The 71,820-nt window shown below is 38.6% G+C and overlaps 1 protein-coding gene and 1 long non-coding RNA gene across 5 annotated transcripts; both read left to right on the plus strand.

Annotated features, from left to right (window-relative positions):
• Nucleotides 1-3,838: 3,838 nt before the first annotated feature.
• NEDD1 (NEDD1 gamma-tubulin ring complex targeting factor) lies at nt 3,839-27,386 on the plus strand. Of its 3 annotated transcripts, XR_005626973.1 has the most exons (16): nt 3,839-3,859; nt 4,703-4,846; nt 6,703-6,797; nt 8,185-8,301; nt 9,504-9,644; nt 14,707-14,936; nt 15,921-16,122; nt 17,039-17,225; nt 19,773-19,904; nt 20,068-20,109; nt 20,540-20,763; nt 21,485-21,617; nt 21,909-22,065; nt 22,409-22,535; nt 24,343-24,409; nt 25,081-25,153. XR_005626973.1 is itself a non-coding variant. In XM_039704071.1 (15 exons), the coding sequence occupies exons 2-15, from the start codon at nt 4,711-4,713 to the stop codon at nt 25,183-25,185; spliced, it is 1,968 nt and encodes a 655-aa protein (XP_039560005.1). In that variant the 5' UTR covers nt 3,839-3,859; nt 4,703-4,710. The 3 variants fall into 3 exon arrangements, 2 of the variants coding, with proteins under 2 accessions (XP_039560005.1, XP_039560004.1); XM_039704071.1 differs by lacking the exon at nt 22,409-22,535 and having other exon boundaries at nt 25,081-25,185; XM_039704070.1 differs by lacking the exons at nt 3,839-3,859; nt 22,409-22,535 and having other exon boundaries at nt 4,711-4,846; nt 25,081-27,386.
• A 7,884-nt stretch (nt 27,387-35,270) lies between these two features.
• On the plus strand, nt 35,271-42,295 carry LOC120499930. Of its 2 annotated transcripts, none has more exons than XR_005626998.1 (3): nt 35,271-35,392; nt 39,413-39,602; nt 42,040-42,295. It is a non-coding gene; the product is annotated as an uncharacterized LOC120499930 (long non-coding RNA). The 2 variants fall into 2 exon arrangements; XR_005626999.1 differs by lacking the exon at nt 35,271-35,392 and adding an exon at nt 39,034-39,122 and having other exon boundaries at nt 39,296-39,602.
• Nucleotides 42,296-71,820: the final 29,525 nt, after the last annotated feature.

Here is a 71,820-nt window from a genome sequence, read left to right on the forward strand (position 1 = left end):
ATGTGAAACCAGAACAGATTTGTGTCAGCACCATGCTGAATTAGATTCGCATAGAATACTTGTCTGTGTCACTGTCTCCAAAATTAAAAAGGAAGAGGAGGAAGGAGGATTTCACTTTGTAAGGAAAGACCTTCCTGGTGTGGGAAGTTCTCCATGATTTGCCCCATACAACAATGCCAAAGAGCTACTTACCATATTGACAGCTTTGAACCTCTGGCATGTTTATAAATTCTTTTCAAATTTTAACAGAAATATTTCTCCATTCTACACCTGTGGAAGGAATGGATAGTGCTTCCCTATCTGACAAATCGTGGGATGGGGCAAGGAGAAAGAGAGAGAAAGAGGGAGAGCACACTGTGGGGAGAAATTGAAAGATTCTGAAAAGAATGACATTTTATCTTCAGTGCATCCCTTTGGATGAGGAACAAGAAAGACCTGTGCAAAACTAAAGAATAGTAAAAAGCGGTGTTTGGGCTTTTAAAAATTATTTTCCATTATGTGAACTGAATGAAGCAAAATGCTAAGAAAAAATAACAGCTTCTGGTCCTGTAATGACAAATTGGATCATCAAGAACATGCTGGAGCTCAAATTCAATTTGATCAGGGAGCTTAACAGTGAAAGGTCTGAATGGACTTTAGAATATTTCAGTTTTCAAATACTGTTTCAATATAGTTTTAAGTTATATTGGTGCCTTGAAAGATGTTCTATATTCAAGGCATTCACAGGATTTATCATGCCTACAAATACAGAGTAACTTGGAATTATTTCTGGTTAAATTAATTTTGTGATGAGGAAATCAGTAATTTCACACAGATTTATCCAATTGTATGTGACTGGTTTTTAAATTCCGCTACAGCTCCAATTTACAATAATTTTTTGTTGTCCAAAGTATATATTCATTTTCTGGATGACCTCAATCTAACAAAATAATCCTAGTAATTACCCTCACTATGCCTCAGTTTCTTTATCTGAATATAACAGTAATCCCCTCATCAGTGAGGGATTTTAAGTTTTCTGCATCAACATTTGGAAAATATTTTCAGATCCTTGAATGAAAGAGGAAGACTGTTTATGTTATTATTCAGTTGAGACACACTGTAATGAAACAGTTATTTGTTTCCAGTCCATTTCAGTGAAACCCAAGAAGGAAGGTTCTTTAAAAAAATAATGATGGAGTTAGAATTAATTATTGGCTAATATGCTGAACTAATTAAGCCAGCAGAGAGGTCCATTTATGCTTGCCAAAGGTTTTCTTTGAGTTAAAGATACTGAGATCATCATTAAATGAGAGAAGTGAAAATATGAAGCATAGGTTAATCTTTAAAACAGAGTGGGTGAAAGGGTCCAGAGGCAAGTGCTGAAGTCAAATATTTACCACTGCAATTTAATTTTCCACTTTGAAACCCCAGAGATAATTAGACTTATTCTCATTTATCTACCATCTCAGCATGATTTAGGATTCTACTTAATGTGCAAAGAAAAAAAGAAAGGCTCTGCTGAAGCAAATGGCACCAAAACTCTCAGTGTGGAACCAGAATGCACTGCCTAAGAAATAATCACAAGCTGACTGAGCCAGCCCTATAGTCCTGTGTGGAGGGTGAAAGTCTCTGAAAACACAGAGCACCTGCAGGGCTGCTTTAGCTCCTGGCCAGACATTCAGAGTTGAAAAGTACATTTCAGCAGCCACCAAAAAACTTCAATGCCCTAGGCAAAGCTCCTTGCTTCTTGGCAGTGATGCTTGCTTCATTCCCTGTGACTTCTGGCATCATCCAGCTACTGTACAGCAGAGCTAGCAGTGAAAGTCAAGATCCTGCCTCTCATATGAAATTACTGTATATATATATTCATCATACAATGTGCAGTGTATTAATTATCTCTGTCACATTCCTATGATTCCACTAGCAAAAGGGATAATACCCACTTTTAAGTGGTTTCCAAAACACTCTAAAAAACGATTATAACCATAAAGAAATGCAGGCCTTCTTTTCCCTAGTGTCCTGACTGGTCTTACTCCCCTCTCTGTGGCTCATCCTTCAGAACCTAATGTCACTGCTCCTACAATGCAAACCTTGTTTACAGCAAAGAGGAAACCTATCTATATTTAAAGGCAAAAAGATATTAGCATAATTGAAATTATAGCCTAATTCAAGAATTATTATCAATCCAGGTCTAATTATTATGGGAAAAGAAAGAATATTTCTATGTGCAAAAGGTTTTAATAATAGTAGTAGTAACAATACAGTTAAAAATATTATATAAACTGTTTTTGCTCTCATCACTTGTGTATTGCCCACACTTCCACTGCTTTTACATCCTTGCACAATTGCTGGGAATGCCCTGCCTTGCACAGGAGACCTTTCAGCAACACCACTTTGGCTTTAAGGATTGGGCTTTTAGCTGCAGTCCTTTCCCCAGACAGGATATACCAACGTGTCCCAATGATTCCTTACAAATACCAAGAACAAGCACAGCACAGACACTGGCATTAAAAAATGGTCCTACCAGCAGGACAAACTGACTTAACTGAGGGGCTGTTACAGAGTGAAGCAAAACATGCTGATCATGTTTACTTAAAATCCCCCAAATTCTTAATTGTTCAAGGCTTCAGGGCTTGTCAGGCAGGTGCTCACCTGTCTGTAAAAACAGTTGTGCTCCACAGTGAGGAGATAAGGGAAAAAAAAAACAACCAGAGGATATGGCTGTGGTGAAGAAAAGGCTTTGGATTCTCTCTGTTTAGATTCGATTTTAGATTCTGAATCTGTTTAGATTCTCTCTGCTGAAGCTGGGATGGAATAGCAAGTGCTGGCCTCAGAAGTAAAGCACGACAGGTTTAGCAGCAAATTAGGACTATGAAGTGGAGCGAGGGTAGAAGACTTGCAGGAATGCTGTGGATCCCTTAACACTCAGCTGAGAAGGCAGGTGGTTGAAGATATAAATTATGAAGATATAAATTATGACTAATGATTAGTTAGCGAGGATTAATAGATGCAATAAAGACATGATCCTCATTGCTGTAGGGAACTAATGGCATTTTCTGTAACAGTGGCATGATTTCTTCTCTCCTGATTCTGAGTTCACTTGTACTACATGTTCTAGATGTTAAATGAACATGGCAAACCATAGAAAAGGGAACTAGATCAGGCATTTCGGCTCGACGGGTTCTGAGGGGCCGCAGGGTAAAGACTCACTCAAAGGCACATCTCTACGGAAAGTTTTGCTACAGGTTAGTATACAATTTTGTGCTTAGGGGCAGAAAGCAGGAGTGCAAACACGAATCACCTTAACGGAACTGCTGCTTTTTATTTTACTGAATGAAAATAACAGAAAAGCTCCCTCCTTCTGTAAAATGCAGCATGGCCGGGGTAACAGTTCTATTGCAAGTCAGGAAACAGATGCCGCAATTCTCTATTACTTGGTATTGCTTGGTGTTACTCTTAGTAATGTGTTAAGCGCTATCCTTTATTTCGCTCTGTCACCATGGTGTCCCCGTGTCCCAATGTAGGGACACCCCAGACACGGGCGGTGCTGGATGCCTTTCGCCTTTTGCTCAGCACAGCAATCTGCGTTTGCAGTTCAAGCCGGGGCAGATGCGGCGCCCCTCGAGCGCAGTCTCGGCGGGTTTATGGCGTGGCCAGCGCCCTCCCTGCCGGTGCCGTGCGGGCTCAGGGCGCGGCCCGGCCCGGCCGCGCTCACCGCTCCGGGCACGTCGCGGCCCTGCGCGCCGCGGGGCAGAGCGCGGGAGAGCGGCCGGGGCCGGGCGGTGCCGTGGGCGGGGTGCGCCGAGCGGCCGCCAGGGTTCAATCGCGGGGCGGGAGAGCTCTGCGTGAGGAGCGGCTCCGCGGGCTGCTGCCCAGGGAGGTGCATGTGCACCCTCAGTTTCCTGTGTAGTTCTGTGACTGTTAACAGTCCCGGCAGTAAGAATGAATGGCCTAAAGCTGTGTGGAAGCGTCCCGCAAACTTTAGGAGCTGTGGAGTGGTTGCGTTCTCAGCTGAAGCGAAGGCTCACGTTTACTGTCCTTGTTTGTTGATACTTTAAAATTACTAGGAATAAAAACTGAGAGTCACCGTTTCAAACCAGGCACCGCTTAACCTGGCTTTAAGTCTTAAAATATGTCAGTCAAAATAATTAGTAGTAGTACATTGTTCTTGGCCTTTTGGCTTCGTAATGTTTTGTAAGGTGCGATGGAAGGTGACTCATTGTCGCTCATATTCTGCTGTCAGAGGTTTAGTTCAGAGGATTCTCGGATGGCTTTGGAGTGGTGAGATGAGCGCTGAAGCGAGTCCTTCAGGTCGCTCCTGCCGGCCTTGCCCGGCAGCAGTTTGATTCTGGTTTGTATATCCCCATCTGCTGGTGGGAAAAGGCTCCTTCAGACACTCCGGGCTTCCTGGTAGGCAGCTGTGAACTGCGGGCATAAAGGCTTCATTTTAGTCTCTTGGTGCCGTACAGGGGCTGGCTTTGTGAAAAAGAAACCATGCATTTCCTGCCAGAGTTCAAGCAGCAGAAGCTTGGAGTGTCTGCTGCTTTCACTCCTGTGTGCAGCTGAACAGTGCTAACTGCTTAACTCTCCAAACAAATGTTGCAGTTATCCAAGAAAACGTCAACTGTACCATTTAAAATTGTGTCATTTTGGATTGTTAGGTTGCCTTTTTTTTTTTTTATTGTATATATTTTCACTTATTCATTTATTTTTGCCAGAACAGGTGCAGCCATGCAAGAAAGCATACGTTTTGCATCATCAGGAGATGACATTAAAATATGGGATTCCTCATCTTTCAGTGTGGTGGAGCAGTTCAACCCACATACGCCCTCACACCCAGTGAGTGCACTGTGCTGGGCCAGCAACAGTATCCTTTACAGTTTCAGCCTTATTTCTGTGGGTGTTCTGCAAAATTCCAAGGTTTTTTTCTTTCCTTTTTTTACTGGAGTGTTTGTAAACACAGGCCTGATGTGTTTTGAAGCCTTGCAGAAAAATATTGGTAGATATTTTGACCAAAGTGTTGCGGTTCCCTGTGCTGAAGGGATTTACAGAATGAGTTCATGATGGTAAATAATTGTGAAGAAGTTTCTCATCTCGGGAGCCAGCATTTTTCTAATGGCTGTAATAGGCCTGAATCACCTGCCAACTGTAAAGCTTGCTCCTTTGTTTCTTCAGTATTTGATTATGACACTTGCTTAATTAACTGACAAGCTTGAGCAAAGCAACTGCTGGTGTAGTAAAATTCTGTACATAGTATAGTGAGGAAAATTGTAGTCAAAGATATGTTTTTTAATAGGACAGCTTCTTGTTGATTCTGATAGTCTTTGATAGTGTCCACTTACCTCTAAGCATTGGTTTTCTTTCCATTGCTTATAGCATTTAAGAGGAAGCACAAACATTGTTGTGTAGGATAACATTCAGGGGATGGAGGTGGTTTGTCATCAAAATGCATCTGACCCATTCAGGTCTGTCATCCCTGACTTGGAAGCCAAGGAAGTCTTGGATTATGATAAGAGGGGCCAGGTGTTAGATGAACATATGATAAATCTCAGTGGGCTGCCAGGCTTGTATGGCTGTCACAGGAGAAGGTGGTGGTGCCTCATCTTGATGTAGAAGGAGGACAGGATGCTGGCACACAAGTCCTGCAAGTTCTGAATGTCTGTCCTTTAAGTTAATGTATGAGAAAAAAAGTTGCACCAATTGGAACACAAATGAATGTTTTGGCTGCGGAGCCTGCAGAGAATTTGAAGCACAGATATAATGTTTTCATGTGTATGCATACACACTAGTGTGTGTTTAGTCAACTTTATCTACAGACAGTCTGTCTTATATGCTTTCTTCTTTCAAGTCTCCTCTTCATCTCCAAGGCTGAAACAATGAAGTACTTTATAGACTTGTCAGCTTGTTAGGGATAAAGCATTAGTTCTGGTTACATGTAGTTCTGTAAAATGATACAAAAGAGTCTTAAAATAATGAAAGCAATAGCAAGCACTACCCTGCCTGCTGGTTCTGTTGTGTTAAATCCAGCCAATTAACCTGTGTTCTTCTTTAACGAGGAAATACAAAATCACAATGGGCATTGGCCAGAAGACTGAGTGATTACTCAGTTTGTTTGGTGGTGGTGCAGATGCAGTTTTCCTGCTCTGTAATTCTATAAATGTCCTTATTACTCTGGAGTACTTGGTTTCATAAAAGGTTCTTTTTGGGCTTTTGTTTTTCTTTTCTCAGTACAGAGTGGGAGAAACTGGCAACAGCTCTTTGTGCTCTAGAAGCTGTATAGTGAGGTAATCTAACATTTGTCATGACCAGGACTGTTCTTTAAATCCATAGTCTGGTAACAGCCACAGACATTCCTTTGAACTAGTGATAAATGGGGCTCTTACTTGGGGGTGTGGGGAAGCAGAATTGTAGACTGGCTGAGCTGCCTTAGTGGTAAAGAGCTCTTAAATAATACCTGGCAGATATTTCTTGTCTTTTCTATCAAAGAAATTGCTGTCTGTCTTGTATTGGCAAGTAAGGGCTGTAGTTAATTCAAGAGCTTCTTGAATTAACTACAAGAAAGAAAGCTTGGAAAATAGCCTTATGTTTCTGTTTCTAGGTCCCTGCAAGGTCCAATGCTTTAGACTGTTCAGCCAATCTGTCTTCTGTTCAATAAGGGAAACTTCCTGTTGCTTTTATTAATCACCAGTATCCTACAATTATGTTCCTTAACTTGTGACAAAGATAGATACCTGGCTACTGCTTCTGCTGCTGGTGATAAAATAGTTGTTTCAAGCTGTAAAAGCAAACCTGTCCCACTCTTTGAAATAGCTGAAGGCGTAAGTATGAGTAATGCTTTTCCCTCATTTTTTCCCCAGTTCACTTGGTATCCTGTGTGTCTCACATCTATTCTCCATATTGGGATCAATGTAATTTTAGTATTGTTAGAATTATGACACATACGTAAAAATGTTTCCTTGTGTGTTGTTAAACACATATAAAGAGTGGGGGCAATAGTGCTTTTAAAATAGTTCTGTCAGTAAGAAGATACAGATGCAGTTTTGCAAATGTGATAAGTTGAGGCAGTCAGTGGTTCAGATGACCTAATGTGTAGGAGATGGAATAGCTCAAGTTTGAACTTCATTTTCCAGCTTGAGCTGTCAGTATTGTGCATGCCTATGAATTGTACACTGCAAAACATAAGAGTCTTGGAGCTTACATGTGCCAGCTTGTATTGCAAGAAACAAGAGAATTTGTGTTGTGTTCAAGGCTTTTTTTTTCTCTAGTTAAAAGGAAGTGTGGCACTTCAAAAAGCTGGACTTAGTTTTAGAAGAGTCTCTTCACATGGTCACTTAAATAGCTTGTTAGTGTTCTAAACCATTCTAATTATTCTTCTTGGATAGCTGTTGTAATGCTAATTTGGACTGGAAATTTTCTGAAAAGTTGTTCAAACCTTGCATTTAGGGTGCTGAAGCAAACCCTTTCAGAGGTGGAGTGTTTGTCCTGAAGATTTCACTAAATTTGATCTCTAACTAATGCAGTCCCATGCAATTTTATCATGTCAATAATTAGATGGACGTGTTTTTTCTTCACTCAAATCTTGAAGACTTAAAAGTGAATTTTCAACATGATGGAACTGAATAATAATTTGTCCTCAATGTAGGCCTATCATTAAGATTGACCTTTTTTTTTTTTTTTGCAAAAACTGGTACTTCAGTGATTATTTTAAAAAGAACCACTTAACTGAATTATGAGGTTTGCTGCTATAATATTCCGTGTAATGTTTAGGAAATGTGAAGTATGTAACTTGGACAACTTCTTGATTTCCTTCTAACAGTTATTTTTCTTTAACTTAGGATTTCTTTAAAAAAAACCTGGGTACCTGAATAAAATACTATGATTTCTCTTTTCGGAGTTTTAATTTAAAGGGAAAATGCCTACTGGAGGAAAAGTGCAAAAAATTTAAAATGGGAATGAGGAAATGCAAGTATTTGAAGGGTTATTAATTAATGTCCTTACATGTTAAAGTATATTAAATATATGTCCAAACTCGACTTGATTTTAAATGCCTTTTGATAGGAAACGGCTGTAAAGTATGAGTAGGTCTGTCTGTCAGCGGGACTATTTGCACAGATGAAAATGGAAACACACATCAATATGCTTTGAAGTAGATTTGAATAAATCCCTTAATTATCTTTAGCATACATTTTCTTCTTTCTGCATTAGGCAAAACAGACATGTGTGAGCTTGAATTCTAGTTCTTCGTATCTTGTCAGCGGAGGCCTTGATAACACAGTTAATATCTGGGATCTGAAGTCCAGAAAGATTTATCGCAGCCTAAAGGTAAGTTTGGCTGAGGAAGAGCTGTAGCTTTCCACTCCCAGGTTTTGCTGGCAGCTGTAAAAAATGTACTTTCCCTAAGTCTGGTGGCTGTCTGGATCAAGGTCACAGACAGGAGCTAGCACACATCTGGGTCTCGTTCAAGTTTCTGTTCTTTATGTGCTGTAAATAGCAAATTGAACAAGCATGTGTAACTTGGTGTTTTCAGAGTACAATTCTGAAATTAAATTTACAATTTAAACACATAATAATATGTGTTTAAATTTCCAGAATAGACTTCTTATTTTTGCAAATTTTTGTTGGTGTTGTCTGATGGGGATTTTTTCCAGGAGTTACATTCCAGGTAATTGCTGTTTCTGATACATTCAATGAGAAAACACATTCGTATTTGTGGAATACTGTAGCAGAATTAATGTTGTGCAAAACTGGGATATGGTTCTCTTCTAACTGATTCAGTATGAATTCTCTAGAACTCTTTTGTGATACATGAATTGTAGGATGGCTTAGTGTCTTTCCCACATGCCTTCAATAGATGGTTTGCCTTTGTTTAGCACCACTGTTTTAAGAGGCTATAAAACTTCAGCTTTGATTTATCCTTTTTTTCCTGGACTTTCAGTTACAGTTGGAAACAAAACCTCTAGGTCTCTAATACAATATTTCAAATATCTACTCCTAACTTTTGGGTTAGAAATACTACATTGTCTTCTCCTATATAGGAATATAGGGGAAAAAAAAATATGTTCATTATACACAATATTATCACTGCAAATGACTCTACTGAAAAGCTGGTTAGTAAATATATGTTAGGTCTGAAAGTGACAGAAGGGGAAGTTGTCAGTAGTACATCAGATTAACTTACATAAAGTATATTCAAATATCACTGGTTTCTGGGAGACTTCACTTTTAAAATAATGTTCATAACGTCTGTGGTAAATATCTCTCTGGTTGTCATATTAAAATATTGCATATAATTATATGCTCATCTTTACTAATTCATTAAAACCACCCAATGCAACCAATCAGAGAGTGGTTATGATTCATCTTTGGTATGTTTTGCTGCTGTTTCCTGTGATATTCCATAACAACTCTTAAATCTTTCAAAATGTTACGGATAGTCAGAAAAAATAAGCTGAATTTTATTTTGTAAAAGCATAAATTAGGAAGAATGTTTTTAACACTCTGCCTCTAACCTCCCTTTCCCACAGGAACATAAAGATGAAATCACATGTGTTGCATATAATTGGAATGATGGCTATATTGTTTCTGGATCTCTGAGTGGTGAAATCATCCTACACAGTGTTACCACCAATTTATCCAGTAGTCCCTTTGGTTATGGCAGCAGACAGGTAGGCTGGCTATGTTGAGTTCCTTTCAGGTACTAAGCTTAATTTGCAGTCTTCAGAAATTGAAACTAAACTTCAAGAGGTTTTAAGTTTTGGTGTTCTGTTTAATTTTAATTTTTAAGAATGCCCTTAAGGAAAGGAGAAAGCAGACTGCTGTGTGCATTATAGCCTTAAATACTAGGTAGCATTGAAATACAAATTTCTCAAGTGCCTTTTTTATATACAGGATACAGCAAGTTTTACTTGGTAGACACTGGCTCCTCAAGAATAAACTTATAGGTATCTTAGAAGTGATTAAAGCACAGTTGGCTTTATAAACCAAAGCAGGATTTCAATTCACCACTCAATATATTGTTGAAGAGGGCAAAGACCATGCAGCCTGGATTCTAACTTATTCAAAGTTATCTGTACAGAAGGGGTGAATACAAGTTTGTATTTGGAAATACGTTTTTTAATCTGGAGATTAAAATTGCACAGATGCTCAAAGAGAAAAATAATGAGGTTTTATCTTACCTACTTAGGTGTTTAGTTAGTATTTGGGAGAACTAGTTTGAAGGAAGATTGTGCATAAGGCAAACACAAGGCATATGTACTACCTAAGAACCTTGGAGGGTTTGTCACTGCAAATCCTTTCTGCAGACTCAAAAGATATTAAAAGAATTAGTGGGTATCACAAGGGGAATTCCTTGATACAAGAACATTTGCTGTAGTAAATGAGCTGTGTTGTCCCACTGGAAATTCCAATGTGTGCTCTTAGTGAGAATTGTCTTGTCTTATGGATAGCCACATATTTGAGTTCTAGGCATGCTTTCCTTTTTTACTGAATCATTTTACAGAGGTAGGGGCTGCCTAGGGGATGCAGAACTGTTGCTTTGGTCCTAAACGTGACCTTTAATGTTGCAAGGAATGCTGAAGTTGTGCCTTATTCCTTTTCTGTTACTGCAACAGCTTTTTCATTCTTAGATTGCAGATAGTGTCAAATTAAATTCTTCTCCTGTCTCGCATGAAGAGTATAACGTGGTGAAAAATCTCTTACATTCTCACAGCATCTCGGGAATTATGATATACTTTCTGATGAAAAATCTCTGTTACGTTTAAACTGTTTCTGCTCCTAGGTGCTGCAGTGTCTTTGATCTATCGCCAATCTCATACTTATATTGAAGCAAAATTGTACTTCATACTTGGTTTGATCTTAAAAATCCATCTATATAGTCAGGTCATTTTTCTGATTTGATTGTTGCAATCTTATGAGGAGTGTGTATGTGAGGCAGGAGCAGGGAGGTCCATGGCTGGATTATGGAGCTGAGGTGAATATCCAGAGTGCAGACTATGCTTCTAGTTAATTGGAAAATGAGGAAATTCTTGTGAAGATGGTTTGCATGAACCTGTTTGATATATTCAGTTCTTTCCACCAGAAAGTGATTAGGAGTAAGAGATATGCCATGAATAACTATTTCGTCAGATGAAATCAAGCTGAGTGACCTTTAGGATGGATAAAGCTATTTGATGTGTTAAAGTAATTGCAAACAAAGAGCTCCTGATCATATTCTAAAGGGTCTGCAACATTTTGTTAGGGAGGGCAGTTATTTGATTATAGCTTTCATTTAAAGTGGAATTGAGGTATGATTTTGGAATGAGTTGGCTAGTTGGATGTCCCAGTTTACCAGCTTGTCTGTGATCCTAAAAATGTTCTTTACTTTTATGTGCAGAAATGGCTCTGTTATTGTCTTGGGTATTAATTGGAGAACTGATTCTACAGTGAAGAAAATATCTAAAGACTTGTGTAATTCTGTTAAATTTAAAAAGCCTTTACTTGATTTATAGCTGAGGGGCCGGCTTTCCTTAAGAGTAAACTTTAATGGATAAACAGTGTATTATACTGTTTGATCCTGGTACTAGTTTTCTGGCTTAGGAAGGGTCACCACACCATAGTGATTTTTTTTTAGAATTGAGGAATGGGAAGTCTAACCTTAAAAATTTTAGCTTGTCTGTGTTTGATTCAGCATGCTGGAATGTAGTTTCCATGCCACTTAATTTCTCATGTTGTGTAGATTCTACAAGTAGTAGAATAGCTCAAGGTTGCCATGCTTTCTCTGGCTTTAAACAAAATTCTTTTCATAGGAGCATTGGTCTATAGTCTGTTAATTGATTTTAATTTAGAATACCTTTGTATTTTATTAGAATTGAGTTCTTGCAGAGTTGTTTGCAGATCCCATAATTTGTCTTTGCTATTGGCACTCATTTAGACTACCAGATTCTTCTCTCCTTGCTGTTGTGAGGATAAATTAAGGTTTGTTTCAAAATATAATGTTTGTTCAAGTCTTCACTGCCTGGTGCAATTCTCCTAGCAACAGGATTTAGTTTAGCTGTTTGAACAGCTGGCTGATTTGTAAAGGAGTCTGATGGATTCTGGCTGCTCCATATAGTGAAAAGTTTGTCAGCTTTTAAAGCTAAAAGTGAGGAGTAGTGCTAATATGGGCAATGTAGGCATATGAAAGAAAACAGAGAACTTGCCCAGACCTGTGAGATTAAGGAGAGGATAAAGGAGAAAAGGAAATGGCTGACTTGGTAGGATAGCAAAAGAGGTTTGAGAAGACCTAGAAGTGAGTAATCTTGGTGGGCAGAAGAACAAGAATGAGAAAATGGAACATGGACATGCCAGGGCAGCTAAGGAGGAAGGTATTTGGAAGTAAAGAATTGAGAGAACTGTGAGGGTCAGGAATATTTCCCATGTAGATGCTGTTTGTAATTAAAGCTGTTACTCCTGAATCTCTCAGTATTTTTTTCAATGTAAACAAACAGGAAAATGATGATAAAATTGTGACCAGTAGAGGACCATATTAGTGATGAAGAGTTGTAGTCGTTCCTGTTTGAATATGTGGTTGAAGGTGCCTCCTCTTTAAAGCAGGTTGAGGCAATTTGGCTTTTTGTTTGTAATTAAAGCTGCTATTCCTGAATCTCTCAGTATTTTTTTTCAATGTAAACAAACAAGAAAATTATGATAAAACTGTGACCAGTAGAGGACCATATTAGTGATGAAGAGTTGTAGTCGTTCCTGTTTGAATATGTGGTTGAAGGTGCCTCCTCTTTAAAGCAGGTTGAGGCAATTTGGCTTCCAGCAACACTCACAATACAAGTGCTGGAAATGATGCTGGAGGAATATGAAGCAACACATATCTCCATCAAAAGGAAGTTAAGACAGAAGTAGGATAAAGGCCAGTACAATGCATTGTGGTGTGGTCTATGCCAGAATAAAACAATAGCTTTTTGAGAGCATTTTCAGGCAAATGAAATATTTCAGCCCTCATTGGACTGGACTTGAGTAAAGTACTTGATTCAGTGCTTTGTGAGAAAATACTAGATAGGATGGGTAAGAAATTCATTATATTGATAAATCAGACATTTTCTTTCATTATCTGTCTTGTTTAATATTTTCAGTAGTGCTTATGATAGTAGAAGTAAGGTCAGCAAAACTGGGTAAAGGTCTGGAGCACAGGTCTTGTGAGGAGCAGCTGAGGGGGTTGGGGTTGTTCAGCCTGGAGAGAGGGGATCTTATTGCTCTTTACAATCACCTGAAAAATAGGTACTAGCGAGGTGGGGATTGGTCTCTTCTCACAGGTAACAAGCAATGGGAGAAGGGAAAATGGTCTCAAGTTGTACCAGTTTAGATTGGATATTAGGACAAAATTCTTCTCTGAAAGGGTGGTGAGTGAGGCATTGAAACAGACTGCCCAGGGAAGTGTAGAATGATCATTCCTGAAAGCATTCAAAAAACACATAGTATTTAGGGACAGGTTTAGTGGTGAGCATGGCAGTGCTGGGGTAAGGCTTGGACTTGATGGTCTTTGGGATCTTTTCCAGCCTTAACGATTCTGTGGTTCTAGGTGGAGCTATGATGAAACCCAGTGGGAAGGCATTTGCCCATAAGAGAGGATTGTGTCAGTATCAAAAAATGATTAAAACTATAGACACAGGAATAACTGTGACAGAGTAGAAATCAAGATACCAGATTTAAGGGGCAACTGAGGTTCTTTATTAGAGTAGGATTTCAAAATTCCTGAGGGAAAGTAGTTGGATTTCTTAATATAAAATGACAATGATTAAAACAGACTCAAATAAGAGCAAAATATTTTGAGGATCATAAAAGATTTTAGTTGGCCATATTCAAGAAAGATTCATACTGGGAGAGTTGCAAAAAGACTGATGGTACTGAAAAAACAGTTCTGGGGGACTCTCATTTTTTAAAATTGCAAAATAGAGCCTGAAGGAGGGTGAGCTTGCTGTTCTTTAAAACGGGATAGCAGCACTGGGGAGTTAGGAAATTGTTTAAGTGTAAGGACAATATGGCCCTAGGAGTGAATAGGTGCAGCTGGGTCAGGTCATAAGTAAAATTGATCAGGAAATTGAGTACTGTAGTATTAGAGCAGTGAGCTTCTGAAACATCCTCTGCAGCAATGTGGTGGAAACAAAGTATCTTTTCTGAAAGGCAAGTCAAGTTCCTGGTTGTGCTATAGCAAAGCTGCCTGTGATAAAGCACACGTTATCCTCTTCTGTGGTCTTGGTCCACAGGCTGAAGCTGCTCTGCAGGACCTACCTACTTGCTTAACTCTGGAGTCAGTGTGTCTTACCAAATTGGCTGATATCCTAGTACCTCAAGTCAGTGAAGGGGAATTAAGTTCAACATTCTTGGCAGAAGGCTAGTTGGTGAACTAATGTACCTTTCCACTCCTTTAATTTTAGATGTGTTGTGGGGATTTTTTGTATGAAGACATGATATTTGCTGAAAATTTGAGAAACTTTTCTGGAAGTTTCAGTTGTCTTCTTGATTTTGCTGATCAGCTCATATGGTACCCCATAATAGTAAAAAAGGAAGGTCTCACCCCCAGTAGCAAAAATGGCATTTTAATGCAAAATTATTTTTTCTGGTTTTACTGTTTATATTTCAGAGTTGGAAGCCTTTGTAGATTACTTTGTTTGTATTCCTAATATGTTTGTGTCTTTAGAAAATAATTTAATATCATATTTAATATTGGTATTAAAATTAATTTTTATGTGTGTTTTACAGCCTATTCGACACTTGAAATATTCATCCCTTAAGAAATCCTTGCTGGGCACTGTTTCTGACAGTGGAAATGTAACTCTCTGGGATGTAAATAGCCAGAACCCGTATCATAATTTTGAAAATACTCATAAAGCACCAGCCTCAGAAATCTGCTTTTCTCCAGTCAATGAGCTGTTGTTTGTAACTGTAGGTTTGGATAAAAGAATTATTTTCTATGATGCTATAAGTAAAAAGTGAGTATATGAAAGACCTTTTGATTTTACAAGATTGCTTATTTTGGTTTTGTAAACTGAAAAAACATGCCTAATGGTGCCATGAATTATTTCATTCAGCCCCATGCAGAATGGCTGAAGTGGTTGACATATTGCTACTGGAGAACCTGTCCCATAGTCTGTTTTGCTTTCTAAGTTAACAAACAAACAATTGAAAAACCCCAAGGCATGTGGGAACTAATTGAAATCCAGTTTATGGGTGATGTTCTCCAGTGCTTGTGCTTGGGCTTTTCTTGTTGGTAGAGAGCAGTTAACTTCTGTGAGGGGCAGTACAGCCTGTGCCAGCCACCTGAGCTTAGCTTGCTTGCTTTTCTAGTTAAGATAAAAGATTTAACTGTGGTGCACAGAACTGCTGAGATAGGAGGGGAATGTTTGATGAAAAAGCAGGAAGGATGGGAAATAGGTGATGGGACTTCGTAGTGAGAGGATGGGATGGCAAGTGGTTTTTGGGACATTGGTTTTAGTGTCAGTAGTGCTTTTACTCCAGCTCCTCCTAGCAGCAGGAGTCTGTTTGCATTTTGGAATGATGCAGTAGAAGGATGCAAACTAAGACCTCAGGTTTTTCCTAGAGCTGTGGGAGGAGTAGAGTTGATTGGCTTGGGAAGTTGGGAAGTTAGAGGATGTATATAGTATGATTGCTGCTGCAAATGATGATACCAGTAAATAATGTTGGTTTGCTATTAAGAAGGCAATGTGATGCCGTTGTCATGAAGTCTGTTGGGGCATATGCAGTTTTTTTCTTGTTAAGCCTGAATGCTTAGTGTGAGCCTAATCCACTGTTTCTTAAAATAGTTCACTGAATTTACTTGGTACTGGAGAAGCTGAACTCCTGACCTGTAACTGAATTATGAAAGCTTATATATATATTTCTTTTAGATATTCTGTGTTGAAAAGACCAACCTTTGAATTCTAAAAGCTTCATCCTGTCATTTCTCATATTTGAAGGTTACTGAAAACAGTTGTAGCTGATTTTCCTCTGACCACAGTAGACTTCATGCCTGACGGTACTACTTTGGCTATAGGATGTTCCCGAGGAAAGATCTGCCAGTATGACTTAAGACAGCTGACATCACCAGTGAAGGCAGTTACTGCTCACAAAGGCTGTGTGAAATGCATACGTCTTCAGTTCAGCAGCACTTTTTCCAAGGTACTTTTAGTGTTCAGTATGCAGATTAATGAAAGCAAAGCATAAGTTTAAGTTCTGAAAAAAGTTTTAACATTCACTTCCTAAGCATTATAGATACCAACAACATGGGATTATACCAACACAGGAATTATAAACTGCTTAGTCTTAACTACTGTTCTAGGCATTGTTAATGTGGAATTCCCCCCATTCCTGGCCTCAGTATAGAAATAAGTGGAACTTGCAGTCTTCTGGGTTTTCTGGTGTGGATATGCTGCCTTTGCAGATCATGCAGATTATGGCACCTCTGGTTATTTGTAGGCAGAGCAGAAAGGTCTGTAATGGCCCTTCTGCTTAAGAAGAAGACACAGAGCTGAAGATATTTTGTATGTCCTATATATGGACTTTTGCTATGACATATAAACAATGTAGAAGGTAATTAAATAATAGAGAAGACTTAAGAGGTTCTTCCAAGACTTAATTAGACTCTACTGTAATCGAGCAACCCTGTGCTTCCATTTAGTGGACACTGAGAGGACCTTTGAAATGGATTCTTTAGCACTCAGAGACTTTCCTTCTCCTCTAGCAAACTTGCTGCTAGTGGTTAACTATTCCTGTAACATTTGGAGTCCCTAATATTGTAATCTCTTTTTTCTGCTATGTCTAATCCTGGGATCAAAATTGAATCATGCAGGGTCACTCCACTGTTAAATTGTTACTATTCTTGTGGAGGTCCTCACAGATGTTTCCCATGCTCTTTGAAGTTACATGAAGATACTTTTTTTTCATATTTATAAAGGCATATCTCCTAGGCAACCTTTGCAACTTGAACTGATTTTTTTTTTTACTGTTTTTAAAAAGGAAAATATATTGTCTTGTATTTTTACTTTGGGCTGAAGGAATAATAACTTCTTGTAATTGGTTCTATTTTTTTCTTCAGTCTAACATAATAGGTTCTTCAAATAAACCTGTGTCCAAAAGAGTAGAAGTCAAAGCTGGTAGTAATCTTGGAGGAATTCAAAATACTGGCATCAAAAACATTGCCTTGCAAGCATCAGCAGCAGTTTCCTCTCATCTTATGTTGACAAATGAGAATAAGGGAGGAGAGATTTTTCAGGAGAAAACAGGTAATGTTGTGTTCCTACTCTTAGAATAGTTGGCATAATGGGGAAGATGGAAGCAGTGTTTCATATTTTGACCATTACAGTGTAAAAATTTCACTGAGGGAAGGGCATTTGTTCGGAAGTACTGTGTTTGTGTACCTGCACATACAATACTTTTTTTCCCTCCCCACTGTGTAGCACATGCTGTGAGGCTGTAGGAGGTAAGCTTAAGACACATGAAGTCTTAAAATTGTGGTGGTACTTTGGGACTACCTCTTGCATTCTGACTTCTTGCAGATTATGTACATAATGTAGTTTCTGATGCAATGTCTGCATGGAATGCAGAGCTACAGATTTGTAGTTCTTGTAATGAATAGAAGTAGCAGACCTCATCAAGAAAAACAAAACCAAAAAAACCACCCAACCTAACCTGGGAAAACACAGGGAAAAAAGCAACCTAGTCCAAAAACCCAAGTGACAACTGAACTGTATTTTTGTGAGAGGCATGATTCCAGTATCACATGGTAGGAAAGATGTTAAATATAGTTACAAGTATGATTAGTTGTGTAACTGTACTTGCTATCTATGCCTCTGAAATTAGCAAGTTCTTTGTAAGAATTCTGAGCATTCCAAAACTGCCACTGTGTGACATGTACTCTAAATTAAATTTTGTTTAATTCAAGAGTTCTGAAAATATCAAATCAGTAACACTGCTTGTTTGATTCTTTGAAAAAATCCTCAATCCATTTTAATGTAACAGCACTTTCCCCCTCCCTTTTAAAATAAGGAGAAATACATTTAGTAACAGTAATTAGGCAATAAGCCACTGCAGTCCATAGGGATGTGTATTAATGACCTCCCTTGGGTATGCAGTGAAGTATGAGGTGAAGTAGAAGGTTTTGTGTGTATGCAAGAAGTGTTGCTAATCAACATTACTGAATGGTGTGGAAAATTTTATTTTGCTTAAAGCATACAATTTATTATCTTTATTTGAAGATGTAGTGGCTGTTACCCCTTAAAGGGGACCATGCATAATAAATAAGTGTTTTAAGAAAGTAAAGGCTTACCAAGCAAAACAGTTTTCTTTAATCTGAGTATTTGATTTAGAAGTAAAAACCTCTGAATACTGCAGAAGATATGGTCTTTAAGGTTAAAAATGAGAATGGATGAGTTACCACAAACTTCATTTGTTGTCTGGAGTTTTTTCTAGAACCCGTTCATGCGATTTAACTTGGAGAAATTAGGGGCATTCAGTAAAGTAATCTGATAACATATTTAAACAAAATTGAGGCTTTTTGTCACTGGTATTTTTAAGGTACAAAAGTATAAATGAAGTCAGAATATGATGAGAAACTCGGATGTACTTTGAGTTGGCTTCCCATAAACTCCCATTTACCAGCTGTTCTCTGCTTTAAGTACCTTACTACATTTGTATTTCTGGGAATGGGTAAAAGTGCACAAGATATTTTGGTCCAATTTTATGTTACACTTTTTCCACGTAGATCCTCTAAATTCTGACGCACAGGTTGATGCTGCACTTCTGATTTGACTCAGTATACCAAGTATTTACTTGACTAGCAAGTGCAATCCTGTGTTGGTGTCACAATTGACACATCTGAAGGAGTGAAAAATGTAATATATTAATACATTTAAATGTGAAATCGTAAATATGACTCAGGTTCCACTTAATGTAAATAGTTGGACGTGATTAATTGCAGTCACCCACACAGTCATATTTGGATCACTTCAACAAGTAATCCCATCTAAAGAAGTAGTTATAGGTTTTGTGGACATTTTGTGAAATTATGATAGTTATTCTGGTGGTTGTCTGAGCAGTTTAATTCTCTTCCTAAAAACTGTAGTTTGAATAACTACTGAGGATTTTTTTGGACTTAAGGTATGCTTCCTTTCTTCAGATAACTGTCCTTGGTGCCATGCATATAAAAAGCTTTTTTGCCCTTGGATTAGGTCAGAGAAGGGGCTTGAGGGTAGAGTGAAGAAAGGTCTAGGAACAAGTTTGGTTGGGTTTTGTTTTTTTTTTTGCCTGCAATTGTAACTTCAATTTGATTTTCTAATACTAGAATATGTACGCTGATTTTTTAATATTACAAGTAAGCAGAGACTACACTAACACTAGATAAGCTTTAAAAAAGGTGTTTCATATAATTTCCCTTTGAATGCTTAATGGCCCTAGTACAGCAAAATTTTTTCTTGCAGAACAAATTTAAATTTTTATCATCTGAATGTGGTTATCTTATTAGCAGAAGGTTTAGTCACTAGTTTCACTTCAGCTGATCCACCATAAAATTGCTGCGCCCATCATAGAGATTTCTCTGAGCATGAGTGGGTTCTCCAATTTTACAACCCTTCTCTTGAGCTTTTAGCTGTAGTCACCTTTGTTGACAGCCTGAATGAGGAAGTTAATGTTGACCCTCTGACTGGCATCTGCAGATGTTCTGAAGTGCTTACTGGACTTCCCAGGTATCATGCTTGGTGTGGGATTGTTTAGCCATAATGTATGTTATTTTTGGAAAAGGTCAATTACTAATGGCATGATCTTGTCCTTTGAAGGTTTTCCCCATAGTTCCAGCTTGGATGTCATTCCATCTAAAGAGGCAGATCATGGGAAAAGTGCTGAATTAAGCAACTTTGATGATTTTGGTCGAAGTAGTTTAGGAGACGTGTTTTCTCCAGTCAGAGATGGTAAGTTACTAATACTGGAATTTGTAAAGCATAATTCCTCTGCATGTAGTGTGACAAAATGTCACTTGTGACTGATTGCTGTACCTACTTTATATTTTAATTTATCTTTGATTATGAACTTGATGCAGTGATACAAATGTGTCTGTGTTCTGCTGTTTTGTAGATATTATTGCAAATAAAGTGACTGAAGATCCTCAAGGAAATGGTAAGCATATGCCTGTGATAGGTCTTTGGAGGTCTGTGCTAGTTCTCACATGCTGATTTTGTCATACCAGTGAAAAAAAAAACCAACAAATGACCAAAGCAGACAGTGAAACAACTTTTCTGGGAATTATCTGACACATTGGGAGACACAACATGGTAACAGGAAGTCAAGAGTATGGTCCTAAAGTGATTGGGTTTTTTTCCTTTATACAATTTATTGTGATATCCAGAAGCTTTTCATGTTTTATTACTTTGTAAGGATGGGGGCACCATAAGTTGTATGGAAGGATGTAGTTTTTTGTGAAGTACTTTTCTTGGTGATTTCTTCTGTCAATCAGTTTTCTATGTGTGTGCAAGCTTTTTAACTGTGGAATAGATGTGGTGTGTGTGTTTATTGACCTGTGTGTTTCATCTTTCCCTTTTCATTTTAGGCCTGGATTTCCAGTCCTACGTGTTGGGTTTGGATTTTCTCCCACAGCCAACCATTGCCTTTCCATTAAAAAGAAACCTGGTGGGCAGTAGTGCACAAGGGACACAGTCTAGCCCAATACATGCACTTGTGGGATCTCCAATTAAAGAAGAAGAGGAACATCCAGAGACTGACTCCAAGAAAATAAGTCTTGGGAAACAAGAATCTAAAGATGTCTTAAAGCAGGTGTTCTTATTATGAGTGCTCTTTTTAGAATCTTGACAGAATATTACTGCCTGAAGAAAAGAATCCTGAATACTGCCCAATCTGATTTTATTTTGCAACTCTGTTCACGCACTATTAACACAAATCCATAAAACCTTGTGTGATTTAGATGAATTGGCCTTCAGCAATGGAAGATAAATGTATGTGTGTCTTAAATAAGATTGGTTACATAAGTTCCCATGAAACAAAACAGGTAGCCTGAGGAATATTTAGATTTTTCTAGAAAATCAAGAAGGATCACTAGATGGTTGCACCAGTATGATTGATTGTTGTTTGTTAGGTCAATTCCACTCTCTTCTTTCCCTGTTCTCCGTCTCCCTCTTTTTCTTGAGATATCTTTGATATGTCTTTGCACAGAGCTTTGCTACTTTTGTATTGCTCTTGAGAAGTCTAAGTTTGCTAGGAGTGATACAACTTAGTCACAACATTTTTGATGTGAAAATTAGAGGCCCCCGCCTTTTGCACTTGCTTCTTTATGCCCACTTGAGGCAATTTAGAATGTTTTAGCAATCCATTTTTCAGATACCTGGCTAGGAAATGAAAAGCATGCATTTCTGAGCAGATTCCTAAAAGCAAAAATGTTTGAAGGTGCATTTTGGAAAACTTAGTCTTCACATGCAATTAGACAATTGTAACAAGTAGATTTAATCTTTGAAATAAAAAAAAATGTTTCTTTTGTCAGGTTTCAAAATCAAGCTTATCAAGCATAGAACCTTCTCCACCATTATCTACTCCTGATGCAAATGAGAAACCAATGAAGAATATTCAGGCCCATCCTGCATATGATTTACCAGTAAATGGTACTACCTCAGCAGGTAAGTTGATAATTTTGGCCCAGTCCTAGGTGTGGTTGAGTGTAAGCTCATGTGAAATCTGATAAAATGGACTTGATCTCGGTTCTTTAAATCAAGTCAGCCCTCTTAAAATGTCTCTAGTTGCCTCTGAAAAGACTTATTCTAAATCTGATGTTTTTTTTTACCAAGCAATACTTGAGGTAAAATTAATTAAATAAATAATTATTTTTTAGGAAGTATCAGTGTAATGCAGTATATGAGTGGTTTTTATTTATCTTGAGGGTTCTCAGTATTTTATTTTCAATTGTAAAGGTTCAAAGATAACATCACCTGTCACTGCTGGAGTTGCAAGTTCGTTGTCAGAAAAAATAGTAGAAACCATTGGGAGTAGCAGAACAAATGCACCTCTGACAGCACTTCAAATAAACTTCATTCAGAATATGATACAAGAAACAATGGATGACTTCAGGTACTGGTGTTCCTGCAGAGTGTTTTGTTTTCAATGACATGTTTTCTTAATGAGGTGTTTCAGCATTGCTCAAACAAATTTCTCTTTGGATTAGAAAATTACACCATTTATAGCCCTATTTCTGAAAAACTAGGGATAAAACTTAGTTTTTAATAGCTCTGATGACTAATTAGACTGATGCCTCTGAGGGCTGTTGGTGCATGACTTTGCCGATGTTTCCAGAATGAGTGAATATTTCTCAGATGGTAAATTCAGTCTGCATAGCAAGATCTCTACTCTTTTCCTGAAGCTTTCCTGAAGCACTGATTTCTTTTCCTCCTTGCTTGTCTCCCTATCCCAGCAGGAGAAATTTCAAGTTGACAGTGAGGAGAATTTGACATAGCCAGTTGAGTTGTGTTGGCTTTGATTGTTGTTATCTTGGCATGTGTATTTCTGCTGGTGGAGCTTTGCTTTGAAATAACATCTGTGCTGTAAGTGATGGTTGGTGTCAGCTTACCTTGTGGATATCTAACCAACATTCCAATTGTCTTGAAAGAAGTCAAATTAGCATGGTTCTGTTTAGAGTGGAGTTTGAAGAAGGTGAAAAAGTTAAGAGAATCTTATCTAGGGCATCACTTCCCACTTTAAGATGAAGTAGGTTGAATGGAGATGGTGGAGAAGAATTGCAGGACAGGGGAACTGCTGCTGTCTTGACAAAAAGCAAAGCAAAACTAGTTTAGTAGGTCTGTGACTATGGCTGCTCTGTATCTGCCAACAGAAAAAATACATTGAATGTTAGTTAATGTCTTTACATAAATGCAGTATGGTAAAACTCCCCTGGGACTTTTTGGTAATAAACATATCTGATGAACACATGTAATTGATGTAACTTAAAATGCAGTCTATGTATTGCAGATGTGTTTTCTTTAAAATATATGTTCAGGCACTCCAGAGTTGGAAGTTATGCTTGTCAGTCTTTTACTTCCAGTACCTCAGATCTGGAGCCTTAAATATTGTGTTTCTCCTCTGACCTATACTTTCTGGAGTGGCTGGAAGGCTCTGCTGGCCCTTTTCCCAGTTTTTAGTTGCAGATACATGTAAACTGATTATGAAAGATTGTTAGTACTGTGGTCAGTAAGAGGTAAGGGAACCGTTGTAAGCTTCCCATTGAGGTAACTACCTCACCTGTTGGAACCTGAGGAAAGGATTTTTATCTTCCTTGCCTGAAATTCATTCCTCCTCAAGTGAAAGGGGTGGGGGGAAACCATGAACCTTCATGTAAAGATCAGGAATAATACATAATTCATTGGTTCCAAAAAGATGTTTGTTTCTTGATCTCCCTGTCTTTGGGAGATAGCCTACATCTTTGGATTTATAGGATGCTAGCTGGCATCTATTCTTGATACACTCAAAGAAGATTGCCTCCAGTAGGAATTCTGTAGCACAATAATCTGTGGAAAGAGAAAGTGAAGATTGCCTTTGGATTTGCTATGTTTGAGGAAAGGAAAATTAAGTTAGATCTGTGTGTGTCCACTAAAGAAACGCCTGACTTTGTCAGACCAGTGGTACCCATAGCACAGTACTCAGTCCCAGACAACTGCACTGTGCTGCACTGTGCAGGAAGAACTTGTCAGCTTGCCTGCTTTTCTGTGACCTGGTCTTGTTCTTCCTCAGCTCCTGGAACTCTTGTGTTAGTGTCATGATCAGAGGCTATTTTCAAGCCTGGTTTTGGTAGTGTGGAATGGTTGTCCATGAATTAACAAATTCATGTCCACTTCACAGACAACACTGCCACTGCTTTTTATGTAGATTAACCTGGATTATTCCATGGTATTGAGAATAATGTATCACTTACTCAGTTGATGTTTTGGGCCCTTTTACAAAAGACTGTTGAAAGTCATATATACTGAAAAGGTGTATCTTCAAGTACAGATAAATATCTTCCTCTGCAGTGCTTATGAGCAATGGATTGAAAATTAGCTTTGAATGGTAAAAATAAGAGGAACTTACTGCTTGCAAGTGAAAAAGAATATTGATATCACCATGTATATATTTGTGTTTCTAAACTGAAAAGTCCTTCATCTTCTTATGTGCTGAAAAAAAATGGTACTTGTAAAAATCAATATCATAACAACAGTATTCTAAAATAAGCTGTAGAAGATTGTTCATGGTCTAAGGGTTTCTAGACTTTTGATGAGAGCAAAGGGGAGGAATTGTGGAGTTTTGGGTGCTGAGGGTATGAGAGAGACTGCTTCCTAAGTAAGTCTGAACATCTTCCTTTTGCAATTCTTCCCCCAGAGAAGCATGCCATCGAGATATTGTGAATTTGCAAGTGGAGATGATCAAGCAATTCCATATGCAGTTGGTAGGTACAAGGACCATGATGGGAAATGTATCCAGTTTTCAATTTTGATAATGCTAAGGCATGCCATCTTCTCTCAAAATTGAAAATATATTTTGTTTATTAGGAAAAAGAAAGGGAGGATTTCACGTGAAGGAGGGGGAAAACAGGAATGGGAATCTGTGAAATTGCTTTTTCTTTTGTTAATAAAGGGAATCTAGGGGTTGAGTAGGTATGAATTCCATATTTCAGGAGATATAAACAAATTCAGCTGTCCTTCAGAAGGGGTAAGGAGAAGATAGATGGAATTCAAATAGAAAGCTTTACTTGTAGATACTATATATGTACTGAGCTATTCTGTATTCTTTAGCTTCACCTTTTTATGAATCTTTGTTCTTTTGATCTGCATTAAAAAGGCCTTGTCTGGGTTCTGAGCATTTTAATGGAATCTGCATTAGTAGATTCTCATCCTGAAGAACTGCAAAATATCCTTTGATAAAATATTCACCAATGTATTAATGATCAAAATACTGTATGTCAGCTTAAAAGGGAAAATCTTACTTTTCTTATCAGAAGTTTTTAAAAACAGAATTATCTAAGTTATTTCATTTTTAAAAGAAATATGAAAGCCAATAGGATAAAACTGGAATTATTAACTTTATTACTACTGATTGAGACTTTTTTCTTTTCTCTAGAATGAAATGCATGCTTTACTTGAAAGATACTCTGTAAATGAAAGCTTAGTAGCTGAAATTGAGAGACTTCGAGAGGAAAACAAAAGACTGAGGACTCACTTCTGAAAGATTTACATTGCTAATTTTATTAGCGTGAACTCACTACAGGTGGTGTGTCATCTCTGACAGATCATCTGTCATCACTGAAGTATTGTTTGAAGACCTGTCATTATTTTGAACATGAATCTATTCTTCTAAATAACTGGTGTAAGATACTTTGTGTAATTATAAAATTTGTAGCAAATAGGCACTGTATAAAGAACATTTGCCTCCTCATGCTGGCCACCTTGCAACTTAGCCTTCTAACAGAAAAACTCCAAGGACAAGTATGGTGCTGGAGTTTTAGCAATACATAAAGTGCCTTTTTGTAAACAAAATCAAACCAGGACAGATGCTTTTAAAGAACTTTTTTATATATACCTACTTTTCTATCTGCTTCTTTATTCTACTGATGTCAGAAACAATCACTACAGCTTGCCTTTCAGGTACTTTCCTTGAAGAAACAGGGGAGTGAAAGCTCCTCTTCTGTGCACAACATGGAGTCTTGTTTACAAGGAGCTGAAAAGTACAGTAGTCAGTTAAGTTGATTCAGCTGGCAACTCTTCTGTCCTGAGTAAAACTAGAGCTTAAAAATACTCCCAAATTCGGTGCCACAGTCTTTCTTATTGAATTCATTAGTTTGTTGTTGTAAATGCTACATCAACTGCACAGTGAGACTTTTTTTGCTACTACTTTGGCTATGAATCTAGAATTCTTTTTATTTACATGTATTTGAATGTTGTCATAGCTTGTCTGATTTGAATGCAACTTTAGTCTTCAAAATGTAAGTATATTAATAATATAGCCATTAATAATACAGCAATGTGTAATTGAAGTCTTTCAGTCTGACTCAAGCACCTTTTGTGCCCAACCTCCCCTTCCACTGGTAGTGAACAACACATGATATTGAGCAGTCATGTTGTAGTTTTGAGTTTTGTTGGTTTAGCATTATTGTGGCCTTTTTCAGATAGCTGCATACCAAATCTATTATCTTGTATTATTAACAACCATTAAAGAGCAATCATTACTTCAGTAGCAAAACAGTATCATAGTGGTATGTCAACATTTCTGAAATGAAGCTCAGTAGGAAGTCCTGACTGTTGAAGTGCAGGGGATATTTGGCTTGGCCTTTATTTTGCCAAGAAGATTAAAACTTCAATTTTAAATTGCTTTAAAAATCAAGTTAAAATTTTAAATTGAGATAAAAATTTCTCTGAAAGACATCTTCTACAGGTGCTTCTTGCTATTTAAGTTTTTCTAGAGGCTTCTTAATTTTTCCTCTAATATTTTCTTGTTTCTTTTCACAAATTCAAAACTCAAGCAAAGTCTGAAGAACATGACATGTTAATTATTTACTACATCTAGTGTTTAAATCCATGATGACACTGCTACTAAATGAGTAGATAAATAAAGGAAAGCCATAATATATAGTGTAATTTATTTTTATATGTTGCAAAACTGAAGAAAAGCTCCAAACATGTCTGTAACGTTTCCATATCTTTAACTTTTTTTAAAAAAGAGACTTCCTTTTTTTGATGTCATTTAATGAAAAACAGTCTTGTAGCAAAATGAGGGTGTTCAAGTAGCCTTTAATATTAGGGAAATGACTTTAAATGTCTGTAGTTCTACTGCTTTTAAAAGCTTTTAAAAATATTTCTATATCACCTATAACTTCATATTGAAAGGAAGCAAAGGAAGGAAGTTGGGGTTTTGTTTTTTTTTTACTAACTTAACACACAGTATAGAGAACTCTTTGTTAAGTTCATAGGATATGTAAGCTTGACACACAGACCACACAGTTCATGAAGACAGTAGTAGCTGAAGGCAGCAAAAATATCTTAGCATCCTTCTATGTATGCTTTTCAGTGTTAATGAAGTAACCTTGCATATTTCCATTGCTTGATTTTTTTCAAGTTCTGAACTCTTGCTGGTGTACCTGGATGACAGCAGGGAGTTAGACCATTATCTTGGGTATTTTGCTTATAGGTCATTTGTTTTCCTGACACTGAACTGTATAATGTTTTTAATTCCCAAATGGAGGTGGCTATAGCAAGAGTGATTAAAAAGACTTTAGGGCCTTTGTCCATGTCTCAGGATTACTGTAGTGCAAGTGGCTACACATGGTGTGTGTTGATCCACTCTGCCTATCTCTATAAGGGTATGTTTTGCCTTGTACACAATCTGATTTGTATGTTAAAATAAAGCTTGTTTTCTTTTTGAGAAAAAAACAACTGTGGTGACCTGCTTATTAAAGAGAATAATCTGTGTTGCAATTGTTATACCTCGTCAGGCACTATCTACCTGTAATTCTGGAGTAATCTCTCTTCTGCCTCTGGGTTTGTATAGACCATCCAGTCATTTCCACAGAAATGTTCACAATACCTCATGCTCTTGGAGTAAAGGACCGATAAGCAGTTCCCCCTTCCAATTTGAAGACTGTTACAGTCATGCCAGAGAGATCATGTTCATAGCTAAAAATCACGTTCAAACAGATATTTTGGGCAGGGGGAATAAACTTGTCTCCTAAAATCCTGGTGAGTTGGACATCCTGTGTCTTATTCGTGTTAAAGTTATGGATGTTTAATTTTTTTCATTCCCTTCTCTCATGCTGTACAGACTTTCTGTGATGAGAAGTTTATTTGCAGCATCAAGGTATGTAGGGTTTGAAAACTGATTTTGACTAATTGATTTATTCTCATAAAAATGCCAGCATGTTCTTACTTCCTGGCAGCAGTCCACCAGTGCCTGATACACACACTGTGTTCTTCATAAGCACGACAAGGATGAATTTGGAAGTTGCATATTGCCCCTCCTGCAAAGGAGCATGGCATACTAGAAGAAAGAACATGCTTTACAGCATGTCATGCCAAACTGTACAGTTCCTTGCCAGCAGCTACCCTAGATACTAAAACTGAAGATGCAAAATGGTTGTAGATTTTTTTGTATATAAAGGTAACACATCTAATACTGCTGAGTATTAAGGCTGACAGGGGCTGTGTCTGTTCTTCCCACCAGTGCACTTGTGTCTGTGTGTCATTATGGTGTGTGTCAAGAGCTGCTGGTACAGGCTGGGTACAGCTATTTTCACATCATCTCAGGCCATGTGTCTGGGCAATGGTGATGAACAAATTCTCAGCTGTGGGAACAATCTTGTACTCTTTCTTGAGCATCCTGTACCAGGCACTGCCAAAGTTACAAGGCCAGAGGGAAAAGAGTAAAAAATTCCAAGGTGTTTTCAGGATTAACTGTGAAATTAGCTATGAGTCTGGATGTCTCTCTCTAGCCATGGAAGTACAGACAGTGCTGGTGCACTTCACATTTTTGTATTTGTCTGGCACAGCTTTAGGACAGGGAAACTTAACAGTGGAATCATACTCAATAACTATTTTAAAAGTCATGGAAAGCAAATCTCTTGTCAGCTGAGAAACGATACATTTGTGGGACTGAGCCACAGTCCTTCAGATGTTGAGATGTGGACAATGTCATATCTATTATGCTGTCTACAGCAGTTGCTAATAACATTTTTTGTTACATAGCCACTTGTACTAATGTTATTGTCTTATATGTGATGTTTCCTTTTTTTTTTTTTTTTTGGTGGGGAAAGGTCTCCTAAGGCTAAAAGTCTGTTCTTCCCACCAGTGCACTTGTGTCTGTGTGTCATTATGGTGTGTGTCAAGAGCTGCTGGTACAGGCTGGGTACAGCTATTTTCACATCATCTCAGACCATGTGTCTGGGCAATGGTGATGAACAAATTCTCAGCTGTGGGAACAATCTTGTACTCTTTCTTGAGCATCCTGTACCAGGCACTGCCAAAGTTACAAGGCCAGAGGGACAAGAGTAAAAAATTCCGAGGTGTTTTCAGAATTAACGGTGAAATCAGCTGTGAGTCTGGATGTCTCTCTCTAGCCATGGAAGTACAGACAGTGCTGGTGCACTTCACATTTTTGTATTTGTCTGGCACAGCTTTAGGACAGGGAAACTTAACAGTGGAATCATACTCAATAACTATTTTAAAAGTCATAGAAAGCAAATCTCTTGTCAGCTGATTTTGGCAGTTGAAACGATACATTTGTGGGACTGAGCCACAGTCCTTCAGATGTTGAGATGTGGACAATGTCATATCTATTATGCTGTCTACAGCAGTTGCTAATAACATTTTTTGTTACATAGCCACTTGTACTAATGTTATTGGCTTATATGTGATGTTTCCTTTTTTGGTGTGGAAAGGTATCCTAGAGCTAGAATGCATATCTAATATTTTCAAAATAAACTTGAGGCAGTGCATATTTAATAAACGGTGGCTTATTAAGAGCATCTTTGAGATGGTAGTGGGAGTGATGACCCAAAAAAACCTGTTCTTGGTCCAGAAGGCACTTGATTTTGAGAGCAAGTTAAGAATCCACTAAATAGCAGAAACTTACAGGTTTTTCTGTCTTCACCTGGATATAAATATCAGCTGACTGAAAATGAAGGAAAGAGAAGTGTAGACTGCTGCTACTTATTCTCTAGCCTTATTAGTACTCAAAGCATCCAGACCTGAACTCAAGTAGGAAGTAGCATTCCCTTTTCCAGAGAGACTGTATCATGACTGAAGATGCTTGGTGGAGTAAACACTGCCCTATTTATTTTGCACTGTGCCTATGCTGAAGCAGTTCAGGCCTCCAAATGCTGTTGCAGCAGAAAGAGTAATGCCTGTGTTGTTTTGGGGCTAAATCATGTTAGAATTTTCCAAGTGTCTGGCTTGGAGCTCTAAAATTGGCTGATGAGTGTCAGAAACCAACCACTGTTCATCATGTACTAGAACAGGAGTTCTCTGAAACAACTGCCATTTGTACCATATAGCCATTAGCCTAGCTGCACACATAATTTTGGAGGGAGTTTAAAATTGTCATTGTACCTCTGAGGGTCACTTGAGATGTGTTCTGGTAGTATAAATTTCTGTTGTTCTCACTAGTAGAATATTTTTCTCCCTTAATTCTAACATATGTGAGTTGCAGGACAAATGTTCATGCCTTGAGCTCACTGTCTTGAATTCCTCATTTGTTCTCTCATTCTAAGTAAAAATACCGAGGCTCATATAATGGAAAGTTATTATGGTTCTTTTCCAATATCTTACACAAAGTTCTGTCTCTTTATGGAAATCACTGAGAGACAATGCTTTTTCAGCCTGTTATTTTGCAAGAATGATAATTTTGATTTATTCTTTTCATCCCTGCTTGTCCTCTGAGTAATGGAGAAGGAATGAAATTACAGAGAGAAAAGGACGCATGAGAAAAGAACACAATTTCCTATACAGGTTATTTACATACAAGTGCCTTTACTGCTTGTAAAAATACACATTAACTAACACAGGGCAGAAGTGTTCCTGAATTAATTTTAAAAAATTAGTACTATAAATAAATACTATTGCTTGGTTGCATTACTCTAACACTACTTACCAGAACGCCTGAATACCCAGAGGTGTCCTGCTGGTGATATTTTTTATAATTACCAGGTTGCAGAGGGTGAGCTGTATTTTCTGAATAGCAATTCTTCATGTTTTCATAAGGTCTTAGACTGGCCAATCAAAAACTAGGGCGAACCAACTCAATTCATCACTTTTGAAAGTTTTGGGCTATGTAGATGGAATTGTCCCTCTAATTTTGTAGCATCTAAACTGAAACAGTTTCTGGGTATCTGCTGTTCCAGTTGTCATCACTGGATTTTCAAGAGTCAAGAAGCTGATGCAATTTATCCAAGTCCACCTGAATAAACAGAAGGGTGCAAGATCTATCGAAGGCTTTAAGAGTCAAAGCACTTTGGTCTGCCACTTACTGCCATCCACTCAAGTTTTAAATTTCCAGCATTACACAAGTGTCTGCAGATTTATCCTCTAGTTATTTTGTTGCTGAAATACATCCTCTTGACAAGCAAATTAAGCAAATTAAGGCGAGCTTAAATTAAAGAGACCCTATGTCCTCATGCCATGATACTTAAAATTATTTCCTTTACATATTTGTCTAAAAGAAATTGCATGTGGTGCTGGAGGTCACACTCCCACTTGTCCTCATTGGGTGGGAAAAAAATGTCACTGCACTGCATCCAAAATACTTGTCCCCAGAGTCCTATTTCTTACCAGCTCCTCCTGCTTTGAGAAAGCTGTTAACTCCTGCTACTCGGCAACAGCAGAAAGAATTTCAAGTTTCCTTCCCCTGGAGGCATTTGGCCCTGCTCCTAGAGCCCCTCTCCAGGGCGGTGCTCAGAACTGTCTCGTTCTGCCAGTGCCCATATCCCACTGCAGGGCGTCCTTCCTCAGGGATGTGCTCCACCAGGTGCAGGTGACACCATTAACTGAGACTAACTTCACGTGCCGTGGATGGGGAAAGCTCACGAATATACATAAATGCCACTGCTTGTTTCCATGGTAACTTTGATGCTTCAGAATGGAAAAGACAAAAAAGCCAGGAACAGCAGGAGACATGCAGGGAGGTAACAGCACTTCAGTCACATATATTTAAATTGCCCTGTGCTATTCTGCAGTGCCAGAAATCCCAGGTATGCCAGGCAATCATGCTATGATCGTACTCCAATGATACTATGATTTCTGTATTTAGCCATCTCATAGTTGATTTGGCTATATATTTTTTGTGGTCTTGGGGTTTGTTTTGAAGGTTACTGTCTACACCAGCTATTAGGCAAAAGCAGTGGTATCGGTGTGACTGCTATGTATGTTCTAAGTACAATATTGAGATCAGTGGTGTGAATGCTTTGAAAGCTATGCCATGCTTTTTAGAAATACAGGGATTTATGTATGAAACCCACATGGGAGTACAACTGGGATCAAAAAAATAAACATTACTCCACCTTTTAAAAAGTGTTTGTCTTTGTAAAGTTGAAAAGCACTTTGATCTCATTTCGTTAATTGACAGTATTTAATTGTGTTAATAAGTTTAATGCCTAGTCATGTAGTGTTTGCATTCATTTCACTGTTGAAGGCTGGTTTTGTTTCCGTTTCACTTAAGTGGCAATTGTGTGGCAAACTCCGTGGGAAGACTAATCTTGTACTGAGAATTGATAGCTCATCACCACCACCACCTGATGATCATCATCATCATCTTGTCAAGAGGTCTCCTCAGGATAAGGTAAATGTTCAGGAAACTCTCCTGTCCGACCATCCAGTAGTGCCATGCACCACCTGAGCTGGGACCATTCACAGCTACACACCCCACGCTCAACAGGGTCACAGTAACACCAGCTTTCCTTACCGGCCGGTCCCTAGCTTTCCTATAGCAGAGTCTCAGACGTCCCGATCCTTAAAATGATTTACTGTCGGTGCTATAACTAAATAACAAAATAACAACTCGAGCTGGTGCTTCTGAGGAGGAGCTACGAAGAGAGGAAGCCCTGGGCTTTTATCCCTGGAGTGTCTTAGCGAGGGGATGGTGGGCTGCTGCCGTGTCTCTGAGGGCCCGGGCCCCCGGCTGTTAGGCACAGGGCTGGCACTTCACGGCCCCTTGCCTCAGGCTCGCTCAGCTTGCAAACCGAGCTACCTGCACTGAATGTATTCCTCAGCAGTAAAGAAACCAAAATATTTCGTATCTAGTCCTCAGATTTCACCGACGATTTACTCTGCTGGTGACTTTCGCCTGCTTCCATCAGTGCAGTCTCTGCGTACGTCGCACCAGAGTCATTAGGGGAGTGTGGAGATCTGTCTTTCTGAGGGAGTTGATTGCTATGCTGTCAATCAGTTCATTCAGCAGTGTCCTTTCTGGACAGAGAGTGTGACTGCCGGGAGAGTCCACGTTACAAATTACTGTGTTGTCTTGTATCTTTCCCAGGAATAACGCTGGGCTTGGGAAACCCGACTACTTGATCATAGCATGCTTAGGAAGGAGGGAGAAACAGACCTAATGGTGCCTGAGCAATTAACCTGGTTCACCTGCTAATCTCCTTTGACGATGGGGACCTTGAAGCTGATCTACAATTGAAGAGAAAACCCCGACTACTAGTGCCTGTTGCTCTCAGCTAACGCGCCTTTAAAAATTCCCTCTAATGCCTCCATTACACAGCAGATGAGCTGTTTCATATTTTTCTTCACTGAAACTGCTCTTCCTAGTAAATTGATAGGTAGTAGCTTAACCTAGGGACCACAAGGCTTGGCTAATAGAAGTCAGTCCAGCTGCATCAGAAAAGATGGAGACGTTTCTTGCCACTGTTGCTGTGTGTTAAGAGCATCGAAGAATGAAAACAACTCTCAGAGGATTTACAGCCCTTACCACACACTGAGTCACAGCACTGAGGATTCAATAACAGGAGCCCTCCAGGCCCTTGAAATGCTTCTTTCAATGAGCATCCACTCCATCACACCAAGGCTAAGCGTAAACAAACTTTTCTATCCATATACTTGTCTCGGCCACATATTGGGTTTTCCTGATAATGCCATGGCTAACTCTGAAGGAGAAAGCAGTACAGCTACTCATGTACTATTTCTGTATCGGGGATCAGATTAGCATCCCCGAGGGTGGGATAGCTTAATAAGACTTCAGGGGGCTTGTCTGAGGGCTCTTTTTAAAAACAAGGAAATAATTTGGTACCTGTGGGGTTGTGCAATGAACACTGACATGGAAAAGGCGGAGGGAAGGATGGAGCTAAGGGGCAATGAGGGAGAGCTCGCTCAGCTTTGAGACACTCAGGTCGCGGCCGTGGAGGTGGCAGCAGACCTGGCTCTCTCTGCTGCCGCCCACCTTTCCCGGGGCCGCCCGAGCTCAGCCAGCTCCCTGCACGGCGGGGCAGGTGCGGGAGCACGGGCTGACAGCCCGCGATGGGGGCGCGGGGGCGGCCGGGGGGCAGCGCTCCGGGGCCTTCCCGCCCTCGCTGCTCGGTGGCGGGCCGGGAGCGGCAGGTGCGCTGCCTGCCGAGCACCGCTCCGCGGCGATCCCGCCCGCGCCTGGCGGAGAAGGCGGCCGCAGGTGCCCGTCCGGCCGAGCCCCGGCCGAGCCCAGCCCGGCCCAGCGGTAAGTGACCCGCTGGCGTGAGCCGTGACCTCCGCGGCCCGAACGCCGCCCCGCTGCCCGTGCCCATCCTCCTGAGGCGGGCTCGTCAGGCGGTGGTCTGGCGTAGCAGGATAGGTCCGTTTTGAAGAAACTTGATAAATAGGTTTTCATTCCAACAGGTTACAGTGAAGAGATGAAAAGCGATTTAAATTTCATTTCAGAGCTACATGAAAGCAATATCCCTTTAATGAGTTTTTTTTAACTGATAATTATTCTCGGTAATTAAGATATGAAATATTCACTAGGACCTACCTTGCATTCTAGGGGCAGAAGGAAGAAGGGAAAGAATAGGATGCTATCAGATGACCTCTTTTGTGGTGGCTCATTTCCTTCTACGGTGAAAATAGTAAACTTCCTAAAGCTAAAAGCAAGGGGAAAAGTAGTTTGAACTATTTCAGTGCGTATTTATAACCTCTCTCTTAGAGGACCAGACCTTCTCTAACCCAGTGTTGTCGTAGCTATGCATCTCTAATATGAATGTGAGACTTCACATGACCCCATAGTCAGAGGTCTGAGTGACTTTGACATTGTGGGGTGCCCTGCTTCACCTCTCTGCTGCAAGAAAATGTTACTAATGAGATCAAGGCAGCCAAACAGAAAGATTAGTCAGTATTTCTGTTTCAATTTGGGAAGAGCAGGGACTAGAGGTAAAATTCTCCTCTGTCATGATAAGTAGTCTATGAACATATCATCTTTGTCATAAGCTTTTAGTCATTGTCGAATTCACTCTCATTTGCCAGGAAAGTTATCTTAAGTCTTGAAATAGTCACCTTAACACAAGATCTGACAGCTGTTGGAGAACAGCAATCCTTGCTAATGCCACACCTGTGCAAGATAACCCAGAGAGAGTGCTAGACGTGACTCCAGGGTGGCTGGGCTGTATCAGCATGTGTGCAGGTGCAAACTGTGGGGGAATTAAGGCTCTTTGTAGCTCAGTCCTTTCTTTTAAAGGAGTGAGAACGTACTGTCTCTTTCTCCCATTCCCTTTGATGTGGGTTTTGGAAGAATTTGGAGACAGCAGCTCTCAACTAAAAAAGGAATCTTGCTTAAGGAACCTTGATGGCCACCTTTGAGTAGACCATATATATATATATACGTGTCTATATACACTTTGTGTTGTTTCTGGTCCTGTGAATGACCCCACTCAAGGGACAATCTCATTTGTTGCCTTTCAAAGCTTGGCTGGAAGCCATGGCATAAGGTAACTCAGTGTTGTCAGATTTTAGTGGTTCTTCATGTGCCTCGCAGCAGAGAATGGGGGTCTGCCAGGTGCTTACAGAAGCCAGGTGGCAACTTCAGCTCTTACCCTTTATAATCAGATGCAGTTAAATACTTAAATGTCTTGGAGTTTTAGGATGGATTCATGTGCTTGTTTTTACTTGTTGGAAGTTTAGGCCAGGCTATTCTTTATAAGTTAAAGAAGTTAGTAATGTGATAGGAAAAGAAATACCAAGATTAGGGCCAGATGACCTTCAAGCTAATTCAACAGGGTGTGGAATTGTGGTTAGAGTTGTTATTTGTGGCCACAATGTAAGGTATCGATTGGATTCTGAATTATTTTGGCTATCTTGTTTGTGCCTTTTAACAATAATAGAATTTCCTATCAGCCTGTGGTCAGTATGAGTGGAAATAAGAAGTGAAGGCAACAATGAGGTTTTGAAGCCTCTGACTCACTAGCTGCTACCCTTTTAGGCTTCAGTGCACAGCAGAGCATGTTCCTCAGAGACAAATCACCTTTTTCTTCTTTTGTAGCTGTTTCAATTTGACAAGAGTTCTTCTGAGACGGTGTTTATGTGTGAAACGGCTGTAGTTCAGGAAGGGAGAGGAAATTTCTTGTTAATTTCTAAAGGCAGTGGACTCTGTGGTCATTGACACATTTCTCATGTGTGAGTTACGTGGCTTTGTGGATGCCATGAAGGGTACTGGTTTCTCCTGGGGTAGACTGTTAGTTTTGATAGCATGCAGCTGTGGTCCTTGGGTAAAAAAAGTTTCAGTAAGTGGCATAGATATTATAGATACCTTTGTTTCTCTGCTCTTCATTGAGAGAGAGACTTCCAGCCAGTTGTGTTCAGTGCAGGGCTGAGAGATGGAGCCTAGAGCAACATCCCTGGGCAACATCCTAAAGAGGGTCTCCTCTCCATCTAGTGAAGATGTGTTTCTCTCCATCGAGGGTATGACTGGAAGTCCAGGTTAATAATTTAAGAGCTCAGAGTTGAGTAGTGCATGTACATCCTGCCCTTCATCCATTTGCAGGCATGTCTAAGTTCATTTCAGGCTACTGCCTGCCCTGAACTTTGCTGTAGGGTTGTGTGCTTAAAGGAGTGAGGGCACGGGAAGAATATGGGGCCTGTGAAGTCATGAAAGAGTAATTTTCATATGGCTGAAAGACTTTTCCTTCCCTTTTTCCTATTCTTCCTTACAATTTGTGGACTGTTTTTATCTTTCATTTGTTTACTAATGGTAATGGCCATTGGCATTTACATTGGAAAGAAGGGAACACCCACATTTCATATGACACTGAGCAAAAGCATTTTGGGGTTTGGATTTTAATAATGTCGGTTAAAGAAGTGTCTATGCATAGTTCTTTATAAGATATTGAGAATATTTATTTTTAAAATATTTTTCTTCATTTTAGCTGCTTTGAGATGGCTTTTATTTATTCTTCATCTATGACTGTGCTAGTGTTGGACTTCTGGTTTTTTTTCTAGAAAATGTAGAAGAGGGCTATTCTGTTTATTTGGAGAAAAGCAGTATGTTCCTGACTAATAGGCTGAAATAAAGCAGTAAATAACATTGCCAAAAATTTACATAAAAGTGTGAGGCATGGTATGGTGAGTGATTATTGAATAGCCAGGCCAGAAGGAAGGTTTTCCTTGAGTCTGCTGGGTAAAGACTTGCTTTAAAAAAAAAAACAAACAAAAAACCGTATTTTAAAACAGCATAATGAGGAATTTTTCACATTCAATGTAAATTACTTTCTCTTGTTAATCTTAACAGTTGTCTATAGGAATATAGTGTTTTATGACAATTAATTTGGAGTTTAGGGCTTTTGTTTTTCCTTAGAACAATGTCTTCTCAATTTACGATATTTTCACTGTGTGCATTTTCTGTTAAAACAGAGGAGAATGACACTTTGTTTTCTCTGTATTGTTTTCTTATTGTGCATTTTGGATGTATGCTCTCTTACTTCTTTCTGTTTATTTTGGCCTCTGGTTGCCATGTAATGGGGGATCAAGCTTGAAATGGCTTCAAGAGACCATTTCTTCATGTGAAGACTCTCCAGGGCTGCCAGGAATAACCAACAATTAATGCAAGAACTCTTCTAATACTTGTTGGGAGTTGAGTCACACTGATGCTTGTAGCATGAATTTGTAGCACAGGAAAAACAAACATTGTGTGCTTGGCACCAGACAGCTTCAGATTGGAAGAACCATAAGGGAGATGTAAGTGGGTGAAACCCAGGAGGAGGTAGTAAATAAAACAAGACTGGATGGTAATCAGTGTTTGGTATGAGAGAATTAATCTGAGGAGGTGTTGAAGCAGAGGAAAACAAAAACAAAGTCAAAAGTATGCTTGAGACCATATGTGAAGGTTGATGGTTATTTGGTTTGAAATGTATTAGGAAAGCAAGCAGAGATGAACCTGTGGTTTCAGCTGAAAATAAAGTACCTAGCATGTGGCTGAGGGAGGGCAGAGTAATGAACCTCTCATTTTATTGAGCTGCATGAGTTGGATAAACAACTTGTAAATAAATTTGAAACAAGTATTACCCCATTTTAAGGAACAGTAGCTTTTAAAAGTGAAACTTATGATGTTCTTTGTGTTCCTTGATTGCTTGGCTGAAGATGAATGGCTGGATTTTACTCTGAGATCATAAAGCTGCATTATGTGTTATCCTGAAATTAAGGGAAAGGCATAACCAACAGGTACAAAGCGTAGGAGTTTCATAGTCTGGGAATAACTGTGATAATGGAAAGACTCAGGAAAATGCTTTAACTTCTAGACAGCATTTTACTGTTTGCTTACAGAGAATAAGTATAGTCTCACTGCTACAACACTGGAAACTGTGAAAACCACCAAGGCTGAGGTAGAAAACCTGTGATTAATTTTATTATCTTAATAATCATGTGGTGATTCACAGAAAGTGCCAGGGATTTTTTCCATTTCAAATGGATTGCTATTTTACTTGCATACATTCTAAGTAAAAAAGCTGAAATTATTTGTAACAGAGCTCAGCTGAACTAGATGGATCTATACCAGCAGAGGATTTGTTCCAGTTTCCTCTTCTGTATTCATTAGAACAATTGGGAAACTGTTATTTTCATGATGTAATGCACTGGTTGTTTTAAGAGCTAATTCCCAAACAACGTGCTAATTGGCCTGAAATAGTGCAGTGCATGTGGTGCCCGCTTGGGATTTGAAGTTAAGGACGATCCTATTTGTTAGTGGCTTCAGAAATTAAACCTCTCGTGAGTGTTCTAACTGTGCTTTTGTAAGGACTGAGTGAATAAGTGCATGATAGTTTGAAACACAGTGTTCAGAGCTATTGTTCTATATTACATGATTGCTGGGCAAATTAGACTTGCAGTGGAAATTTTCTTGCAGGCTACTGTGCTGAAGTTTTCAGCTCACCAGAGCAGGGTTGCAAATATATGATAGAAGGTATGACATATACACTGGTTTAATTTTGCAGTAAACTAGAAACCATTTAGCAACTTCTGATGGAAAAGCAAGACAGATATTTAGAAAGAGGAGTGCAACATATAAACAGAGGCTTGAAACTTATGAACTGAATTGCATTTAATGTAATCTTTCTGTATGTTCTATTGCCAAGGTGCTATGCTTTTATATTGACACTGCTTTACAACATTGCTGAGTGGTGGAAGAGGAGTTGGAAAGACTTTTGACTTTTTACAGCTTTGTAAATGATGGTGAGCACTTCAGCAGTTTGGAATTTAGATTGACAATTTTAACTGGATGTGCCTGAGCAGCTCATCAGGGACACAAAATTGATTAAGATCTTGCTACCTCCCCACCTGCCCTCCCTCATTTAGGCTTCTGCATCAACTTGATTAGCTGAACAACTCTGTTCTTAATTTTTCAGATTTGCTCAGGATGTCTCCAGAGTAGGGAAGATGATATTGTGCTGGATTTCATTTGATCCGTGTCGGTGGTTTCATGACTGTGAGAACAGGGAATGTGTTTTGTTTTCAAATTAAAGGTTATGTTTTTGTGTGGTGAGATCCCAGACTCAAGGAGAAATTTCTGCAGTGATTTCTACAGTGAGCTAAAACCTACTGAGTGGTTGTGGGCCAAGATCAATGGTTGCATTCCTGCTGCTGAGACTCTCCTGCCTTGGGACTCATCTCTGGGCTGAGTCTACCACGAGAGACATTGAAGGTATAAAACTGGTGAGTAAGTAGATGCTTTACTGATGAATAATGATTCAATTACATAACTTAACTATAATACCTGCTAGTGGGAGTGAAGTGCAGAGTAAAAGAGGCATCATAGGCTGGTATATGTGAAATGTGAATTAATTCAAACAATGTAGAGAACATTGGAGATTTCTGCAGTATTTTTGTGAGTGTTATATGTGCCTCATTTTAATTGCTTGATGTTATTCTGCCAAGCTGCATGAAATTAAATAAAAGGAAACTTACAATGGAACAAACAGGAAATGAAATAATAAGTGGAGTAAGATGTCTCTGGAGAGAATGGCAAGGGATTTGCAGTAATATTTGAGAAGTTATTAGATGTGAGAGTCCCACCTGTGTGCTCCAGCAGCCTTGTTTTTCTTACACCCATATAAAATTGTATAAACTACATCATGGAGAGAAGTGAAGGTGGGAAAGCCTGCATGCATGAGAAACGGAGGCTGGATGCAGAGGCATTTGGAGGGGGATACAGAAGGAATATTATGTTATATTTCTTCCCCTCTCTGTACCCCTCACTGCAGCAAGTTTGGATTGGATGGGACATAACCACAACTGAAGAAACAATAATTTGTGAATATTTGAGTCAATGAAGTGTGGTCTCCTGCAGTGTTTTCTCTGCCTATTCAGTGAGGTTGATGCCCATCATCCACCACTCCCCAGCTTCCCTTATACTTCAGTATATCTCATTTTCTTCTTGCTGCTCACCATTACTTGCAGCCCCCTTGTGCATACCTGAAATCATGGAGCAGAACTCCAGCTCTGCCTCCTTGAATTCTGTGGACCCTGTGCTGTAGATGGTTGAACTTGTGCTAGGCTCAGAATTTAGTAGAGGAGCACTCAGACAGCATGGTCAGTTTTTCAGCCAGTTTGGAAGAGTGGCTAGTTTTGGCTAGCTTGGTATATTGTGGGCAAGATCTTCTTGCTGTGCAGTCACCAGCAGCAATAAAAAAATTCTGGTTCCATCTTTTGTGCTGTGTGGGTACTGCTGTCATTTTTAAGCTCTTTCCTCTAGTACTACTTCACCTCTAGCCAGCTATCAAAAATGGAAGCAGTTGCATAGGCTATTCATCATTACATTTACTGTTACACTGCCTAACCCTGGTCAAATGGGAGAAATTTGTCCCTTCATAAGTGGAATTTTAGTGTAATATGCATTGGCCAGCCTGGTCCTTCTTTAGTGTGTGGGCTTTGCAGTGCTGCAGGTTGGTCAAAGCAGTGTGCTCAGCATGCTGTTGTGATTTCAAGTATATAGAAAGAGTCAGTCTGCTGGTTACCAAGCTGGCATATACTATCATTTTTTTGAACACAGTGCCTTCTTTTTTTTTTCCCCTTTCCCCCCCCGCCACCACTTAATACAATGGAGTTAGCATTTTTGCTGACTGTGGCTCCCACTAGAGCTGATGTTTCTGTTCTCTAAGTCTCATTTGTGGTTTCCATAAAATTGAAAGTAGTTCTTGGTGCTGATTATGTTTTTTTCTGGCCTAAAATTTCATCCCAATTTCATCTGTACCAGATAACCCTTCTTGGGTTTATTGAAGGTTTTCAAAAATTAAAAAGAAAGCATTCTCTGTGAAGTTTTCTTAATTTGAAATAGTCTGTGATGTTTCTGCTAGAGTAAACACCTTTTGCTCTACATGTAGTGAGTTTTTTGATATGGGACTCAGGGCATCAAAATCATTTGGCTTATTGAACTGTAAGATGGGAATACCCTTTTTCTGTCAGGCCTGTGAGCACCCTCCTGGTAAGCTGTAGTAAACTCTTAAATATTAGTATTGAAATTTTTCATGCCATCTGCCTTTTTATTTGATGCCACATCAAAATGTTTAGGGTTATTTTTAAAAATGAATGCATGGGGGAAAATGTATTGTTTTGTCACTTGCAAAAGCCCCTTCTGTCATGTATTGCAGGGTAGGTTTGGCAGAAAGTCGGCATTTTTAGAGGAAAATGCTCTGCTGCTTTTATTTAATTCTTGCCAAGTTTAGAAGTCTCTGAAGAATATGTGTCAGTAATAAAATTCTGGAAGCTTACCTGTCATCTCTGTGCAATTAAGGAGCGGATGCCCTGTCCTCGCTGAGCAAGCAAGAATGTTGGAGCCCAGGGTTACAGTGTGTTTGAACAGACCTCCCTAAGCAGCTCCTTGTTGCTGCAGGCTCAGCTTAAACCACATCCTGAAATGAAAAAGAGCTTCTGTTTCCAAAGTACCTGGTGACCAGCAGGTTATTTAAATGCAGATGAAACACATGCCAGGCTGTGTCAGGAGGTGGAAAGAGGGAAGGAATGAAGGAAGCAGGAGGAATTTGGACATGGGTCCTGGTGACTCAGGGGTGGGAAAGGAAATTACCTAGGAAGATAGGAGTTCTACTGGAAGATGCTGTGGTTGCTCAGAGATGTCTCTGAACCTCTTTTTTAGGTCCTCAAGCCTGGGAAACCTCCTTCCCTGGTTTCTACAAAGAGCTACATGAGCATGAGGAAGGATCCCTGTGAGAGCCTCAAGTCTGTGTTATGGAGCAGAGGCTGGGCTCCAGGTTTTGTGCATTGCTTTCTGCTGGTCTGTAAAACACAAACCCTGCCACCACACTTGCACTTGGAGCTCTGTCACACAGAGATTAGTGTCTGTTGGCATTGAGATTGAGACAATGTTTGTACTTTTTGTCTTGTAAAATGTTTATGTGTACCTTGTTTGAGCTTTGATTTTATATATATTTACTCCATCCTTGCATTGTTTTGGGAGAACAAGTTGTTATTAGTAGATGTACATCTGAGACATGATTTAAATGGGATGAAAGTTATTCAAAATAGGAATTGTCTTGAGGTTTTTTTTCTTATGTCTTCAAATATTAATTCTTTGATTAATATTTTATGTGATTGAGTTTGTAGTATGAATTTTACCAGCTCCATACAGGAGGCAGCAAATACAAATTGTGTGATCTAACAGCTTTAAATTCCCCCTACACTTCTGTGTTAGACATCAGTTTCACAGACTGTCCTCATGGATCCTGCCCACCTGTTAAGCCTCACTGCTTCATCCATGGCTGTATCATTTCTAACCAAAGCCTTGAGGCTTTACTGGGGCTCCTGTCAGGAACCATATGTATACTTAATAAGTCACAGTCACAGTCCTGGAGGGCTTGCCACCTGAATGGAGAAAGACACAGCAGGTAAGCAACACACTTAAGCAGAGAAAAAAGAGGAGGCAAGAGTGGGATGGTTTGGTCAGATGTGGCTTGGTTTGGTGTGGAAGTTGGTGGGCAGTGCTGACTCATCACCAGGTTCAGTCTCTGCTGACACTGTCAGGTGCAACATATAGTCCTCTGCCAGTGAAGCTTCTCCTCAGAATCATCTTGGCTTCATTCCATGTCAGTCAAATGATTCCCTATGGTTCCTTTTACTGAAAAGCTGCTGTAGAACCAAACCCTTTAGCAGACAAATCCTTGTCATTTTCAGTTTCAAGTAATTAAAGTAATTTGTTCCAGTATTAACAAACAGCCACACATTCCTTGTTGTCCTCTGGTTTGAAGTACAGTTTTGTGTTTTTCATTTTGGCTTAGACCAATCACAGTGCTTCTTGCATGAAAAGGCATGGCTTGTACCTTATGAGCATGCTTACAGTGGAGTTGTTGCTGCAAGTGTGCCTCTGTAGACACACCTGACATACCTTTGAGCTTCCTCATTGACACACTCTTAGCAACACAGTTCCCACAGTTTAAAGGTCATTATCAGGTGACCAGATTAATTTTGAGTATTCTAGTTTTTGGGATTTTTTAATAGAACCTAGATTTCTGGAGATTGAAGACCTAAGTCTGCTGCAGAAAACTTGTGGTCTTTAGAATTTTCAGATTCTTCTTTAGAATTCTTTAGATTCACCTCTGGCTAATGTCAGGGCCCCTCTTCAAAACAGTTCTGAAAGCAACATCAGTGCTCTTGGCTGCACTTTCCTGGTCTCAGGATGGAACCACAGTGATAGTTTGGAATCATCCTGCACTCACAGTTCTTACAGGCATTGCATCTTGCACTGCTAAACCATGTTTTGTGTTCATTGACATGCCTTTCTTTGCTCCTGATGTTCAACTCTATCCTGAAAGACTACTTTGAAGGACTTCCTTAATAATGAGCTTTTTGCCTGGTAATTTCCCTTTGCTCTTGTTTATCTTTTAAATAGTTTATCTGATTTATACATCTTATACTTTTGCTGACTTCTCCCACTTTTTCCAGTTTAGCCTGTGGAGTACTTTGCCAAATGATTTATTAAAATCCAAACAAATTGCATTCACATTTTTTGTTGGAATAAAATAGAAAAGAGACATTTTGGGCTAGTATGCTATGATCAGTCTTCTGTAATGTATTTAATCTGCTTTTTCCCCCCATTATTTTGTCAAGATCTGTGTGCTATCTGTAGATGACTGATGTGTCTGTGCTACCAAAATGACTTTTTTCTCTCTTTCCTTCCAAGTATAGATACCATATTTGGCTTTCTTCAGTCATGTGGTACTCCCTCATTTGATGGATTTATTTAATATCTGTGCTATCAGACTTAAAATTTCATGTACCAGTTCATTTGGTGTTCTGTGATTAAGATGGTTCTGCCACCCAGACTTGACAGCAATAAGCTCTTTGGATTTTGCTTCTATCTCAGTAATTTCTATCCCTGAGAACTCATTCTTATTAGCTGTCATGTGTCTGCTCCACTGTTCAGCATCTGTTTAGGTTTTTTTGAAAGTGAATTGAGATAGTAATTTCTTTTGGGAGGTATGTGTACTTTTAACATGAAGTCTGCCCTACTCCAGTGAAAAACTTAATGATTCTTTCATGTGCTTACTGTGGTAATTTCTTTGCTGTTGTGTGTTTTTATTTTATTGGCAATTTTTTTGTTTGTTTCTTTTCGTATTTAAAATGTTTCTGAAGGACTGTCTCATTCTCTGTATTCTCTTAGCAGTCTGGTTCATCTTCAGCAATACTGCTGCTATCTGTTATCTGTCTCATGTGCTTGTGGGTTTTGGGACAGCAGAACACATTCAGCAGTTACAGTTTTCATTGTGTAAGACTCTTTTTACTGTTTCTCCTTGAAGTTATCTTGTGCTGGACCCTTCTCTTACCAGATTTTCTGCCCTTGGGGTAAAAGCTGTTATAATAAATCTGTCACTGCTTCCTTCAGGAAATTCAGCATTGCTGCACATGTCTTGAAGGGTCTCTGCTTTTTTAGTGACTTTGTGGAAGTAAAGAAAAGGATTGTGGGAGAGCAGAAGGATGATGTAAGTTGTCTTTCAAACAATAAAAGAGAAGACAATAAAAGCATATATGTCTGTAAAAAGTACTACAGACTGTAGGTAGAACATACAATTAATCTGAAGCTAGATACATTTTAGTATTGGGCCTTTTGTCCCCTACTGAGGAAGAGGCTCAATATTTCTGAAGTATTCCAGAGTAATTCCATTGCCAGCGACACAGATCATAAAACAAACCCCAGAGTTTTACAGTGGTTTTCTTGGGGAGAATTTAAATTGATCTATCTTTCTGGTTTCTTTTAGAGGTCTAGCAATTAGGAGCTTTGCAGACTTTCAATGTCAGCTTTTTCTTTCTGAAGATAGTTCACATAACAAAGAGTGACCCAGTCTTGGAGTGTGTGCAGAAGCAGCATGGATTTTCAAAAATTTTAGCCAGCTCTAATTGCTCCATGCCAAGGATGTAACTATACAGTGAGTTTTTGAATTCATCTAAACTGCACCAATTAAATTCTGTGTGGACAATTCATGGACTCTTTGTTATCTTCTGAAAAAAATCAAAACTGCAAAGCAGCAGGGATGTATTTTTTGTTTTCTTCTAGTGCTTCTGTGGGGCACAGGTATTAAATAAGAGCACCTTGCTTAAAAGGGCACAGATGAAATTGTACATGGTGTGCTGCCATTGCTAGCTTTACTCAAAGATCTGTGTCTGCTGCCGTGTGTGATGCACTTGCTGTGAACCCTCCACCTGACAAACTGTAGCACTCTGGAAGCTGAAGCAGTTTGTGACCTGAGGAGATAGTGCTGAGGGGTGAAGGAAAGTGTCCACATCTTTTGTCCTGGTGCAGGGATACAATGGGGTTCCAGCTGCCAGTGTGTGATAAGACAACAAAAGAGTGTAAGTAGAGCTGGCCTTGTGATGAGCCTGCTCAGGTCTGGCAGGGTTTGGTAGCACCAGTACCATGGGATTCAGGCTGAACTAAGCCCTTCTGGAGTCATCTCAGTACTGCTGCTTCTGGGCATTGCCTGACCATGTGGGTCTGATAGGGCCATGCTGGCTCCACAAAGAGCTGCTTGGCTTTTGAGGGTGTCCATTAGGTTGGAGCACTAGACTTGAATCCAGATTTTCATGCTATGCTAATGCCAAGTTAGCCAGTGTTCCTAGAACTGGAAGGCTAAAATGCAGATCCACTGGTGTCTTTGCAGGCATCAGAACCAACCTGTTAGGACTAAATGAGGGCAGGAGACCCTGTGAACCTGAGCTGACTCTGTGTGCCTTGTGATTTTGCTCAGAAAGCCACAGCTTTTTACCATAAAGGTTTGGTACCCTTGTACTGTAATCTCAGGTTTAAAAAAAATTAATTCCCAAAGTAACCAGCTGGGGAAAGCAGCATTCCCAGGGCAAACTGCAGACATTATAATACATAGGTAGGTTGGATTAGCTGGAACTACATGTGCAGCAGGTGCCTGTTTCACCTTGCCAAGGCTGGTGTATGTATTTGTGTGATGGCATTTTTTTAAGATGACATTCAGTTTGTTCTGGCAGGTAGGGGGGAGCCTATATCCAGAGCTTTAAGCTACATGTTTTTTAGCTATCTGTTTACTAAGTATTTGGGAAAGGAATAAATGTTTTATTATGTGTGTCTGTGCCATGATGATATTATAAAAAAATTCTAGGTAGGCTTCAAACATTCTGCTGCTTGCTTACTGGGAGCCAGCAGGACTAAATAAGATTTTGCCTGTTTTTTCACTATAGATGCAATCCTAGATGTCTTTCTATATTGAGAATCATCACAGAAAGCAAATTTAACTAGCCCCCTGCTACTGCAGGTCCTCCATGCCCATTTGACAGTGTTCTTGATTCCTGACTCTTTTGTTCCTCAACAGGTTTGTGTCTTCTATTGTTCTGCTCTACAAATGGAGATTTTTTTAGGGTGTTGGAAGGTCTTAAGTCTGTGCTGAATCTGAGCATAAAGAATAGATGATTGTGAATGCAGAAAAAATGCACTTACTTGTTTTCCAGTTACTTGTTTTCCATTTGAGTATCAAAACGCAGTTTCAGCATGTATGCACACTGGAGTCCTACCATACCCCTTCAGGCATGAATTGACATCCTTACTTAATTTTTTTTTTGTTTTGTTTTTTTGGGTTTTTTTTGGGGTTTTTTTTGTTTTGTTTTTAATGTCAGTCCAGCTGACTCAGTTTCAAGTCAACTAAATTTTAGCCACTCTTCTCAGCCAAAACTATAACATCAATTAGCTGCCCCTCTGGATGATTAGGTCAGACATGTTAGGGAAACATGATGAGAAATTCCTTACTTAATTTTTTTTTTGTTTTGTTTTTTTGGGTTTTTTTTGGGGTTTTTTTTGTTTTGTTTTTAATGTCAGTCCAGCTGACTCAGTTTCAAGTCAACTAAATTTTAGCCACTCTTCTCAGCCAAAACTATAAAATCAATTAGCTAATTAGCTGCCCCTCTGGATGATTAGGTCAGACATGTTAGGGAAACATGATGAGAAATGGTCACTGTGAGTGCTGCAGCACTCATCATCTTTGTGTGTGCATTGACAGAAATGGATGTCCAGGGAAAACAATACCTTTAAGAGTTCTTTGTTGAAAATATTACCCTTACAGGTGTCTGCAACTGTCTCTTTCTGTGAAGAAAGATATTTGAAGTAACTGCAATTCTTACATTTTCAGACACTGAAACTATGGAAGACGATTTCATAGTTGGCTTATTTTTTTTCCCCTGTTAGTGGGAGGAAATGGTGGAGCAGTTTTGTAAACACTGCTAATGCTCAGTTTCTGGAGTGGCACTGGATTTGATAAAAAAACTTATCAGAAATCCTCCAGTTTAACTCTGCAGGATTCAATAGAACTATGAGGTTGATTATGTAAAAGGTATTTGAAAGGCTGGAGAGGATGAACAGCAATGTTTACTCTCTTTCATTAAAGAAGAATCAACAGCAGGATGCAGAACTTAGTGTTTTGCAATTCAGAAGTTTCAGGCTATGGTAATAAATTAGAAGATTAAATTACAGCAGTGCTTTGATTTAAAAAACAAAACAAAAAACCCACCCAAAACATACAGAGAAGTGGTACTATTGGATATTATAATTTATTTTGCCTGAAAAATATCACTTTGAGATATAAACAGTATCATTTATGAAAGAGAAGTTGCTGAGTTGTATTTATATTGGTGTGAAAATTTAATTTCTCTTCCAGTTTGTTTACTGGAGGCCATCACAGTTAGTACAAGCAGCTATGTGTGTGTGATAATGACTAATAGGATGGCTGTTGATGGTATTGAATGCTTTAAAGCTGTTAGTTTAAATGCTTTAGGTTTATTATTAAAAATGAGGAATTAGATTCTTAAATAGATAACATATATAACCTCAAGAAAATGAAATACAACATATTGGAGTCTTATGGAAGCTTAAACTAAAATTGTCTGCCAACAAGTTTTTTTTAAAATCAGATTAGCTCTTAGTTGAAGTCTCTGCTCTATAATGTTTGGATTGCCAGAGACCATGGGGAATATTTCTTTCCGTTGTAATTAAGTTGAACAGAGTCATGTTTATGTTACATCTTTGAAAGCCCCTCTTTGAAGGCATGTAAGAGCCCCCTTTAGCAAGGGAAATGCTGTAGGCAAATGCAGTGGATATTGATACAAATATATGCTGTTTAATGAAGAAATCTTAGAGACCAAAGTTCAACAACTGCAGAAGTGAAATGAGAAACACTTGGGCAAGTGCGCCAACCTAAAACCTACATAATTGATCATGATATGAGCACAATAACATAAAGGTTAAGAAATACAAAATCTCATAAAGCAATGTCTCTGAAGTGGCTGGAGCAGAGTGGGTAATTATTCACAGGCCTGTGATCTCTCCAGCACAAACAGTTCTGTGCTGCTACTGAGGTCAGCGCTGCTTAGCCTTTTGCAGTGCTACTGCTGTAAACGCAGTTGAGAAATTGTGGTTATATTGTGAAGATGAGTGAATTTTAAGTTCAGTAAACTTTCTTCCTCATCCCTAAGAGCTAAAATGAAGTGGTTTTCTTTATGGTCCTATTTCAAAGGAGGTAACTCCTCTCCTGCTCCTTAATATCCCCAGAGCTTTACTGTTATATCACAAGGGTTATTTTCCTCTCTTACCCCACTCTAATCTGTAATTTCTTGAGGGTGATATCACAGCATTTGATTTTTGGCTGAGATTTGAGGCTTTGATATACTGTTCAATCTCTATCTCTTTCCAAGAACTTCTAGGTGTTTGACATTGCTCTGGGTGTCCCTGGAGAGTTTTGAAGGTGGTGAGCTGCAGTGGTGGTCTCTGTGAGAAGGACCCAGAGGCTGCTCCAAGCTGGACATAGCCAGCTCCAGTGGACTCACCACAGGACACAGTAGAGCCCATCAGCCACAAGTGTGGCACCTCTGTAAAACCTGTTTAAAAAGGGGCAAAAAATGGTGGACAGGAAAAGGAAGAGGAGGAAAAGTGTGACAAACAGTAGAGGGAAACAGAGGTCAGAGAAGGAGGAGGAGGAGAAAGAGGTGTTTCCTGATACTTTAGGAGATGCTGTAGCCTGAGGAGGAGCCCACACTGCAGACAAATTTTTTCCTTAAGAACAGCAGCCTTTGGAAGCTCCTGGGCTGGAGCAAGGGAGAAGAGCAAAGAGGGAAGGGGGTGGTAGAGAGGAACCCTTGTGTACTGACTGTAATGCCCCTGTTTCCCCTGTGCTGCTCAGGGGTTGGAGGGTGGAGGAGTGTGAGGAGTGAAATTGAGTCTGGAACAGAAAGGAGGAAGGATGTTGCTTTAATGTTTATCTGTGTTTCCCTTGACAATAAATTGAAGGAGTTTTCATCTGTCAGATCTGTCTTGCCTGTGAAGGTAATTGGTAAGCAATACCTCTGCCTTTATCTCCACCCACAAGCTTTGTCATCCTATTTTCTCCCCCTTTCCTGCTGAAGAGGAGTGAGCAAGGAGCTAGGTGGGCATTTGGCTGTTTGCTGAGGTTTCTCCAGCACTCTAGGCTTGGGTCTTTATGGTTTCTCCAGTACTTTATGGTGGGACAAGAGGTACATGCTGGTCTACCTTCTAATGACAAGAAACTTCAGTTGTGTGTTATGCCACTGTTTTGCTGATAGGCACAAATATTCTGTGAAAAGCAATAGACTTGTAGAATTTTAAATTTCATTACGTTTTATTTTATCTGGAATTTTGATTGTCTGTATTATCTCTTATCGGCCCTCCTTACTGGGTAGTGAGTCCAGTGGCCCATGCTGTGGGGTGAAAAAAATTAATTCTACTGTAAAGTCTCTGTGACTTCAGTGAGCTTATGGAGGCATTAACCCTACGAGAGTCTCTTTGCATGGTTGTATCTTTGATTTTAACAAGTATTTGTCTTGAATTCAGTATCAAGCCAGGAGAGACATTAGGGGAGTTTGCAACATGAAACAGATGGCTGTTTCTTTGGAGGAAGCTAGTCTGAGAATTGAAATTCAGTCTAATTAAGCAGTTGACAGGTTGAGTCTCTCATCTTTTCTGGGCAGGCTGCAGCAAAATTAAAAATGCGAATCCTGGAAATAGTTAATTAAAAGCATCATTTTGGCCATGCAAGTTGCTTCATTGAACTGAATGGGGTTTCTTCAGTGATCAGTCACCTGTGCTGAAGTGTTTCCAGGGTTTGCATTTTTTGTCTGCGAAGATCTAGACTAAGGTTCTTCAAGCTCAGGGAGTCTAATTTTTGTTGACTGTGATATTGAAATCTCTAAAGTCACAGTATTGAGAAATACACAAACACTTTCTTCATCCCCACAAACTTCAACACCTTAAGTCTGTTTTAAGAACCTCAGCTGTTGAGTCTCTACTCTTAACCCTAGAGAAGAACTGTTGAGATTCTTCCTTCCTACCCTTAGATTGTGGGTGTGCAGGTTTTTCAAAGGCATTTTTGTTTTTATCAGGACTTTCAGAGGCGCCAGGACAGGTGAGTTATCTAGCCGCTAGGTATTTCAAAGGAGGATAGTTTCAATTACTAGAAGCGCTTATAATACCCACCACATTCCTTTGTATCTTCTGAGCTCCGTGAAAAGTTTGAAATCGAATAAAACTTAAGTAATTTTAATTGTTTTGTGGGGATCTGATTCTGAAACATACCTGAAAATGCTTGTTGAGGCAGAATAAGAGTTGCTACACTTTTGGGCAAGGGTAGGCAGTTTGCTCATAGCTGGAAGCAGTTACAGTATAGAAGGAGGATGAAAAGCACATGAACTTGTCTTTTCTGCTCTTCTTTGCCTTTCAAAAGCCCAGGTGTATCCATTAAAATACATCAGGTTTTCTCTTCCTCGTTTTGAAATCTACGAATTTAAAGTGATGACACTTGAACCTTTTGCTCCTACTTTCAGTCCTAGAAATACCTGTTGGAAGGACCATTTCTCCTTTATGTTGCAGAAAACAGAATGACAGTAGCACTTAACATTTTCCATCTACATGAGGAAACTTCAGCATTTCTCCCTCTCATATTATGGATGATTGTCATGGGTAAAGTGGAGATTGAGGTTTGCTGAATTATAAAATGCAGCTGTTTGATCTTGTATGTAGTGGATCAAAAAGAGCCATTTCTCATTATTTTGTGCTTTTCTCTCCACATTTTGGTGCAGCTGAAATGTACTGTTACTGTGAGAAGTATGGAGGAAGCCATAGGTTTTCTGTCCTCTGGCAGTATGTATAAAATAAATATGAAGCATTAAAATTAGGATGTGGTGATATATATTAAAATCTCTGTAAAGGTTTTGTTTTGAATAAGTGCATTTCAATTTGTCTCTAAGAACATAAAGACATTTTAAAATGTGGTTTCTATTTACCTGTGCTCATTTCTTTTATTAAAGGTTGTTGGTTAACATTGTAATTCATAGTTTGTTGATAAAACACTTTAGAATGTTCTGCAGTGCTTTCCACAGTTTAACAAAACAGAATTTAAGATGTTGCTAAAAGACTGGTATCTATCACTAGAGCAATGAGGTAAGAATTACTGCAAAGACATGCCTTGTTGAAATACTCGGCTTTCTTGGTGAAGTGGTTGTATATCTGATAGAGTTCTGATACATTTCTTCATCTCACTTTTGTTTTTATAAATGTCTCTTTCTTGGTGCTTAGTTCTTCTAAATGTAAGATGTACGAATGGAACAGCTGTTTGTATAACTACTTACTGAGCTCATAGAAGAAATGCATAAAGTGGTATTTTCATTGTTATAATGAAACTATAATTACATTTGCTTGTGAGATTTGAATTGGGTTCTTAACAGGAGCATGTTCAACAGGCAAAAAAATATTAAATGGCATAAAACATCATGTGATATTCGAATAATGAAAAATGTATCACTTAGCAGTGTTTGCATTATTCAGAGTTATACACATACAAGTGTCTGCTCTAATCCCTTGCCAGTATGTTGTCTTGGTAACCAGCTACCTGCACACCTGCTCAGCTTCTGCAAGTGAGGGAAAATGAATGGTTATTGGCCACAAATATATTGAAATGGAATATAAAAATCCAGCAGAATGTTAATATTTAATAAGGCTGTGCCTTCAAACTTCAGTGTTCTAGCTAGTCTGTAGCAGCAAGTTTTATACCTGAACAAAAAGAGATTTGACATCATTTGTGTTCTTTCTGTAAAGCAGGGAGAAGTCAAATTCATACCCAAAGATCCTGTAACACAAAGAAGAATGTAAGCAGTATGTATATTAAAAATATTGTTATTCTAGTGAGAGTCTATTGTCTGTTGAGTAACTGCTTTGGAGTAACTGCAGTAATAACTGTAGAGGAATTAATTCCTTTTCAAAACACTTGCCATTTGCCATGGAACTGAGCTATCAGTTCCATACAGGTACATGGACCTGAGAACCAGCAATGGGTGGCAGGGGACTGGGGGGAGAAGGGCACGTAAATAAAATGCTATTAGGGTATTTTCAGATTCAATCCTTTCTTTGGCTGAACTTCATTGGCAGAGTTTTACCTTAACTTGAAATAATTTCTCCCGCTTGCTTTATAATTACAACCTTCTACTGAACATGAAGAACTTAACACTAGGATTTTAAGAGCTGGTAAAGAAGGCATAAAGGCTCATATGTGCATTTTTATTTTTCAACTCCAACTTTATGAGTAACTGCTAGAAAAATGGGATTTTTGACTAACTAGTATTGTATAACTATAGCTGGAAAAATCTTAAAAAGGCAAAAGTCTGAGTAAAATATATAAATAAAATATAAGAATAGGTACCAAAACAGGGGTTTTTTGGCATAGGGGTGCCCGGTGCACAACTGGAGCCAGAAATAACCCCGAATGGGCATGGGACTGTATGATGCATGAGGCTGTGTGCAGACTGATGGTGTCCCACTAAGAAATATCTTCCCAGTGCATGGACAGAGTGAGCTTGTACTTGCCTGCTGCCGTAGTTGTAAACCTTTGCTGAGAGACATCTCTCTATCCAGATATATGTGTAGTCAGAGATGACAAAGAAAAATTATATTCCCAAAAAGAACAACTAGTTGATGTTAACCAGATGCATATTTGGCAGATTGTCTCCTGGATAGGATAATGCATGTCACTCCAGCATATCTTGTTGAGACTATTCTAGGCATCCATTCATATTGTGTTACCTGAATCACAAAATGGGACCACATTGCTTTAGAGGGATTTCTCCTTGTAGTATAAAAATTGTATGTGTTTTGCCTTTGTTTTTTTATATTTTTTTTCAGTTGTATTCTAAAATGTTAAGGATCAGGAAATTAGAAGTTATATGGAGTTAGAAGCCCAGCTTTTTTTAACAAGGCAGCCTGAAGCTGTATTCATGTTAAGGTGTGAGTGGGTTTGTTCTAAAAACGACTCTGGTGCTCCTTTAAAAATGGCCTTTACCTCAGTCTTTTTTATAATGCAGGGTCTTACATACATTTGTGGTACAAAGAGTTGAACTGTGTGAGCTGGTAAGGTGAAGTTCAGCCTTTAAAAAAAAAGCAGAAAGTTTTTATTCTAAATAACATGTAAAATATCTAGAGTTCAAAAGCTGGTTTGAATCTTTTTGTTTCTGCTCGTGTTTCAGTAGCCTTGACAGCACGCTATGTTCTGCCCACGCAGAGGATGGATGCTTCGTTGTCCTAATGTGTAGATCCTATTGCACAAGACCCATGGCAAAAACAAATGAATCAGCACAGGAAGAGTTTCAAACTTAGCTGTATTTACTCCTTTGCTTACTCAGAAGTTGATGTAAGATGAACTGGGCCTCTTTTTAGAATCATGTGTATGGATATGTGTGTAATTTATAGACATAAAATATAAAAATGGTGTCCTCTAGATTTCTCATTAGCTGCTCTTACTATTAGCTGTTAGATTAACTATTAGTAAAAGTCTCTAAGGGTAAATTTGATGCTATTGTATTGGCAGTTCTGAAGGCTGGAATTCACAATAGTTTTATATTAATCACAATTTGCTTTTGTTTTGTAATTCTCTTATATTGTAGAAACATAATTGCCATGCTTTTGGCATCAGCATGATAAGCTTGGACAAGTGAAAGGACAGTTGTGATGTGTTTTACTTTATAGGTTGTGTAACAAGTCCAGAGATTTTGCTAATTTAGGTTTACACCTCAGGATGAAAGTGGTTTTACTTTCACAGCAATGTGAACTTAATAAATTGACAACATTTTGAAGAGGAAATTCAAATTCTGTATTTCAGAAGTATGAGAAAGGCTTGCTCTCTCTGTTAGACTGGTTATTCCCTCTCAGCCGTGTGGGAAGGGTGTATGCAACACTGAATCTAGTTAAAATTGCATGCTCACTTATGCTGCTCCCCTCTGCTCAGCCCTGGTGAGGCACAGCAGGAGGGTTGTGTCTAGTGCTGCCTGTCTCACTCCAAGAGAGTAGAGTGTGTCCAGCAAAGCATAGTGGAGAGGATCAAAGGTCTTGGAGCACCTGACATACAAAGAGAGTCTGAAAGAGCCAGGAGCATTCAGACTGGAGAAGGGAAGCTCAGGGCAATCTTATCCATGTGTGTAATGGCCTCATGGGGAGGTGAGTAAAGAAGACGAAGCCAGGCTCTTCTCAGTGTGCCCAGTGACAGGATGGGAGGCAATGGGCACTAACTGAAATAAGGGAAAATCTGTTTGAATACAGTAATGAATTTTTTTTGGGAGGGGGGGGGTGGCTGAGCACTGGACCAGGCTGCCCAGAGGGTTTGTGACATCTCCATCCTTGGGAGATATTCAAAACATGATTGGATGAAGCACTGAGCAACCTTCTGTAGCTGGTCCTCCTTTGAGTAGGGGGTTGGACCAGATGACTTCCAGAGTTCCCTTCCAACATGAATGCTTTTGTTAAATTAATCAGAAAGAAATTACTAATTGTTTATAGGTTCTCTTTACTCTTTCATCTTGACTGATGAGAATGCTGTTAACTTCTGGACACCAGTGTTACATTATGTTTAAAGGCAAGCATTATGCATCAAACAAATGCTTTTTTCCAACATGTTTGGATGGTGCACTTAAATTCTAGGGTCCTTTGATTCCTAAAAGCTGAATATATGCTTGCCTCATTGAGAGCTTCAGAAATTAGTCTGTCCAGCACACTGAAGTGCTCCGCAGGCACACGGCCGTGTGCAGAGAGCACGGCAGTGTTGCATGGGTGAATTCGAGCACAGGTGTGTGTCTAACCTTGGGAAATTCTAGTTATTATCACCCGAGGACATGATAAATTCCCATCCAGCAGCACTCTGCCTGTTGCTGGGTAAAGTAGGCAAGGCAGGGTTTTAGAGACTGCCAGCCCCATGATAAGTGCAAAGGGTTTTTTTTCCTACGTTCTGTTGAACTGTTTCTGCCTGCATCTGTAATTAAAATATGAAAGCTTTTAGAATTGTCTATGGATCATAAACTGCAGATGCCAAGGGCCAGATCAGAAGGTAAACAGTTAAATAAAAAGGGTAATTATTAAGGTCTGTATTTCAGAACCAGCCTCTGCTGTTTCATCTTGAGCCTGCAATCAGCAGCAGCTGTGAGGGAGAGGGAATATGAACATTATTATTTTAGTGTAAAAACCTAGTTCTGAATAAACCCTTTCTTGCAGATGTGTTTCTGGGCACCAACAGAAAATCTCATTGTGAAGACTTAATACCATTTTAGTATGCAGGATTGTCATTGAGAATGCACTCTGGAAAGGAGCAATTTGCTTTAGTAAGGGTAAAGTGCTTTTCAAGCCCAATCAACAAAACAAAAGCCAAAACAGAAGTCATGGGTATAGTGTCTGAAATGCTGCACAGGACAGAAAGTTTTTTCTAAGATGGATGTTAGGTATGTATATATCAAGAGGAATGTATATTTTTACAGTGGTGATCTTTGAAGTTCCAGTGTACACATAGAAAAGACTGGCAGCTCCAGGTGGGGATCTTTGGCAAATTAAAATTAATTTGCTTCCCACAACTCATCATGTTTTGGGTATTCCTGTGCAGCTTTGCTCAGATTTTAAAGAACATTGAGATTATTTGAGTGTTTTGATGGATCTCCTTCTGGACTTGTGAACAAATAAACCTCTAGAAGTAACTTAAGATGCACTTTGTTCCAGAAAAGAACCTCTGAAGTGATGCATAATGGGGGAAAGGGTATGGGTATTATTTTGGTCTCTTATTAGATCTTTGGTCTTCAGCTGTTTTTGAGACATGAGGAGGTACTAGTGATTATTCACAGGTTCTGTATGCACAGTATAGGAACAGCTTTACCTTTAAAGTGGTTGTAAACCATGCTGTAACACAGAGCCTTTCTGAAACAGTGAAGTCTAAACTTATTTTCTTAAATATATTTTAATCCATGTGATAATACTTGTGTTGATCAAAACTCCAAAGATGAAATTTGGTGGCTATGCATGGATAATGGAGATATGGGAAGGAGTGGAACAGTCATCATGCTGTAATTTTGGTCAGTGGTTGCAGAAAGTGATGCAGGTGTGAAGATCAGGTTCAACAGAAGTGCCTCCATACCAATTTTCTATTGGAGTAATTGATGTAAGGGAAGTAAGATTAGCCTTCAACTTTTGTGTGATGTGGGCAGCATATTAAAGCACGTATTTGTGTTTCTTCCTGTTACCAAGATATTAGCAAGATAGGTGATAACCACCAAATTAGAGCAATTTTCAGTGATGGCTGTGTATCAGCTGATTGCTGCACTGGAGTGGCACATCCCATTAGCTGTGCAGCTGTCCTCTGCTCCCTCCTGACTGAACGCTCCTCTGGTGCTGGGATCTGCCACCCCACATCTGACAGTCAAGGGTGAGGCTGGCTGGATGTTATCAATCTCTTAATCTTACGGATGCATTAGATCTGCTGGCCTTATTTCTTCTCCATTTCCAGTTACTTAAATTTGACATTACTGCCGAAGAATGTTTATTTTCTTTAAGGAGAAATGCTTTTGAAAAAGATTTTTTTTTTTAAAGATGAGGTCATAAGTGAAAATAGCACTGCTCCTATTTTACTGCTGATTGTACTGATAAGCTTTATATATATATTTTCTTTGGTCATCACTGTGGTAAATTTGTTTGGATTAAAAATGAAATGATCAGTACAATCTGTAAAAGAAAAAATGACAGTTATGAGTTTGAGTCCATGAGCAAAGTCTGAGTGAAATGTTGAAGGTGGGAAAGTTTTTAACTGCTGATTCTAGAAGGTCTTTGGTTTGATTTTGAGACCAAGCTAAACTTTGATTTTAATGCTGTATCTTGTAACCACAGGGCACAGCTGAAGCCTTTAAAAGTTGGTGTTATTTTATTGTAGTTATGTTGTTCTCTGCACTGCTTTTCTCTCCATGACTACTTGGAAAATTGTTGATATAAATCACTGGTCATGCAATGGAAGCAAAAATGGTACTTTCAAATGAAATTTAAATGTTTCAAAAAGGCCATTGTTTGTGGAAGCTCTGCACCTTTAAGTCACTCAGTTATAAAAGTTAGCTATATTGATTCTCAATTAGCATTTTTATGGGATATGCAGGGATATTAGCAGACCTTGAGAAAGCATGAAACAATCTCCCCCTCTTTCAGATTAGCATATAGTTAAAATCTAATTAAGGCAGTACCCATTATACAGGGTCATAATTTACAATTTAAAACAATTGCCTGGTAAAATAACTAAATATGCATTAAAAGAAACAAAAAAACCTTAGGAATTCATGACCTTTTAAAATTGTAGTAATCAATCCAGACTTGTTTTCCACTTTAATGAATCCTGGCACCTCAGGTTTAAATGCCAAATGGTGTTTCTTTTCTCTCCTGTGGGTCTAAGGACATTTGTTGTAGAAGTTAAGCAGAATGACAGCTGGTTTTGTCTGATGGGCAGAGCTCTTGATTATCCTGTTTTTACTTTCCTCCATAAGAAGTCGCTAAGTGAAATTCACTTGGCTGCAGGGTAGAGTTAATTTGTCACAGGTATTGGGCTGATGTAACAGCAGTGGAAGGCAGTAAAATAGGGAGGGAATTTTTCTACGTGGGCTCTTTTTGACTTGCAGATGTCAAACATTTTCCAGTAAAGAAGTTCTGTCTTAATGCAGTGAAATTTTAAGTAATCATGCTGTGTTTGAAAAAGCATGTTCACAGCTAAATATTAGAACAAAGAGAAAATTTGAGAGTTTTTTCCCTTATGTGTCTGTATTGCATAGTCAAATATTTCAATGCTATTGAAAATAGTTTTGCTTATGAAACAGTGTATCATAAGGTCTACTATTAATAAAGTAATATTCTGAGAGGAAATAGCAAACTTGGGGGTTTGGTTGTATCCCAGATAGAAAATCACATTTTCTTTTTCAGGATGTAAATTATTCAGGTGCTTTTCCCCTCAATTTGAGTAGTCTAAAACTATGGTCAAAATTTCCTTGTGAATTTTTGCAGTTGGCACTGCACCTTTGCGATCTCAGCATAAGGAGCTAACAAAAGGACAATTAACAGTAAATATTACTTCAGAATGGCATAAGACAAGGCAAATGATGTAGTTTGATACTGGCCAGTTTGATACTGGCTTGCATTTATTTAGAACTCCAATTCACTATACCCCTCAATTGGGAAAGAAAATCTTTCTTTTCAAGAAGTATCTCAAAGAGCAAGATGTTTAGAAAGTAATCCTGGCACCAGGGTAACCTTTACAAGTTTTGGTAGCACATGAAATGTTTCCGTAAGTTTGCTTTTATTTTTTGCTTCTTATGATCTGTGTTCTTGATGGTAATTCTGTAAGACACAACCAGAAGCTGGCATGCCTTCCCACAGCTTGATATAAATCTCCTCTGATACAAAATGAGTTGAGCTGCAGTGAACTTAAATGCTAATGCTGAAGACAGCAGGCAACCTGCTGTTTAGTATCACAAAGTTTTAACTTTGGCTTACTCCCACATCTTCCTTGTTCCAGTATGAGTTAAAATGGCACCTTACCATGGCTGTTGACAGAAAGCTGTCCTTATTTGCAAACAAAGTAGTTGCATGATCAAAAGACCTACTAATAATGAGCATTGCACAAAGTTGTGCACACCACAGTGCAGGCTTCAGTCAGCTAATGAATAATCCCAGTCCTACTTAAAGATATAAAAATTATCAATTAGGTTGGACTGTATGGATATGACATTCTGTCTTTAGAAGAAACAGTATTTTTCTCAGCCTCATAACCTGTATACTGGCAGAATGTATTTGATCTATAGTACCGCATATTTTATGACATAATTATTTTCTACAATACCTACTATTCTTTTCATTAATTACCTTTAGTTTTAAAATAAGGGCCTTTCAGTGATAAGGTATCACAATTTCCTCCCTTCCTCCACTATATGAACTTTCATGTAACAAACTGAATGAACTACATAACAAGGAGTCTTTCATTTAAGCCTTTCAGAGGCTTAAATGTTCTAAGTTGTTCTCATTTGCATCTAATCAGGAGAAGAAAATTTTTATATCTGCTTTTTTGCTACAAATCTGATCCTGCTAAATAGTTCTGCTTCTTAAACTTTGCAGGATGTAGATGATTTGCTGTATGTGGGAGGATTCATGAGAAATGTTTCTTAGTTGGGGCAGGTGTAGTTCATCATAGTGGGCTGCCTTGTGTCCCCTCCACCTGTGGAATGGGGTGATGTAATCCCGATCTGTCTCCACAGCATCTGAAAGAAAATGCTGAAATCAGGCACTGCCTCTGGTGAATGTCAGACCTTGTAATGGGGAAGATGAAGGGCTAAAGAAACATGAAACTCTGCCTCGTAGTCAGTGGGGTGTTTTGCAGCTCTTGGTTGGAAGCTGTCATTTCTTGGTTTACTGCACAAAGCAGGTAGAGACTGACACTGAAAAATATTGCCTGCTTGCTTGCCCTTGGTCTGTATTACTTTGTTTTCTTTATCACTTGAGATTCTAATTCTTCTGTAAGACTGAAGTAATGAGGTTCTAAGTCCTCCATCCCCTTTTCCCCACATCAATTTTTCATCCACCATTTCGAAATTCCATTGTTTAGAGCCTATGAATTTATGTGGGGTTATGTGTTGGGCAGAGCCCATCATGTGATGATCATGTGCTTGAAGGGAACGTGCTCAAATCTGACCCTGAGCAGGATGAAGAACATCAATCTCTTGTGAGAAGGAGGTTCTTTAAATGCATTGGGAATTCTGTGGTGTGCTTCTTAGTTAATTTAGAAGAGTTACCTATAACCCTGGGCTAAGCTAGTTGCAAGGCTGATTTATTTATATTTCTGTTATTTATCTGATAGGGCACTAATTTTATATTAAAATGAAATCCTTGGTTTACATCGGGAGATTGAGAAATGAAAAATTTTGAAAGTATAATGAGACTCTCCTACTCTGCTATTTTTCCTAGTTTTTTTGATATTACTTTAGTGAGCTGTATTGAGTGCTAATTTTTTAAAATTATTTTGATTATTTTTCAGGTTGTATTTCTGTGAAGGTGGTCCTACATCCTGTATATCTGTAATTTTAGCTAAGGTTTTCTGACCTGTTGGTATTTGTCTCCTAGCAAAAGTCTCACCTTGGGAAAAGAAGTTTCTCCACTTGATTCTGATTTTAATCACAGAATCTCAGAGTAAGCTAAGTTGGGAGGAACCCACAAGGATCATCTAGTACAATTCTTGGCCCTGCACAGGACCTTCTCCAAGAGCCATGTCATGTGGCCAAGAGTAGCTGCTATTCTGAAATATTACAGAAAAGGTAAGAGTTTCTCAGTCAAAGACTCAGTAAAGCATCCTGTTCTGTGATTGACAGTGTCTTACAAATAAGAAGGAAAAGTGTGTGCGTCCTTCCATGTTGTATATATTAGTGTATTGCTATATTTTTTAAAAACCAATATGTATTTTGTGGTTGAAATTTTAAATGTTTTAGTGTGCTATACATATATACAGTGTCACAGGGTATTGGCATCATAGTTTAAACAAATTATGGTAGTTACTGTGGTTTAATAAATTGATTTGAGCAAATTGGTTTGTTTGGACTTTGTAGACCTACTTTCAGCATGCGGGATAAGGAGGTGCAACTTCATGTTTTGTTGTTGCAAGCACTGGAAACAGTTTCAAGAAACAGCAGTAAGGATGTGATGAACAACAAAAAGATTGAAAGAAAAATATCTGTGCAGTTTTCTAATTGCAGATGTAAGGGTTTTGCTAATCTGTCTGCACAGATTACTAGATTGGATGGCTGGAATGGAACTGTTGTCTGTATTCGTTTCCTCTTTGATGTTATCTGCAAAATGGGAGATACAGCTAACTTTTCTAGTTGTTAATAAATAATATTTGTGTTATTTCTCTGGAAATGTTCCATATTAGTTGTTAATGTTCCAATTTAGCTATCTTTAAAATAGTTTTCCCTATGTTGGAAATGATGGATACGTGATGCTTTTGAATATTCAAACAGTGGTATTTTCCTTCTATATATAACCTTTCTTTGGTCATTGGATCCTTGTTCTGAATATATTTATTTATTTTTGAGATGTTTGTAAAGAACACCTCCAGAGATTGTTAACATTTGTCAGCTCTTGGAATGACAGCTCCAGTCACTACAGACGACAAGTAATTTTCCTCTTGAAGAAAAGGGATGCTAATCTCCACCTACAGTAACATGTTTTGAGAAACATAATGCACTAAGAAAATGTACCAATTACTTGGCTGAAAATTGCTTCCCTTCTGCAAAATAGACAATCATAACATTTTTGGACTTTTTTTTTACTAGTTTCATAACATAACTCCCTCTTCTACAAAGTTGGAAACATGAAGTTTTAGAGCAGACTAGTATTTTATCAGGTATGGGAGTAGCATTGTACTGTGGTGTGGCATTTCAGATTCTGAATCATGTCCAGGCTCTGTAGCTGGAAAACAAATAGGATTTTATTTATTAGGAAAATTAAGTACATATATGCTCCCATGTGTTTTACTTACACAGCCAGAGGGTGATTCTTACACTGTTGTCCAGGATGGGAAGTTATTTTTTAGGTGTGGTTTCTTAACTGGCTTTCAGAAGCACATTACTGATTATCACCTGCAAATAATGTGGAAATCATATGTATGTGCATGAATGAGTGTATGTCTCAATATAATTATTGACATATACTAAGCCAAAAGACTGAGGAAAATGGCAATTATCTTAATAAAGTTGCTTAATTGCATATCATGAAAATTTTAATTTACTGCAACCTATTGAAACTATCACTGACCTAATAAAGATTATACCCTTTTACTTCTATTGTTTTCTGTTTAAATTAGCAGGAGTATATTAAAGCAAACTGCTTAATTGTTGAGAAATTAGATTATTTGGGATGTAGAAGGAACAAAAAGATGGTAATATAAAAATTGTCTCTATTTAATAAGCAGTTAGACAAAACTATGTTTTGTGCCACAGGCTTATGACATTAGCAAATGAGTCATATCAAGTCACTTTACTTGAAAAGATTTCTGATATTTCAGCTGGAAGCCATTTGCAGTTATGTCTTCTGAAAATACAGAACTCTGCTGCTTTCATTCCCAGTCTCGTGGGACTCCAATGGGGCAGAAAGGTATGCAGTAAATGGCCTTTGAGGACAAGGAGGAATAAAGGAGAGAAAAGGCTTAATTACAGCTCATTCTGAAGGTATGTTCTTAAACTAGGACAGTGAATTTCTGAAATGTAAACAGAATACTGTCCAGCCCCTTTCCTGCTCAGTGCTCCATCCCGTCCCACCACTGTGCTTTCCTGGTGCTCAGACCCACCTGTGAAAAATGTCCCTCCTGTGCCCTGCTGCCATCACTTGTGTAGCCTTGTCTCTCCACCCCCGTGTGAAACCTCACTCTGTTAGCAGCATAGGTGTGAACTGCTGCTGCCCTCTGTGAGGAAGTTGGCAAAAGGAATTGCAGAGGTGGAAGGAGATCAGAAAAGTTTGGGATGAAGTTTAAGTCCTGTGCAGAGTTGCCAGAACAACAGGTTTCTGGTTCAGAGGCAACTGGGAAAAAAAGTCATGGTAGTTTAAAGGCTGGAACATCTGTTCAATGGCTTAGAAAAAGTTTAATGTTTGACTAATGGCACTAAAACTTGCTACCATTTATGTGAATGATAAAGAGTGACTCACTTCAATGTCTGATGAGTTTTGAGAGGGATGATTCCAGCTCGAGCTCTGCAACTACTGCACTTGAAGTCATAACACTTTGCTGGAGAATTCCAGCAGGACAAAACCTATTTTGAGGTGTGTTGTTATGCACGGTTTTGGCATCTGACTAATCCAGTTCTATTTTTTGTTACTGGCCCTGGTCATTGCCTGTATTGGTATTGTGTACTAGTGCTTAACTCCATCATAAGAACTAAAATGTCTCAAATGTTAAAGTTTTATTTAAATCCTCTTGTACTTGGCTTGTGCATGGGGAAATACACAGCCTAAGTAAAGACTTTGTGTAAGGAGGATTGTTGTATTAAATGTAAGCCTGGAAATCCAATTAACTTCTCAACTATTTGAGTTTTTTTTCCAAAACCACTGATTTTTTGGTTTGATTTTTTTTTCCCCCCTCGCTCTGAGCGATTTTCATCATCTCTCTCTTACTTTTAAGCTAGTTGTATCTTTGGAAAAGTAATAAAAGCTTATTTCCTTTGTAACTTGGTTTGTATACTCAAGGCTGTCACATTAATCTGGTGTTAGTATTAGATTTTAATAAAAGGCTCTACATAGTAAGAAGAAAGAGCCTTGCTGATATTATAGTGTATTTTGTATAATTTAATTTTTTGTTTCTAATATTTATGCTTTTGGTATATTGTGAGTGATATTGGACTTTGCCAAACATCTTTTATAAAAAAACAACCAAACAAAACCCCATATACAGGAGATGCATTGAAGCAATACTAAGACAGTGACAAAAGAGAAATTCTGAAAGGGTAGAAATCTGGAAAGTGCTTCTCGTTTGCCTGGCTTTGAGATTCAGGGAATGGAAGTGAACATTAACAGTGAACTAATGTTTTTTATTAGCAATTGCATTTTGCATTAACAGTTTCAGTGAAGTTTTGTGTATTTGGTGGAGTTAACATAACAGCATTTGAGAATGGATTGTGAGGGCGTGGGTGTTAGAATCCCCTTGGAAGATTTCTATGGGGCATGTTTGTATAATTAATTACTACAGGTGGGCTAGAGGCAATCCAGTGGCTTTCCACATGTTGATAAACAAATTAATCAGTTCAGGTTGCTTCCCACCTATGGGGCTAAGTTTTGGCTGGTCTCATGATTGAGATGACAGGTACATCTTATTGGGTGAGGCAATCAGGGAAAAAAACATGGTGAAAGAAAAGGATAGTGCTACTTCAAACAAACAGGAAATTTCCATATCCTGTTCTCTTGCAGGTAAGTAGTAATTAGTAATTCCTAATGGTTTTTGCCATTGCCTTTTTTGTTATCCATCATATAATCTCTCATGGCTTTTTTCTAAATTACAGTATTACAGTTTTAATGTTGCATTTCTGTTCTCTTGCAGGCAAGAAAAATTTGCACATTAGTAATTCCTAATGGTTTTTGCCATTGCCTTTTTTGTTATCCATCATATAATCTCTCATGGCTTTTTTCTAAATTACAGTATTACAGTTTTAATGTTGCATTAAAGGGAAGGGAGGAACCCTTCCTTCCTTCCCAAAGAAGCAGTATCTTTATAGATAAACTTGATTTAATATGTATTATTGGGGAAGGGGAAAAACAATAAGAAGTTTGGTTTTCTGTAAAATTTCCGGTGCCCACCAGTTCACAAATCTAAACCCTCCCATTACTGGTTGTTCTAATATGGCTCCTGAAGATCCTAGTTTTAACACTGCTGCGTATACTTGCCACCCCAAATTCCACTGAAGCCAATTTTTTTTCAGTACAGCACCTCTGGTTGAGATGAAGGTGTAAGGTAAACTTATGCCATGTGCAGAGTTACAGGCTTGTGAAACCCTGAGACTGGATATTGCAATTAGTGCAGAGGCTTTTTTCCTACTCACCAGGCTCAACCTTGATCTAGTACAGGCTTACAAAAAAATGAGCTTGGGTACACACCACAGGTACCCAATAGCCTACAGGAGCGAACAATAGCCTTTGCTATGAATTCCCAATGATTCAGTTCTTTATTAAGAAAATGAGGTGTGGATTTCTGTGTGTACACATCCATATGTGTACTCTGTCTAGTTGGTGTGGGGCTTATGGATGCTTGTAAAGAGTACATGTGCTTTTTCCTGTTAAAGAAAGGTTTTTGAGATACCTCTTGCTGTTTACAGTCTCTTGTCACTGTGTTTATAGACATTGGTTCCTGACCTTGGGAAATTTGCTGTAATTATTTAGTAAGTGTAGTGTGCAAAGTAGTGTAGGTGAAAAAAAATTCACAAAGTCATAATTAACTACAGCCTCAATAAGTTCTACATGTTTCTAAAAGTCTAATAGCAGAGATAAAGTCTAGAGCTGTGTTGCTTTTTTATTCCTCTTGGATTTTTTTCTTTTTTTTTAAAAAACAGAATTAAGGTTGTTTGAGCAGGATTTCTTCAGATATGGCTTCTTGAAAGTGTCAAGGTTTAAAAACAAAACCCCAAACAACAAAACAACAAGCTCTAATTTTCTTTCCTTTTATGTTTTTTGACAACAAGAATTGAAGACTAATTGTTTAGTTTTTCTAACATACTTTCATAAGAATTTAAATCCAAATACAATTGAATATATTCTTGAGAGAGATTTACTTTTGAATGATGTTTTCAGTTTTGGAGGTCTCAATACTCTTTGCAAAGTGACTACTGCTGATCTGTTCCAATTTCAATGAAAAATATTTCTAGTTGCTTACATTTGAGACTGCACACAACATGTAGTTTTTTGCCTGGGAGCCTGAAAAGAAAAGTGGAATTCTTTTATGTCAGGGAGGAAGGACAGGGTAAAAGTGTCACATATAGTTTGTGTGTCTCCTTTCTTGGAGATGAAAAACTGCTTTGGTTTTATCAGAGGCAGATCCAGCTTGGGTCAGGAGACACTGCTGTTGTTACATCCAAGATTTACTTTTGCATTTTCCAGTTGGTCTTCTGGTTTCTGGGGTTCTTATTAAAATTTAGTTTGGTAGATAAGCCAGAATGATGCTGGTTAGGATGCTTTGAGTTAGTCGTTGTTGGGATGGGAATGTGGCTTTTGTCTCTTCTGAGAACTCAATATGGCAGTCAGAGTAGTGTTGTAAAGAAATGGCATAATGACGTTGAAATATGTATCTTTGGGAACATCAGGACATATTGATATCTACCTCATGATTGCTGGGCTAATGTGGGAGAGAAGAGAAAAAAGCAGCAGTCTGTTGCCCATCTTAAATTTCTAAATGCCATACAAGATATGCAAGAAATAAAGAGGAAGAACTGTCAAAGTTACATGCTATTAAAAAATCTGGTAAAGTGATTCAGGGGCTTGAATATTTATGTTGCCTTATTAACAGGAGTGACATTAGTCTGTCAAGGTTGTACATGCTCTGAGGTCCAGACTGCCACTTAATTTGAGCGTGGAAATGTATGGATAATCATTATAGGTGGAAAAGGGAATTAACGGTGATCTTCTCACGTAGCTAGCATGATTACTGTCAATGAGTAGGTGTAGAAGGAGGAAGAAAGAGATTACTGTTTTATTGGCTGATCCTGATGAATGTTATCCCATTTAGAGAAATGGATAAAATATTCTTGTTGAAGAAAACATTGACAGAGTTTTCAGTGAAGATGGTGAATTTTCAGAAAGATGGAAAAAGTAAGAGAATGGAAGAGCAGGATCAGGGAGTTGCAGACAATTTACTTAACTGAAGTTCAAGTAAAGTGCTGGAGCTTACAATCTTTGATAAAATTAAATAAAATCAACCCATACAAGGCATCTTGACTGAGGGCAACTCTTTTAAAACTAGTCTAATTTAATTTTATAAAAGTGGCAGGCCTTTTAGAGTCAGAGAGACTATAGATGAGATGCAACTTGCCTTTAACACCTGGACTTTTTTTTTTTGCATGCTGCACTTTTAGGCAGAAAAAAAAAAAAAAGCATGGTAGGTGAAACAGCTGCAAACTGAATCAACCAGTAGTTAGGAATTGTGAAGCATCTGCTATTGTGTGTCTGGAGGGTTTAGTTTGGGACTGCTCAGCATACTTCTTTACTTGGCAGGTGGCCATGAGGAGGAAACAGCAAGAAGTTTGGAGGACAGGAATAAGATAAATGTGCTGGAGCAACAGTCTACAAAAAGTTGGGAGAAATTTAGTAAGGACTTTTGCAGTGTGCTACCCTTTGGAGCAATTAGCTGCACAATTACAAGGTGAAGGAACCTTGCTTAGAAAATACTGAAGAATAGCTTATGGTAACTGTATTGGATACAGTTACCCTAAACATGAACCCACACTGTTCTGCTGTTTAAAGATAATTTATAAATATCAATATTTATGTATAATAAATATATTAAAAATATGTATAATGCAAATAACAATATGATATCTATAATAGGATCTTGGCAGAACTTCTATGTCCTGTTTGGGGCACTGAATTTAAAGAAAAGTGGGATAAACAATGGAATCAAGAAAGTAAGAAGAGTAGAGGGAAGAAAGAGCAGTTACAAGGCCTTCGGAGAGCAGAAGAGAAAAGTTAATTTGCATTGAGAGAGATTCAGGTTAGATGTTAGTAAATTATTTTTTTGAAAGTGACTGAGGTAGGTGGCCTCATCTAACGGCTGGGGAATGTTGTGGAGATCTCTGCTGCTGGAAGCCTGAGTTAGAGAAGCTGTGTGGCTGTCTGTAGCAGAAGTGATTGGTCTTACCAGGGATTATATGACCTCTTCAGACCTTCTTAATATGTTGTCTTGCTTTCTGGAAAGTTTTATTTGAAGGAAGAAAGAAACAACCCAAACAACCCAGAGCAAAAAAAATCCATCTATGAGTCAACCAAAAATATTGTAGAGCAGTATTCCTCAGTAATATGTGGTGTGGCCTTTTAATGTGAGATTGCTTCTGGGATTTCTCACTCATTTGTTTACCAATTACCATCATTATTCTGATCATTTTTTCCTAGCGGAATGCAGAACAAAAAGTACTGTACATCATGAACTTTCTTAAGGGAAATGTCAAAAGCGTCGTACATTTGGGAAATTTAAATGCCGAGTTCTTTCCTTGGACTTCTCTGCAGTGTGTCATACAGTGCTTTACTCTAGTCTTTCAGAAAACAATGCAACATAAAAAAAGTGCTTGAGGTGTCAGCTTTTCCATTATCTCTATTGTTACCTACATATTTTGTTTATAGGGACTTGCTGTAACACAGCACAGTACAAATATTTATTATTCAGGAAGCAGCATTTTAGCTCATTTACATGACAGGAAACATTTTAAAAAATCTTTTATGCTGATTTACTGTCAAGGCAGCAAAGCATATCACTAGTAATTTTATTGCTGTTATCTAGCTAAATATTACAGATTTTATTTATTTATTTAAATTAACTGCATAATGTTGGGATGTGTATCACTATGCCTCTAAAATCTTTTTGAGTAATTTTTATATTAGCATTCTTCCTTGGTTTGCCATTTTCAAATGACTGTGCATTAGGTGATAAGTTACAGATTCAAAAATTTTAGATGGCACACAGAGTGGCATAAACATTTTCTGAAAAATGCATCCTTTTTACTAATCTGTTGCCTGCCTACCTAAGGAAATGAGGCATATGCCATTACTCCATCTCTATCTGTGCTCTAATAGCTAATGCATCTTTTTGCCAATTTTAAAGCAAAATCTTAAAAATTTTGAGGTTTTAGAGATTGCATGAAAATTGGTGTTGACATGGAGTGGAAAGCCATGTTTATGCCCCCAGTGTGACAAAGAAGGGAGACTTCTGCTCTTATGACCTTTGTTTTCAGTATATGTTGTTAGAAGCCACCCAATGCATCTCTGGGGGAAAAGGGAGCAAGAGTCCTGTGCTGAGGAGCCCAGGATTAAACTTGAGTATGTGGTGCTGCGGGCAGGAGTATTTTGGGCAAGAATTGAGCAGATGCATATCAAGTGGCTTAGTCTGAAACAAGAAATCTATATGGTCTGGGTGTGGCTCTGGGCATGTTGGGTGGATATGGGCTGTTACAGTGACAGATGTCAGGAATATGAAGGAAAACTGGGGTTTGAGGGACATGGGAGACACCAGGCTAATTAGTTTAGCTATTCAAAGGACAGTTAGTTAAGGTCCTTTACTTGTTCTTCTGTTCCTGAAACTGTTCCTCCTATTGACTGAAATCCAGTCAGAGATGACCAGACGTGGACTGAAAATTAATCCAAAAAGACTTTATAATGTTCTGATTATTCTTTGGTTGAACTGAAGAAACTTCTATAATACATCAGAGAAATTTTTGTGCCCTGCATTCCATTTCCCTTCTGAAATTGTTCCAGGCCACTGTAGTGTGGTTAGATAAAAGGTAGGAGAATAGAGACAAGTGATGAAGGTAATCTGGCCCCTAAAGAGTTACAGCTGTGCTAATTATCAAGCATTAAGAACAAGCCTGCCCTTAATAGGCCACAGCTGGATCCAATTGAGAGGGGTATTATAAAAGAGCAGGTTGGTTGGTTGAGAGGAGAGATGGAGTTTGTTGCCTGTGTTGAGAAGAAGGAGTCAGTGCTGTGAGGAGCTGCCCATGAGATATCTCCAAGAAGGTATGAAACCTTTGCAGTGAGATAACAACACTGTAGCACTTCTGTGTTTGCATTTACCATTTTTTTAGCCTTTCGTTTAAAAAATGTTAGTCATCAGTTGCTCTTCCATAGCAAGCATTAGAGAACACCTGAGGGGCAGGAGGGCAGGGGAAAGGTTAAGGCAAATGTTTGCAATCACTTCACTCATAGAAAAGTTCAGCCTTACAAGTCCACAGACAAAATTAAAACAAGAAATGAGGCATAACACATTACTATCTGTATCCGACATATGGTATTAGGCAGATTGCTTATCTGATCTCATTGGCCAGCTGTCATGGAATGAGTGGAGGCCCTGCTTTAGCCTCAGAACTTGATCACACTTTAAAATGAAGGAATCACTCTGCAAGTTCTAACGATGGCAAACCAGATCTATTTATAAAAGTGAATATTAAACAGACAAGAGATAACAGATGAAAGATCTTAATCAGAATGACTTATTACAAAGCATAGAACTAAAGAACTCCAAGTAGATTACAATATGACATAAAACAGTACACTGTATCAAGGTTCCTATATTAAAACTAGCAAAACAAGTAGTACTGATTAGGAGTTGAATGTAGCTTACCACCAGAGTGATGATAATGTACACAGAATTCTTCATTTAACCTCTTGGGTGTAACAGACAGGCATCCCTACTTATGGTGGTGTTCGAGGGTGCCAGGACGAGTGAAGAGAGGAGAATCTTGACTCCATGTATCAGAAGGCTGATTTATTATATTATGATATATATTATATTAAAAACACTATACTAAAACTACTAAAAAGGATAGAGAGAAAGGATCCATCAGAAGGTTACAACGGACAGGAGAGGAATGAATAACAAAAGCTCCTGATGCTCAGAGTCTGACACAGCTGCATCTTTGGTTGGTTATTAAGTAGAAAGAAACAACTCACATGGACCAATCACAGATGCACCTGTTGGTAAACAGTGTCCAGACCACATTACATTTCTTTTCGGAGGCTTCTCAGCTAAAATAGGAGAAAAAATCCTAGCAAAGGATTTTTCATAAAATATCATGGCTACACCTACTCAAGGGAGAAACTGCACGTTTGCAGGAAAATGTTTGGAAGATTGCTGCTTTGTGAAAGTTTGGTGCAGTTTATAGTTCATAGTTTGTCAAGTCTGATGTTACCCCATTCACTATAACTGTGCCCAACCTGTGAGCCAGTTGCTCACCCATGTCATGATGTGGTTATCCAGCTGTAAGCTGGGTGTCTTGTCCAGAAGGATAATGTGATAGACAGTATCAAAGCTTTGCTGAAGTCCAAAGAAATTACATTTGCTGGCTTTCCCAGATCAGCTAGGTGGGTTACCTTGTCATAAAAGGAAATCAGGTTTGATAGGCAAGACTTTCCCTTCATGAAGCCATTCTGGCTGTGACCAGTGTCTGGAGATGTTAATTGCCATAGCCAGGATTATGGATTCTTGCATGGTCTGCAACCCAGCTAAATCTTATGTGTGTTATAGCTGGGCGCAGAAGTGTTTTGGCCCAGGATTAAGCAAAAGCATATCAACTGGTTTAACTGAAAAAATCTTATAGTGTCAAAGCTTATATTCCTGTTTGTTCTAATTAAAAGAGTTGACTTTTTTTTCCCTTTAAGAATAAAAGGCAAGGAGTAAGACAGGATGTTATTGTTAAAAATTCCTGAATAATGTAACTCATCTAGAAGGTGTTATACCTTTTAAATAATACCAGAAAATCATAAAGTCTTTTGTTTGAGAAAGGTCTGACTTTCTAGAGGTCTGGAGATGTGATCTTCATTCTGCAGGAATATCTCCATTCTATC

The sequence above is a fragment of the Passer montanus genome, unplaced genomic scaffold (genome assembly GCF_014805655.1).
Source record: "Passer montanus isolate IOZ18808 unplaced genomic scaffold, ASM1480565v1 scaffold17, whole genome shotgun sequence".
NCBI lineage: Eukaryota > Metazoa > Chordata > Aves > Passeriformes > Passeridae > Passer > Passer montanus.

Excerpts from the sequence above, each read along its gene's own strand:
- NEDD1 (XM_039704071.1), top strand. The coding sequence starts at position 4,711 with ATGCAAGAAAGCATACGTTTTGCATCATCAGGAGATGACATTAAAATA. Across the intron at positions 9,645-14,706 it reads TTGGTTATGGCAGCAGACAG|CCTATTCGACACTTGAAATA; the intron begins GTAGGCTGGCTA and ends TGTGTTTTACAG. Across the intron at positions 24,410-25,080 it reads AGCAATTCCATATGCAGTTG|AATGAAATGCATGCTTTACT; the intron begins GTAGGTACAAGG and ends TCTTTTCTCTAG.